At 47.9% G+C, this 71,579-nt stretch overlaps 3 protein-coding genes across 4 annotated transcripts; 2 read left to right on the top strand and 1 right to left on the bottom strand.

Moving 5' to 3' along the window:
* The first annotated feature begins 50,228 nt into the window (after window positions 1-50,228).
* Window positions 50,229-56,627, top strand: LOC112888504 (protein tesmin/TSO1-like CXC 5). Of its 2 annotated transcripts, none has more exons than XM_025954728.1 (8): window positions 50,229-50,781; window positions 51,512-51,595; window positions 52,530-52,707; window positions 53,360-53,713; window positions 53,847-53,938; window positions 54,529-54,632; window positions 55,185-55,550; window positions 56,235-56,627. In XM_025954728.1, the coding sequence occupies exons 1-8, from the start codon at window positions 50,603-50,605 to the stop codon at window positions 56,411-56,413; spliced, it is 1,536 nt and encodes a 511-aa protein (XP_025810513.1). In that variant the 5' UTR covers window positions 50,229-50,602; the 3' UTR covers window positions 56,414-56,627. The 2 variants fall into 2 exon arrangements, with proteins under 2 accessions (XP_025810513.1, XP_025810512.1); XM_025954727.1 differs by having other exon boundaries at window positions 56,232-56,627.
* Window positions 56,628-57,568: 941 nt separating this feature from the next.
* On the bottom strand, window positions 57,569-58,877 carry LOC112890239. The gene is made up of 3 exons (XM_025957140.1): window positions 58,536-58,877; window positions 58,069-58,150; window positions 57,569-57,930 (listed from the first exon to the last, which is right to left on the bottom strand). Exons 1-3 carry the CDS (start codon window positions 58,536-58,538, stop codon window positions 57,653-57,655), a joined length of 363 nt encoding a protein of 120 aa, XP_025812925.1. The 5' UTR covers window positions 58,539-58,877; the 3' UTR covers window positions 57,569-57,652.
* Window positions 58,878-59,793: 916 nt separating this feature from the next.
* On the top strand, window positions 59,794-61,268 carry LOC112890238. The gene is made up of 2 exons (XM_025957139.1): window positions 59,794-60,218; window positions 60,499-61,268. The coding sequence occupies exons 1-2, from the start codon at window positions 59,842-59,844 to the stop codon at window positions 60,596-60,598; spliced, it is 477 nt and encodes a 158-aa protein (XP_025812924.1). The 5' UTR covers window positions 59,794-59,841; the 3' UTR covers window positions 60,599-61,268.
* The last annotated feature ends 10,311 nt before the right edge of the window (window positions 61,269-71,579 follow it).

Raw genomic sequence — 71,579 nt, 5'->3', positions numbered from 1 at the left:
AGGGCTCAAGGTGTGCCACAAGTCGGTCTTCATCCTCGAGTAGATCAGAGAGCTTCATGCCCTTCCAATGCACGAAACGGCCCTCTGGAGTAAAGGTGATCATCAGACCGTTGTCACCAAGACAACCCGCAGCCCCCCAACGTGCGGTGGCTTCAGGCTTTCCGATTCGGAGTAAATAGTCCAAGTCCTTTTCCAATGCGGAGAGGGACTCGGAATTGTTGGCCTCCTGAGGTTCAGTGGCCGAATTGCATAGACCGAATCGTGATTGGCTATGCAAGTCCTCAGATTGGAATGAGTCCAACCCGAGCAAGGTTGTTGCAGCGCTAGACGGAGTCGCGTCAAAAATAGTCTCCTCCTCGGTCCTTGTAGTGGAGCCATGGATTGACAAGTCGTCGAGATTATCAACGAACTCGTCGAGGTCGCTATGAAAACTCGCCACGAGAGTTTTCGGCTTCGTGTTGATGATGAATCGACAAAAATTGCCCGCACCATCTGCTACGCAAACCCACGAGCTGAAAACGAATGTCGTGCCCTGAGGGGGCACAACACTGGTGAACTTGAACGATGCCATCGAGTTTGCCGGTGGACCTTCGATGCGCACCCCTACCTGGTGCGCCAGCTGTCGGTGTTTTACCGCCTACCCACCGAGGGGTATACCCGAGGTGGTAAGTTTTAGGTAGGGTGACGCCGAGATCAGGAACTCGAAGGTGCAAGCAACACAAGGTTTAGACAGGTTCGGGCCGCGATGTGCGTAATACCCTACGTCCTGTTTGGTGGTTTGTATTGCCTTGGGTGTTGATTGATGTGTTTTGAGGGGGTCTCTACCCACCCTTATATATCCGGGAGGACAGGGTTACATGAATCCTAGTCCGACACTAGCCTAGGAACCGTACTCGAGTACAACTCGAGTAGCTTCCTTCTGTATCGACTAGTCCTACTTCGCATGCGAGTAGAGTACAACATAGATAAGGTATAGGACATGTCCTATCCCCTAATCCTGTATGAACTACGTTATGTACGCAGTCCCGTAGTCCCAGGTCTGACAGATATGTGTGCCCGATGTGGATCACCTTTGAGAGAAAATTTTGCAGGAAGTTCATGACTCAGCTTATTCTATCCATCCTGGCAGTACCAAGATGTATCAGGATTTGAAGGAGAGATATTGGTGGTACGGTATAAAGCGTGATATTGCAGCTCATGTGTCACTGTGTGATGTGTGTTAGAGGGTCAAGGCAGAACATCAGAGACCAGCCAGTCTGTTGCAACCACTGAAGGTGCTAGAACGGAAATGGGAAGAGATCAGTATGGATTTCATCGTGGGATATCCACACACACGAGATGGTTATGATTCCATACGGGTTGTAGTAGATCGATTGACCAAGGTAGCTCACTTCATACCAGTGAAGACCACTTACACAGGGGCACGATTAGCGGAATTATACATCTCTCGGATTGTGTGTTTGCATGGGGTACCTAAGAAGATAGTGTCGGACAGAGGTACTCAGTTCACATCTCGGTTTTGGCAGAAGTTGCATGAGTCAATGGACATGAAGTTGAACTTCAGCTTCGCCTATCATCTGCAGACTGGTGGGCAGACAGAAAGGACCAACCAAGTGTTGGAAGATATGCTTAGGGCTTGTGCCGTAAAACATGGAGGCAGTTGGGATAAGAGTTTGCTGTTTGTTAAGTTCTCTTACAACAACAGTTATCAGGCCAGTTTCAAGATGGCACCGTTCGAGGCATTGTATGGCTGGAAGTGCAGAACACCGTTGTATTGGAGTGAGATAGGTGAGAGTCAGTTGTTCGGGCCTGAGATCATTAAAGAGGCTAAAAAATAGGTACAGGTTGTCCGTGAGAATTTGAAAGTAGCTCAGTCGAGGCAGAAAAGCTATGCAGATACTCGACGACGGGAGTTGACTTTTGAGGAAGGATTAGGGGATAGGACATGTCCTATACCTTATCTATGTTGTACTCTACTCACATGCGAAGTAGGACTAGCCGATACAGAAGGAAGCTACTCGAGTTGTACTCGAGTACGGTTCCTAGGCTAGTGTCGGACTAGGATTCATGTAACCCTATCCTCCCGGATATATAAGGGTGAGTAGGGATCCCCTCAAAACACATCAATCAACACCCAAGGCACTACAAACCACCAAACAGGACGTAGGGTATTACGCACATCGTGGCCCGAACCTGTCTAAACCTTGTGTTGCTTGCACCTTCGAGTTCCTGATCTCGGCGTCACCCTACCTAAAACTTACCACCTCGGGTATACCCCTCGGTGGGCAGGCGGTAAAACACCGATAGCTAGCACGCCAGGTAGGGGTGCACATCGAAGATCCACCGGCGAACTCGATGGCATCGTCCAAGTTCACCAGTGCTGTGCCCCCCCAGGGCACGACATTCGTTTTTGGCTCGTGGGTCTGCGTCGCAAAAGGTGCGGGCGATTTTCGTCGGTTCACCATCGACGTCTTGAAGCCGAAAACTCTTGCAGCGAGTTTCCATAGCGAGCTCGACGAGTTCGTCGACAATCTCGATGACTTGTCAACCCATGGCTCCACTAGGAAGACTGAGGAGGAGCCCGTTTTCAACACGACTCCACCCCGTGCTGCAACGACCACGCTCGGATCGGACCTGCTCCCATCCGAGAACTTGCGTAACTGATCATGACTCGGTCTCCGCAATTCGGCCACTGAACATCAGGAGGCCAACAACTCCGAGTCCCTCTCCGCATTGGAAAAGGACTTGGACTATTTACTCCAAATCGGAAAGCTCGAAGCCAGCGCACGTCAAGTGGCTGCAGGTCGCCTTGGTGACAATGGTCTGATGATCACCTCCACTCCAGAGGGCCGTTTCGTGCATTGGAAGGGCATAAAGCTCTCCGATCTAGTCAAAGATGAAGACCGACTCGTGGCACACCTTGAGCCCTTGCCTTTTCAGGAGGGCAGGCCATTAGCTACTGTGGCGGAGGAGTCGACCGAGCTAGTCGAAGCGAGCTTCGATCAGCTCATATCACGCCAGGTGCTGATGGCGGAGGAGGGCGAGGATGATGGCATCTCACCCATCGACGCACTTGATATGATATCCGAAGACGAGGCCACAGCTAATGTCGGCGATGAAAATGACACTGAGCATGAGGCACGAAAGGCTAGGAACAGAGCCCGTGAAGTCCGGCGAAGGAGGGTCAACAAGCGCATGCGATCTATGCATCGTGAGCTAGACGCCGAATTTGCCGCCGTGAGCGAGCGGGGCTTCAGAACTCCCGTGGCCAACATCGCCAGGGTAACTGCCATACTCGAGCGCAGCAATGATCCAAACCTACGCTAGGCACTTCGCTACGCGTAGAGGGCATAGATTCAGCTCGATCAACAAAACCCAGCGTCTACCATCGGAGAAGAACTCATGGGCGAAAGCTGCAGCCAGCCTAACAGTCGAACGGTAGGCAGCCATCCTCGACCTCAGCGGAGTAATAACAACGACAACACTCGCGAGAGTCAGGCCACTGGCGGGAGGCAGCAGCCACCTCCAGGAGGCAACCCACGACAGCCTAATCATCGGAATCCTCCAGAAGACCTGCGCCAGAAAATCAATGAAGGGCGCGATGTGCGATCCATAATTGATTCCAGACGCAGAGTGTGGCAGAACCAACCTGAATTATACCGGCTCAAGTACGTGAGTCCATTCCTAAGGGCTCCAACGTGCTTCAAACGGTATAATCCCTTGGCCTGTCGGGTAACGTCCCGATAAACTACCGATACACAGGATCAAATAAGGTTACCTCACACGAAGGTGAGTCCAGAGATACAGTCACCATCACATTTTACATCACAAGAAAATTACTTTACAAGAGTTTCCAACAATAGTGCAAAGTTCCAAATTTAGAAAAGTTATTACAAACTGTTAGAGTTATGGTTTTTAGCAGCGGAAAACATACGCGATGACTTACGACACGTCATCAAGATGGATGTCATGCTAAGCCCGGGCACGACATCACTCGGAATCATCAGGGTTGGCCGGGGACGGATCCCATTCCACGGACCAATCATCTGGAAGAGTACAGGGCCAAGGCAAGGAAAGAGTAGGGGCTTCAAAGACTTTACCTGAAAAACAAGTTACTAGCAAGACTGAGTATACTAATACTCAGCAAGGCTTACCCGGGATTGGGTATACTTTAGCCCATAACTAGACTCATGAAGGCATTTCAAGGGTTCTGGGTTTATTTTCAGCTGAAAAGCAACAAAGAGTATAACTTACTTTCAAGTTTTAACTTTCAGATTCTAGCTTGATTAGCCATTCTAGGTAAGCACCTATACTAAACAAGCAAGATAGAGATTATCATCCATCAAGATTATTCCATCAACAATTACATTCTTTACTCGATGTGGCAGAAGGGATAAGCAGTCTCATTCATCGTGAGAGGCGGACGATTCCTGAATCGAGATTCAACCTTGCAAGGTAAACCTAACACACACGCTTGGAATACCAACAGGGCGTTCCGAAGCAACCGTTTCCCTCATATTCCGGGTTATGGATCAGGGCCACCACAAGCGACTGCAGGACCGTACGCACACCAATTGTGCAGGACATACGTCTGTAGCGCGACTACAAAACCTGTATTCCTGTCTGCCATGCAGAATGTACTCCCACACGTCGGTGCGTGTAAACATAAAATAAAAGTCGAGTGGTGGAGACAAGTCCATTTGCCGGGCCATTTGGGTACTAGGCTTACCGCTTACCATATTTCGCGGCATGTGGCTAGTACTTTCAAACGCTTAGTCACCACTACCACATGGTTCGGCCTTAACCACTTTTAACAAAACAGACAGGGTAAACCTTCAGGTCATGATACAACACATGACCCTGTCCATTATCCTTATAGTGGTTGCAGAATTGTAAACAAGCAACTCCTATATCGCGCGAGTGATAGGAAATCACCTGACTTTTACCAATCCTATTTAGCAGAGCATCTAAGCGATAAGGACTCGGATACAATACATTGGATTCCTAAGATATTATGCAACTAGGATTTCATTTCAACTCCTAGACGTAATGCAAGATATATAATAGAATAATGGAATTGTAATAGATTGAAATATTGTGGTATGCACCGGGGCTTGCCTTTACTGGTGGGACTGGAGTCAGGGACGTTAGTATTGTTATCTTCCGAACTTTGGTTCGGGGCTTTAGATAATCCCTTGATGACGTTGACTTGGTCTTCAGAAACATCCTCTGCAGACTCCGGGGAGATCTTGTAGGTACCGTTTGCAGAAGTAGTCGTATCTACATGCAATGCAACATTACATTCAAAGTGTGCACATAAAACTATCTTACTTCACAATAAAGTTTCAATGCAACACTCATTTAGCATACTACTCAGCTAACAACCAAAAAGATCTAAAACTAAACTTAGACAGAGCTTTAGGGGAACAACTAATTAGAATCGGCTGCTCGTTGAAGATTACAACAGAGCCGATTGGAAACAACAGAGGTTTATTCGATTGAAAGGTGCATCGGGTTCCTAGATGATCGATGAAAGCATCGATTACTTTAGCAGAGGGATGATTCCTAGAGCAGTTGTGTCTTAACTGAGATGTGCTTAAGTGCTATCCTAGGTAACTAGGTGTGGTTGTATTGATTCGATTACGTCAGCACAACTATTGAGTGACGTACAGCCGATTGGAGTGTGGTTGAGGGTATGTGATCGATAGATATATAGCCGATCTCTCAGTCGATAATTCGGCTGATAGAAGTGTGTGGATAAGGATGGGAAAACTAAGGATTGATCGGCCATATTTAACCGATATGGAAAACAACCAAAATCGGCTTAGATCAGCCGATAGCAAGAATCCTAAGATCGTGTGTGCATTTCTGATGCATCGACTATGTGCAGCCGATGTAGGACAGAACAAAAGAATTGTATCGGCAGTAGCCGATATCAGAAAGATAACAACTGTATCAGCTAACTAGCCGAGGGTAGAAGCATATCAAAAGAAATGCATCGGCTGACAGCTGTTACATAGAAACATCATAGACTTAAAGGAAACGGATGCTTAGTGGCTGAGCTGATAACCTGACACTGAAGCATAGCTATCGAGATGTATTAGCTAAGCAGTAGATGCACACGGACTAACAAGGATCCTAATATGGAAAGGACCTTAAGGAAACGGCAATCAAGACAAGGATAAAGTCTTGATGGCAGGGATATAAGTACTCGTGTGATAGGATCAACTAAATATCACACTTTTCTGCCTAAGACATATATCCTATGATTAACCCTTTAGCTATAACACATGCATACAACTCAAGGTACAAATAAAGCATTCATTTCCTAGTATTTAACCTAGATCACAAATCAAAGACTTTTACTCAAGATCACAACATAAAACTTGTAGATTTTGACCTAGGGTCTCAAACAAAACTAATTTTGTATTTTTATGAACTTCTTACGAAAATCTATGAAATGTAGAAGTTCACTGATTTGAAATAAAGAAAGTTCTGGAAATCTTACAGGAAACACCCTAGAACTTTCTAAATCGAAGCAATTAAGTCCCTGGTCGGGGAGAACAAAGAACAAGATGATAACGACGATGTTCCGGCAAAGGAATCACCGGCATTAAAAAGATTTAGTGAATCAGGGCAAACCTTGGGGTAGCCTTGGTTATGGAGGAGAATGGGCGGAAAGTGAATTCCCGCGATGAACAGGATTGGCGATAAGATGAGCTTGACGATGATGAGATTCCGTGGGTCATGAAGAAGATTGCTGGGGATTGTAGTGGGTAGAGAATAGCCGAAGAGGTAATCCCCGCGGTGATTTGTGGTGATGGCGGTTGGTTGAGCGATCAACGAGGGTAGGAACTGCTGGACATCGTGGACCCCTAGGACGAGACGATGGAGCCGGATTGGTTCGCTAAGCCGACTCCTCCGCGAACCTTAGGGTTTTCCTGCTCACGGGTTGAACTTCTTCTGCCCACGCACATGCGATGCCAAAGCATGGCCGACCGAACACCTCTGCTCGCACAGGATGAAACCCTCCTTGACCTGACTGCTCCGGTGCGTGCACTGCCGGCATACTTGCGCAACCATTCGCAAGGCCGCCGCTTCCGTTTTGCTTCTACACCATCGGCCTCCAACTTGCTTGCGCGTGATCTGTTGCTTGGCATACGCACGTGCCTGCAGAAACGAGCCGAGTCGGCCACCGGTAGAATACTCTCGCTCGCATCCGTGGACGTGCTAGTCCAAATTCGTTCGGACCTTCGCCTTCGCTTCGCACCTTTCCTCCGGCTCGCCGCGCCATAACCGCCCTTCCACTGCCTTCTCCTCGACGGCCTCCGACGTTTTCCACACGCGACTCTACTGCCCCCTGGGCGGGTCCGCCCCGAATCGTCGCACTGCAGCACCTCCCGCACTGCGTGCGACCTTCCTGTACACCAATTCGGTCGCGGCATGAGCGCGTCCAGCGGAGACACCGCTATGCGCTACACGCTGTCGTCTTGTACGCCATTGCCCTGCACGTTGTCGCCCTGCACAGCCCTCCTCCTGTTGCCGGTCCCTCGTTTGCTTCGGCCTTGCCGAATCATTCCCGCGTTCGCGCGCCTTCGCGCCATCGCCTGCCGCGGCCTCGCTCTGGCGCCGCACGCACCGCAGCCGCTAGCCTCCGCGCGCCACCACCTGTCGCTGCTGCGCGCCACCGTCGCCCAGCGCCTGCGCTCTGCTCCGCCGCGCACGCGCTGCTCCACCCGCGTGCCTGGGCCACTCCGCGCGCCACTGCACGCTCCGGGCTGCTCGCCTCCGCACGGTTCCCGCACCTGCCGTGCTCGCGCGCGTCCCGCATGCCTGGCCTGTCTCCGCACCCGAGCCGAGCCACGCCTCCGCTCGCCCATGCCACCTTGCTCTAGCGCCGCCCGCCTGGATCCTGCGCCTGGCCGAGCCGCACGCTCGCTCGCCCCAGCGCGCAGCTCTAGCGCCGCCTGCTCCGCCCGAGCCAGCGCGCTCCCGCGCTGCGCTCCGCACGCCACCAGTGCCCGCCGTTCGCCCGCGCGCCTGCGCGCCAAGCCGAGCCGCCCCCGCGCGCCCAGCTCCCGCGGCCGAGTCGCCGCGCTCCCGCTCCTGGGCCCGCCTGCCCGCTCGGCCTCGCGCACGCCCGCACGCTAGGCTGCCGCCTGCGCACTCCCTGCTTGCGCGCCCACGCGCCAGCGCGCCGCCTGCCCGCTCCCACTCGCCTGAGCCTGGCGCCGCCCTGAGCTGCTGCCTCTGCTCCGTGCCGGCCCAAAGCAGCAAAGGGAGGGAGACAGGGAAAAGGAGCGCCGCTTGGTGGAGAAGGAAGAAAGGAGACGCCAGGGAAGAGATAAGGCAGAGAGAGAAGAACAGAAAAGAAAGGGAATTAGAACTTCCCAAGGACTTATGCGCAATTTCAGAAAACTGCAGGGACTTGTTTGTAAAGCAAAATTTCCCACTTATTTAAAACCCTAATGAAGAAATGCCCAAAATGAAAGTTGGAGAGTTTTTCAAACTCTACAACTTTGCTTTAGAGCCCAAGTTCAAAAACTCAAAACCTATATCTTTACACGTGAAATTTTGAACAAAGATTGGATTTGAATTATTTTTGTCCTAAAGAGTGAAATTTTATAATATTCAGGACCTAAATGCAAGAATTTATGACACGTCATGATGACGGGATAGACACGTCATAATGATTGGATAGACATGTCATAATGACTTGCATCTTTTACACTTTAGTCCTGAGTAACTTTGAAAATTACTTTTGTAACTCAACTACTTGCATAAAAGGACCTGTACTTTTATAAAATTACATAAATACCCTTATTTTCACCACTTTACCCAAAATTTTTACACACTTCAACACATACGTTTCAAATGAGACTTTTGGATAAATATATAAATTTTTATACAGGGAATAAAGTAAGAAAATATGTTTGCAAAACCACCCTTTACTTATTTCGAAGTTAACTCCTATCCAAATACATTTTGCAAACACAACCCTAGGTTTTTCTGTAATTATAAAAATACCCCTTTTTACTTGCACTTTAAATTTTCAAAAGCTTTACATAAACACACATGAGCTTTACACTCACAAGCACATACTTCACACTAACAAAATATATGTCTAGCATTTCAAGTACACGAACTGTCACACAGAGAGCGTGAAGTAGCCGATACAGAAGGTACCGACTGCAGTGATCGCTTTCCTGCATTCACAGCACCGTTCAGCAGCTACAAGTACCCTAAGGGCTTCAAGCCGATTGGGATCACCAAGTACGACGGCAAACAAGCTCCTCAGCAATGGCTACGATGCTACTCCACTACTATAGAAGTCGCAGGAGGCTCCAACATCACCAAGGTCGTCTACTTCCCGATGGCCTTGGACCCTGCGCCGCTCACATGGCTAGAGAGCCTTAGCAACAACTCGATCAACTCCTGAGAGCGGCACAAGATAGTCTGCATCGACAACTTTCAGGGGGCGATCACCCATGCAGGTACCCGTCATGACCTTACTCAATGTAAGCAGGAACGTAATGAGCTCCTACGGTCATATACACGCCGTTTTTTCAATGTGCGAGCCACCTTTGCGAACATCTTGGAGGAGGACATTATCGACTGCTTCTATAATAGCATCACCGACCCAGGCATCTATAGAGACTTTGGGCGGAATAGACCAAAAACTGTTTCAGGATTTCATGACATGATGCATGACTGGTCCGAGCAAGAGGAAAAGATGTGGGAGCGGTTCCCAAGACGCAATGACAACATCCTGAGGTGCACAAATAACAATCATACTGACAAGAGCCAGCGGGACTACTCGGGTCCATCCTGAAAGCGAAAGCCAGACGACCTTGTCGCGGCTGTGGATCGTCCTTCACGAGGCAGGAAGACAATGACACAGAAGGAGTTCGAAAAGCTCCTGCAGAAGAAATGCCCATGGCATCCAGCTGCCAATCATGCGGCAATTGATTGCTACCACTTCCGGAGGACATTCAGCAATCCCGGCAGCAGCAAGAAGAACAAGCCAGCGGATAAAGAACCCAAAGAGGATGACCAGGGGGACAAATCGCACAATGTGAAGTTCCAAGATGCTTCGAAAACCATCAACATCATCTTCGGAGGTGATGAAGAGTTCAATTCCAGGAGGGAATAGAAACTATTCCTCTGAGAAATCATGTCCGTCGAGCCTGCGGTACCACGACCACTCCGGTGGTCGGAGGTCCCCATCTCATTTTCACGTGACAATCAGTGGACAAGCTTCTCGGAGCCCGGCAAATTCCCCCTGGTCCTGGACCCGATGGTGGCAGAAGTCAAGCTCACCAGCACTTTGAGAAAGATGGGCTTGGACTTAACGAACATGCTTGTCCCAAGCAAGTCCCCTTTCTACAGCATTGTCCCAGGCAATGCAGCGCATCCACTTGGCACGGTGGTCCTTCCAGTCATCTTTGGCACAAGGGAGAACTACCGCATCGAGTTCATCAAATTCGAAGTTGCCAACTTTGAATCTTCATATCATGCCATACTGGGCAGGCCGGCACTGGCCAAATTCATGAAAGTGCCGCATTATGTTTATTTCCTTCTCAAGATGCCAGGGCGAAGTGGGGTACTCACTCTCCGAGACGACTTGAAGAAGTCGTATGACTGCAACCAGGAGGCTATCCAGTACGCTTCGTCTACGCGTGTGCCAGATGCTTCAGGAGAAGTACTCGCGGCCGTGCAACAACTCTCCCAGGCCGAGCTGGAAATCCCTACGAGAAAGGCTAGCAAGTCGAGCATCCAGTCAACCGGCGACGTGGCCCTCAAGACGATCCAGCTCCAGGAGGGCGACCCATCTAAGACCGCTGTCATCGGTGTAGGCTTAGATGAGAAATAGGAACTCGCGCTCATCAGTTTCCTTCGGACTAACCGAGACATATTCGTATGAAAACCAGCGGATATGCCAGGGGTGCCTAGGGAACTGATCAAGCATAGTCTAAATGTACACGCACAGGCTGTGCCCAAAAAGCAACGCCTTCGAAGGTTTGCTCAAGACAAACATGAGGCAATCAAAAGGGAAATAGCTAAACTCCTCGCGGCTGGCTTCATTAAAGAAGTAATCCATCCAGAGTGGGTAACTAATCCTGTCCTTGTAAAGAAAAAGAACAATGAATGGAGAATGTGCGTTGACTACACCGATCTCAACAAGCATTGCTCGAAGGATCACTTCGGGTTACCGCGCATTGATCAAGTTGTCGACTCGACGGCTGGTTGTGTACTCCTTTTCTTCCTTGACTGCTATTCGAGGTACCACCAGATCACGCTCAAGGAGGAAGATCAAATAAAAACCACGTTTATCACCCCGTTCGGGACATATGCCTACAAAACTATATCTTTCGGGTTGAAAAACGCAGGAGCAACCTATCAACGTGCAATTCAGATGTGCTTTGCGAGTAGCTGCATCGGAATGTTGAGGCCTACGTGGATGACGTAGTCATCAAGACCAGGAATCCCGACAACCTGATTGCAGACTTGGAAGAGACGTTCAACAGCTTACGCAAGTTTCGATGGAAGCTTAACCCAACAAAGTGCATTTTCGGAGTACCATCAGGGAAATTGCTTGGGTTCATCGTTAGCAATTGGGGAATTGAAGCTAATCCTGTGAAGATCATGGCCATCACTGACATGGAGGCTCCAGCCACAATCAAGGATGTGCAGAAGCTAACAGGACGTATGGCAGCCCTGAACAGGTTCATCTCCCGACTCGGGGAGAGAGGACTACCCTTCTTCAAACTCCTGAAATGCCAAGACAAGTTCCAGTGGACCGAGGAGGCCGAGCGGGCCCTGCAGGATCTGAAACAACACCTACAGTCACCTCCGGTCCTTACAGCACCACTGCCGGGAGATCTACTACTCTATATTGCGGCGACAACTCATGTCGTCAGCAGTGCCATTGTAGTCGAACGCCGCGAAGAAGGCCATGCGTTTGGAGTGCAGAGGCCCGTATACTTCATCAGCGAGGTACTCTCCGAACCTAAGGTACAATACCCGATAGTTCAGAAACTTTTATATGCAATACTGATCACATCAAGAAAGCTGTGCCATTATTTTGATGAGTACAAGATCACTGTGATTACAGATTTTCCATTGGCGGATATTCTACACAATCAGGATGCCACGGGGTGTATGTCAAAGTGGGCAGTGGAACTGGGGGCTCTGTCAATCGACTTCAAGCCGCGCACTACAATTAAGTCTCAAGCTCTAGTCGATTTTATGGTCGAGTGGAGAGAGAACCAAATTCCAACTCTAGTCGACAAGCCAGAGCACTGGACCATGTACTTCGATGGGTCTCTTAAGCTTGATGGCGGTGGTGCTGGAGTCCTACTTATCTCTCCAAGAGGCGAACAACTGAGGTATGTCCTCCAGATCCTTTGGGAGGTATCCAATAATGAAGCCGAGTATGAAGCCTTGCTTCACGAGCTATGTTTGGCGATATCGCTAGGCATCAAGCGACTACTTGTATACGGTGATTCACTTCTAGTCGTTCAGCAAGTCAACAAAGAGTGGGATTGCAATAAGGAGACAATGGACACCTACGTACAAGAAGTTCGCAAGCTGGGAAATGAATTTTCTGGCCTGGAGGTTCATCACGTGATACGGGAACATAATGTTGGCTCAAACATACTATCCAAGCTAGGATCCACCCGTGTATAGGTTCCAGTGGGAGTTTTCATCCAGGAGCTGAAGCAGCCATCCATCAAGTCCTCACCTCAGATAACCACTGATACCGGCTCTCAAAAGCCCGATCGGAAGGTTATGATGCTTGGAGAGGACTGGAGAGAAACTTATATTGACTTCATATGGGACCAAAGACTACCAGCAGGGATAGATGCAAGAAGCACAGCAGCAGCTCGTGTCATGCGCAGAAGCAAAGGTTTTGTCCTAGTCGACAATAAACTTGGTGCACGATCGGGTGTTGGATCGAGTACAAGCCGATAACCAAGCTCATGCCAAACAAAGTTGTTGATTTCATCTCTGACATCCTGCATCGCTTCGGCTTCCCGAACACCATCATCACGGACATGGAATCAAATTTCATGGCAAACCAGTTCTGGGAGTTCTATGAAAATGCGTGCATCGAAGTCAAATATGTGTCCGTTGCACACCTAAGGGCCAATGGTCAAGTCGAGAGGGCAAATGGCATGATAATCGAGGGCCTCAAGAAATGACTCTATGATGAAAACAACAAGAAAGGAGGAAAGTGGATACACGAGTTGCCACATGTCGTCTGGGGGCTTAGGACTCAGCCGTCCAAAGCCACAGTGCAAACTCCGTTCTTTCTTGTCTATGGTTCCGAAGCAATCTTGCCGGCTGACGTCATGTGGAAATCCCAAGGGTTGAAATGTACAATGAAGGCGAGGTGGATGAAGCAAGGAGCTAGAGCTTGACTCTATCGAAGAGGCTCGCTGCACTGCTCTTGTTCAGTTAGCATGATACCTACAGGGGATCCACTGATATCACGACCGCAATGTCAGAGAACGGTCGTTTAGTATAGGCGATTTGGTCCTACGCTGCATTCAAGACGAGTCTGGCTTACACAAGCCCAATTCAAGGTGGGAAGGACCGTTCATCATTAAGCAGATTACAAGATCAGGCTCTTGTGGACTACAATACCCCGAGGGCCAAGATGTCCCAAATTCTTGGAATGTTCAGAACCTGCGCAAGTTTTACCCATAAGAAGGCGTGCAGGGATACTGTTCTCCGAGCGCCTAGGCGGTTTTCTTCTGATTCAATTTGGAGGCTATGTGCCACATAATCCAGAATGTAAACTTTCTGTTAAAATACGGAGGCTGTAGCCACGTTCATGTTTTATAAGAATCGACTTCTTGCCATGAGCATGATAGTCGTTGCGATGATGATCATGTTTTTTCCTAACAGGTTAGATCCGCTCGATCGGATTCTATCTAATTTGTTGGACGGGCTCACATGAGGAGCTATATCGACTACTCCCAGAGTCGCTGCACTCGGGGTAGTTTTGACTTCTTGCCATGAGCATGATAGTCGTTGCGATGATGATTGCGTTTTTTCCTAACAGGTTAGATCCACTCGATCGGATTCTATCTAACTTGCTGGACGGGCTCACATGAGGAGCTATATCGACTACTCCCAGAGTCGCTGCACTCGGGGTAGTTTCAACTTCTTGCCATGAGCATGACAGTCGTTCCGATGATGATCGCGTTTTTTTCCTAACAGGTTAGATCCGCTTGATCGGATTCTATCTAACTTGTTGGACGGGCTCATATGATGAGCTATATCGACTACTCCCAGGGTCGCTGCACTCGGGGTAGTTTCGACTTCTTGCCAGGAGCATGACAGTCGTTGCGATGAGGATCGCATTTTTTTCCTAATAGGTTAGATCTGCTCGATCGGATTCTATCTAACTTGTTGGACGGGCTCACATGAGGAGCTATTTCGACTGCTCACAAGGTCGCTGCACCCGGGGTAGTGCCTACTACTTAGCCTATGAACATGGATGGCAATCCAGAAATCATAAGGCAATGACGAGTATAGATGTCACTGACAGATATATTACAAGGAGAAGAGTACTTATTTTTACAATATCTCAATCCTGTATTACACTTTCTACTATTTTTTAGCTACAGGCCTGGCCCCTAGAAGGTACTCGCTGAACTGCTCTTCCGAGCAATCCGCAGCAGCACCCTGTACGAGTACCTCGAGCCTTAGGCCAAAAGGATTTTACAAGAGATAAGGCGTGGCTGACACATGTGGTGGGGGCTTCGGTGATGAAGCTGAGGACTTTCTGCGGTCCTCCGAGGAGTCGCTCCAGTAGGGATCGCCCACCTGCTTCGTCGCCTTCCTGCGGATCCACCATGTCGACAAGCTGTTGGGTGGCTCCCCTTAGGTCCTCCAGCTCTTTCTGGTGCTGCTCCTTTTCTTCGCCAAGCGTCTTGATTTGCTGAAGGCAGTCGATGAACTGTTGTTCAGTATCGGCGATCACCTTCTGCAGCCTCTCGACGTTATCTGTATGGTGATACAGCATATTCTTCACGTCAGTAAGCAACTCTTCTTTATATGTTAAGAGTTTCCTAAGCTCTGCGGTGAAGATAGTTTTCAGAACTCAAGACAAACTGCTAAGAGAAAGTACTCGAGCGAGGAAAGGACTTGCCTTGGTGCGCTTTTTCTGCTCCTTAAGCTGTTCTTGGAGCTCGGAGTTGGAATTCTCAAGATTACGGAGATCGTTCTTGAGAAGCCATATTTCTCGTGTTCGCTCCTACTTTAGCTTGTCGAGCTCTCTCTGAAGATACATGTTCTTTTGGTGTTCTTCTGATATGCGTTGATCCTTTGCTAGGAGTTCCCGGAGGCCACTCTCGACTGCTTTTAGCTTCTCGGATTTTTCTTGGGAGCATTTGGCCACATCCTGCATAAGGGGGAGACTAAGACAAGAAACTCGATAAAGCATAATGGCAGAAGAGCAGTCATGCCTTACCAGGGTAAATTTGTACATCTCTTTGGAGATCTTCTAGAAATATCGCATGTTGTCGATCGTTAGGAGAGAATCATCCAAAAGATCTTTGGTGATGATGTTCTTGTATCCTCTCCCGGACACCAGCAGATCTCCAGGGCTGCTTGAGGTACCCGCATCTTCTTCAGTTGTTGGCTGTGGGGTGCCTGCAAGTCGAAAATGCATTCAGTACACGAAGTCTGTTTCCTAAGCAGTTAGCAGTGGGGGGTCAGACACTTACTTGTGCCATCTGCAGGAGTGGCATTAGTGGCCTCGACTTGTTCATCACCACCAGCGCTGGCTTTGAGTTGCTGGGGCTCGGGGGGTGGTGGGTCGGGCAGCGTCATGTCCTCCTCGAGGGCTAGCGACTCGAGGGTTGGAGTAGCCGAGACAAGCTCCGGCTCATTCAACCCCAAAGCAGACGCTGACCTAGTGAAGCAGAATCAGTTATATCATCAAACAAGTCGAAAAAGAACAGAGGGTACAATATGAAAAAGGAGCTGCACTTACAGAGATGATTTCTTCATTCTGAATTTCTTTAGTCTCAGTGCCCGTGGTTTTATAACCACGATACTCATTACCGGTGGCGGGGTCATACCAGCCGACAGTGAGGTACCTGCCACGGCAACAGTTACAACCCCTGCTGATGTAGTCGATGGGCCCGTCCTAGCAGTTTCTGCGGAACCACCTGCTGGAACCTCATCCCCGGCAAATTCGGCCTCGACCACCTTTTGGCACTTGGGGTCAGGAGGAGAAGTAGAAGGACTACAAAAATAGACAACGTAAGCATTCAACAACTACAAGACATGACATTTTTATAAGATGGTGGCTCCATACCTGATGAGTTCGACTACAGACGCTTTGCATTTGTGTACCACCCGACGACCCCAAGGGACCAATGGCAAGGTTTCTACAAACTCCATGGATGATCTGGGGGAGATGTTCTTCTTTGCCTTCCCTTCGCTTACCCTCTCCGCCAGGGGGCTCCCGCTCTCGGTCGTCTCGTCGCTGGGCAGAGCATCAGCTGCTTGAGCCTTTTTAGCTTCAGTTGCGGCACTGGGAAGAAGGTGGTCCGGACGGGGGATGTCGGGTTGTGGTGGATAACTCCGGTACAACGCTGTGTGTCCCTGCAGAGGATTTTTAGTAAGCGGTTACAGAACAACAGAAACTATTGCAAAGTAGTCGAACACTTACCGGCTTTGGAGGATTTTGCGCAGAAAACAACTCCGGGACGTAGGGAATTGCGTTCACGTCCAGCAGCACCCGCTTGACCTGGATGAGTGCGGCATCGTCAGTCAACTCCTCTGCGCACATCCGAGATGGGTCTTCAGCACCTACGTACTTGAAGCCTAGCGTATGGCGCTGTTGGATTGGCTGGATGCGGCGTTTGAAGAACGAAAACATTACGATGTGCCGGTAACTCCTATTTCTTTATGGGCTGCTATGATGGCTAGCAACTCGTCGACCTGATCCATGTCCCCTTTGGAGAGTTCAGTGTTCCACTCCAGCCTCACGACAGGGGGTTTACCAGATCTTTCAGGGAGTTGGGGGACATGGTTTCCGATGTAGAACCAATGGCTCTTCCATCCAGGAATGTTGGAGGGGAATTTGTAGGAAAGGTATCTGTCGCTGGCTTGTTGTCCAAGCTGGATGCCGGTGCCCCTACGACAGATGGATTTTTGGAGGTCGGTTGCTATTTTACCTGGAAGAGATAGCGGAAAAGATCCCAATGGGGTTCAATTCCAAGAAAAGCTTCGCAAAAATGGATGAAGATAGCAATCTGGCAGATCGAGTTTGGGTTGAGGTGATGGAGCTCAAACCCGTAGAAACAAAGAAGGCCACGGAAGAAACAACAAGTGACGAGAGCCAAACCCCATTCAGAGAACTAGTAGAATGAGATGATTTCGTCTACATTCTCCATGGGAAGCAGTTGGCAAAAAGAAAGGCGCCAGTTGACAAGATGTTTCTCCTGAAGCAAACCCTCAGAAACAAGATTTAGGAGCTCGTTATTGGAGCACTTACTGTAAGTCCACTCTCCAAAAGGCGGCTGCGACTCCTTCCCCTTCCCATCCTTCTTATTGGATCTCTTGGGCACCATTTCTAGATCTGTTTGCCACGAGTTGCTCGGGGGCTGCAGAGAAGGGGTGGAGAGATTCGGCTAGTTTGGGGCTTGTCAAAGGGGGTGAAGGTGGACTACGGATCTGATTGGGGATTCGGAGATTTCTTGGCGGATTGAAGATTGAAAGCATGGGTCTTTACTTTCAGTTACCGCGGGTTAAATAACCAGCGGTTGAAGTTGAAGAGTCATCACAGGGAATATTTGGAAGATGAGGGGTCATTTGGTGGATTTTTTTAGATAAATTATTCGATTAACCATTTCTTCAGGGTTAATTGTCCCGAAAAAAGGGGTTTTTTGAATTTCAAATCTAACTTCCATCATCTGTACCATTACACCAATTATTTCCCAAGGGAACATTTTTTTTACTATATGCCACGACCATTGGATCCTTTTTTACAAACCTGAGAGATTTGGATTCAAGGCTCGGGGGCTGCGGGATACGTGGCATCGACTACTTATTTTTTGAATATATTCAAAAAGTAAGTAAGGAAGATTCAAGACTATTGTGACCCTCAGCCTGATTATTTGATTCAACCTAAGGCTCGGGGGCTACTCCATATGGAGTGCGATTTTTCATCGCACACCATACCAAAGAAGTAATTCGGGGTATGAGCACCTCATAGCTTCGATGCAGCCAAGGAAGTACTCGAAGAAGAACTTCAAGATGGAGCTTCAAAAGAAGCTGAAGACTGCTTCGGAAGTACTCGAGGAGCCTGCAGTACTCAGCTACGAAGAGCTCAGGGGCTTGTCAGACCCAGGACTATGGGACTGCATACATAACATAGTTCATACAGGATTAGGGGATAGAACATGTCCTATACCTTATCTATGTTAAACTCTACTCGCATGCGAAGTAGGACTAGCTGATACAGAAGAAAGCTACTCGAGTTGTACTCGAATACGGTTCCTAGGCTAGTGTCGGACTAGGATTCATGTAACCCTGTCCTCCCGGATATATAAGGGTAGTCAGGGACCCCCTCAAAACATCAATCAACACCCAAGGCAATACAAACCACCATACAGGACGTAGGGTATTACGCACATCGCGGCCCGAACCTGTCTAAACCTTGTGTTGCTTGCACCTTCGAGTTCCTAATCTCGGCATCACCCTACCTAAAACTTACCACCTCGGGTATACCCCTTGGTGGGCAGGCGGTAAAACACCAACAGCCCGTTGGTTTAGGGGTGGGCGACCGATGCCTAGTCTACCCGGATGTGGTAGTCCACAGGAATGCAGGAATTTCTTCCCTGTAAACTGTGTCCCATTATCAATGATGATGCAGTTCGGGACCCCGAAGCGGCAGATGAAGTCGAGGAAGAACTCCACTGCGTCTAGAGATGGTAACGGGCACGCGCCCGCTGGGTATTGCTTGCCCATACCCGTGCCCGTCAGGATAAAATACACCCGCTAAGAAACCCATACCCGCTGCTTGGTACAGATTATGTCCCAAACCCGTACCCGCACGAGTGGCGGGTACCTGCGGGCTGCCCGTGCCTGACAATCTGTTAAGTACTCAACCACTCAGATGTATCAGCCAATAGATACATACATAAAACTGAGGCAATAATACATGATAAACATCAATCATAAGACTGATAGAGTGTTTCACAAATCATAACACCATTGATCACATCAGACATCACAAGTTCACAGCTAGATTAATATCCAGTTACTGTCCACCATCCGTAGCATGGCACCACTAGTTCACTACATTAGACATCAAAGTTCCAAAATAAAGTTATTGGGCCATAATAAAATGAGTATATGATCTGCATTCTTTATATTATGTCGGGTTTAAAAAACCTGTGGGTTTGCGGGTTTGGGTGCTACGATCCCATGCTCGTGCCTGCATACCCGCTGGGTACAGATTATCACCCATTAAGAAACCCACGGGTATAGATATTAGCCCGTACCCATACCCTAATAGAGTAAAAACCCGCCAGGTTTCGGGTGTCGGGTACCCATTGCCATCTCTAACCGTGTCGTCAAAGCGGGTCTGGGCGACCGGCTTTGCCTCGATCCACTTAGAGAACTTGTCCACTGCTACGAGGAGATGGTCGTAACCTCCATGCGCCTTTTGGAAGGAACCGACCATATCCAGCCCCCAGACCGTGAATGGCCACGTGATGAGGATGGTCTGGAGCTCCTGCACGGGCAGATGGGTCTGTCGCATGTAGTATTGGCACCCTTCACAGGTGTGCATGATGTGCTGCGTGTCTACGACCACGGTCGGCCAGTAGAAGCCTTGCTGAAAGGCTTTCCCGACCAGTGACCTTGGCATAGCATGGTGGTTGCATATGCCTCTGTGGATCTCATGGAGCATCTGTCGCCCCTGCTCGCGGGGGATGCACTTTTGCAGGATCCCTGACATGCTCTTCTTGTAGATGTGATCCCCGACCATGACGTATACCTTGGTGCGGCATGCGAGGTGCCGTACCTCCATCGTGTCAGCGGGAAGGATTCCTCGTGCGAGGTAGCCTAGGATGGGCGCTGTCGGTACATACAGACAGGGGTACCTCCTACTAGTGTGTCTAGCCTGAGGGGCATGAGGTTATCCGTAACCTCGCACTAAGCTTCTGGGAGATAGGGCATACGGCTCGGGCCTGATAACTGGGGGCACGGTCTCTGGACCTCCCCCCATGCACTAGCAGGTCCGCCGCCTCCATGTGCCCGCAAGGACGAAGTGCTCAGGAACAGCTACCACGAGCCCGAACCACCGCGGGATGGTTTTGGGCCCCCACGAGTGGAAGCTGGATCCCTAGGGGCGTGAGCGCCTGGGCCAGCCAGGGGGCTCGGACCTCCCATCCCACCAGGGAGGAGGTCCGGTGCCGCCACGTGCCCTTGAGGAAGCGGCCGCTAAACCAGCACCACCACGTGTCCGGAGGATTCCAGCATTCTGCAATAAACCAGCCCAACTACCGTATTGGATATGGGCTGCCCTCTGATACGTTGGGCAGGTATGGGTGACATCACGATAAGCCCTCCAGTTACCGAGGTGGCGCGTGGGCGAAGAGTTATTATGACCTGCTGCAGGAAGGCCACAACGTGCGCTGCTACAGTGCGCAAAGGCTATAGCACGGCATGTCAGTATAGCCCCTTCGCCTATCAACGGGAGTTGACTCTACAACGACAGCACGACTCCCTCTAAGCATGTCAGCGGCAGCAGACCCTATGCTAGCAAGATGGTACAAGACCATATCCAGACGGAGGATACGCACGGAGGCTGATGACGAAGATCTCCGGATCTGAGGCATTTAAGGCTCCAATGTGTACGTTATTTAATATGTCGCCGGGTCCACCTGTCGGGGCCCCGCTCAGTGTACGCGCTCCCCTTGAGCCTATAAAAGGGAGAGCGTGCATGTTAGAACACTATTTTGCACAAACTCACAAGCAATACAACACACAGTGGACGTAGGGTATTACGCTCCGACGGCCAGAACCACTCTAAACCCGTGAGTGCTACTCGTGTTCATACGCCTCTAGATCTAGCATTCCTCGACTGCCCCCAAACTCATCCTAAGCTAGGATTAGGCGGGTGCACTCCGCCACCCGGTTGGAGAAATCCTCCGACAGGTGCGATCCAGTCCGGCTCGATCGTCGCAATCTCCTGATCCTTGCCAGTTAGGGATGGCCCTTGTCCGACGCCCGAGCTCAGGCCTGCTCCCATGGTAGCCCCTAGGTCCAGGTCAGACGGTGTGGTCGGCTTGCTGCCGGCAGCCCCCAGGCCTGCGGTCGGGCCAGGTGATCGCTTGCGCTTGATGTGGCAGAACCGCTTGAATTATTCCGGCTCAAGTGCGCAGATCATTGCTATACAGGCGATATGACCTCAACGCACTTCAAACGGAATAACCCAACTGAAACATAGTCATAGTAGTTATTACAAACTGGTTTCTAGCAGAGTACTGCAAACCTAACTGAAACAAATTTATACAGACATTGTTTGAAAACTTCAAGTCTTAACGAGCATTATTCAGAGATGGCAGCGGAAAAGATACAACAACACGACTACTTGTCGCAAAGAAGGCACCATACTTAGCCCAAAGTATGGCATCATTTTGAAGGGTCATTGCCGGCCGGGGACGGATCCCATTCCACGGACCAACCAGGCGGTAAAGTGTAGGGCCAAGGAGAACTAACAACTGAGTCCTCGAATAACATACCTGAAAACCACATTACTAGCAAGGCTGAGTATACTAATACTCAACAAGGCTTACCCGTCAATTGGATATACTTAGCCCATAACTAGACCATGAGAGATTGAAAGGCTCTAGGTTTCTTTTGCTGAAAAACAACAAAGAGTATATCCTTATTTCCATATTTTAGCTTTCAGATTCTAGTTCAATTAGCGATTCTAAGCGAGCATCTATACTAGACAAGCAAGTTAGGTATTAAATCATACATCAATATTATTCCACCAGCTGTTGCTCTTGTTACTCTATATGGCAGAATTATCAAGCAGTCTCAATCACCGCGAGAAAAGGACAATTCCTGAATCGAATTTCATAACCTTGCAAGGGATCCAAACTCACATGCTCGGAAACTTTTCTTTTCGGGCAACCATTCCCCTCATATTCCGGGTCGTGGATCAGCGCCACCACAAGCGACTGCAGGACCACACGCACGTCCAATGTGCAGGACGTACATCTACAGCATGTCTGTATGACCGTACTCCCATCTGCTATGCAGAACGTACTCCCACACGTCGGTGCGTGTGTACATAAAGCAAAATTCGAGTGGTGGGGGATATGTCCACTTGTCGGGCCAATCAGGTACTAGACTTACCACGTACCATATTTATGGTATGTGGCTACTACTTTCAAACACTTGACCACCACTACCACACATTGCGGCCTTATCAAATTGATCAACACAGATGGGGTACCATTCCATGTCATGGTACTGCACATAACCCCGTCCGTGATCCTTATAGTGATTGCAAAATAGTAAACAATCAACTCCTATATTGCGTGAGTGACAGGAAATCACTCAACTTCTGTCGGTCCTATTAGCAAGGCTTCTACTCAATAAGGACTCGGAAACATTACATAGGTTCTGTCACACCCGATTTATAAGAACATAAACCGAGCAATCATATATGCGCCAGGATCAAGTCACGCATATATATAACAGAATCATCAAGATATCACAACACGTATCTCGTAATAAAAGCGTATAAATTATAAATGAATATCTTTATTACAACTGAATCAAGAATCAGTTCAAGAAATGCGGAAGCGTAAAATAAATACATGAAGAATAGGGCGCCACAGGGACGTCAACTGGGAGACAATGCCTAGAAATCATCGAGTCCGCTGATGTAGTCCTCCATGTCGCCTGGTACTGAGCAGCAGTCAAAGATATCCCAAAGAGAATAGAAGAGAGGAAGAGGCAAGTGTGAGTACACAACTTGTACTCAGCAAATATAACACAAACTATGAGGCTCTAAGTTTGGCTGACTCAACTGCATTAGCTTTTAGTCTTGGCAAATTTTAGTAAAGCTATTTACTACAAGTGGATGAATTATCATAACCCAAATTTCATAATAATTAATCAAAATTAATCATGAGACTACTGAAATCCAAACCAAACCACAAAGATAAACCCCACTAATCAGACGGAGGATCTGGGCCGCTCATGACCGTGAGCACGGCTAGCATACCAGTTTTACACTCTCGAGAGGTTGCACAACTTTACCCACAAGCCGTGAGCTACGCTAGTTGTTCATCACACTTCCTTAGGTGAGATGGCTAGCAAGCACACTACGAGACCGTTACAAAGGACACGTTGGTAAGGTGTAACCGCTAAGGATTCTGGATCAGCGACTATGGAGCAAGCCTCGAGGGGGTACAAGCACACAGCACAGACCAAGCCTCGTAGCGCGAGGGCCATAGAAACTTACCACCCCTCTTGCCCCGCAGGTAAGTTACTCCCAAACCAAAATGACCTAATTAGTAAGTTAAGACCGTCCCATTCCAGTCTTGTGGTTGCGCGGTTGTCCCAGGTTGTCGCTCTATGAACCGGTCCTTATGGAGAGTGGCCAACCAAGCACTAAGCACCGTGCTGGCCCCCTAAACCAAGTTTCTAACAAAAACATATTTTAAGGAGATGTGAGCCACTCAAGCACACAGCACAGAGGGCCACTCTCAGAATTAAGTTACATATAACCATTAATCAAATTTAATTAAAAGGACCGAGATATGTGAGAGCACGGCACCTAGCACAACTAACCAAAATGCAACCCAAGGTATATATATAAAGGATAACAGTGGCTAGGAAATCCTTATAGGCATACAGTATTAAAATGCAATATGAAATTGTATTTAAAAGTGATAGGATGTTCATGTTATACTTGCCTTCCTCAAAGTTCTCCTGCTGCTGCTCAAACTGCTCTGTAGAAAGGGGCTCCTGGTACTCGTCCAAAGGCTCAGCGTCTACTCACGATCGCAACGCCAAAACATGGTCCAGCACATACACATACATGCAAACAATGACAAAAGATAAGAAATAGTACAACATCCCATAAAAATAGCACAAAAAGCTATGATAGAACTATTCTACGCGTTACAATGATCACGTGAGCGCGAGAATCACCTAAAACGGAGCTAAGATGTGAAATCTAGGGCTAAAACAAGGTCCACGGGCTTTTCTGTAAGAAAACAGGAAGTTCTAAGGGGTTCTGGGCGAAAACCGGGGACCTAAACGTAATTAAACTATAGACGCAGGGTCTAACGTGTAGAACTGCGCTTCAGGGATGGCGGACCCCATTTCTGGAAAGCTCAGGGGCTTCGGTGTAAAAACTAGGGCTTATCTGGAATTTCTTTTGAACTGAAATGGACTGCAGGTTGATTTCAAACAAACCCAGGGACTCTTTAACAAAACGCCAGACTGAAGGGGTATCTTCTGAGCTGGGTGGTTGGATCTAGATCTAACGATCCGGGCACGTTCCAGTTCGGAAGGTCCGATCTGCACGGCGGGGGTCCGGACGGTCCGTTCTGGATCGGACCGGTCCGATCTGGTTAGGCTCGCGGGGACGGCGGGCGGTCGCCGGAATTTGACTCCCGTGGCGGCGCGTGGCTCGGGCTCGCCGGAGCTCCTCAAATCCGATGCTCCAAGGGTCAAAACTACTCGAGCTCGGGTCTGGAATGGCCTACGCGACATGGGTAATCCATCTAGGGTTACTGCGGGCTCGGGGAGGTCTCAGGCGGCGCGCACGATGACGGGGGCGGGTCGGCACGACGGCGCATCTCCGACGCACGGTGTTCTGGCTATAGGAACAGGTTAAGATCCAAGACGTCTAGCGCAAAAGGACCAGGGGGACGTGCTGATGCTCACCGAGGGCTTCAATCGGTCGGAGCGACAGCGCAGGGTGACCGGCGGCGAGGTTCTGCGACAGAGGCGGGTCGAGTTCTCGCGGGCCGGCGGCTACAGACAGGCCCCGATGTCCTGGTCACCTTGGATCACTTCAGGGGTCGCCTGCGAAGGTGTACAGGGGGTGAAGATGGACCAAAGAACGCCGGCGGCGATGAATCGGGATGGCGGAGCGGCTCACCGGCGGCAGCTTCGTCGCAAATTGCCCTCGATGCAGAGACGTAGGGCCCAATTGCTAGGCTTGAGGAGCTTCTAGATGGCGAGGGGAAGCGGGCGCGAGGGTTGTGGTGGTCTGGGGCGCGGCGGAGCGGCTTAACCACGGTGAGGCTGAGAATGCAGCGCGGCAGAGCGAGGGAACGGCGGCCCTAGGGTTTCGGGTGGCAACGGGGTAAGGCAGAGGGTGTAGGGGACGGTCTGCTAGGCCAATTAAGGGCGGGGGTCGAGGTCTCGGCGTGCGGGCCCAGGGGAGAGAAGCTCGCCGGGGATTTCGGGGGGGCGTTACGCGCCGGGGAAGAAAGGGGGAAAGGGGGAGGATGGGGAAACTGGCAGATGGGGCCAAAGAGCTAGAGAGAGAGAGAGACGCACGGCTCGGGCTGGCCGATGGAAAGCGGAGATCGGCCGATAGAAAGCGGAGATCGGCCGATGTGGAGTGAGCTGGGCCTCGGCATAGGTGGAGCTGGGCGGCCGATGTGGGCTGGCTGATTTCTTTTTCCTAATCTCCTTCTCTTTCCTTTTCAAGCTAACTCCCTTCTACTTGAATTCAAATGAGATTCGAATTCAAACTTAACCATTCAAACAAAACAAAAGAGATGCACCAGCATGAATGCACAAACATGTTGACCCTAAAATAAATTTTAATTACTTGTGTATAAAATTAATTTAAATGCGAGATAAATCAAGGAAAAACCTTAGAAACTTTATTTATGCCAAAATAAATTTATTAAAAATTAGGGAATTTACATTAGGGTGTTACAGGTTCCTAGATTTCATGCAACTAGGGTTTCATAACAACTTCTAGCACTTAATGCACAAGATAGATATATAACAATATAAGTGCATAATTTAAAATACTGGGTTATGCACCGGGGCTTGCCTTCACTGGTGAGGCTGAGGTCAGTGATGTCAGTATCTTCTGAACCTGGGTTCGGTGCTTCAGAAAGACCCTTGGCGACGTTTACTTGAGCTTCAGAAATACCCTCGTTGGGTTCCGGGATTAGCTCGTAGGTACTATCGGCGAGTGTACTCAAATCTACATGATATGCAATTATTTGAAGCAAATGGTTACTATTTGGTTTTCATGATAAAGTTGCAAATCCAACAAGAATATATTCAATAGATCTCTTCAAGACTTAACTAATTTGTACGAACAACAAAAAGATTTGAAAGAAATAAACTTAAGTAGAGTTTCTGGTGTAAAAACTTTGTTCAAAATGGCTATTTAGTGAAGGTTACTACAGAGCTGATCAGATTTACTTAATAGCATGTTTTTCTGATACCTTATCTAGCCGATTGGGGTGTGCATCAGCTGTGATTTTTCTTCAGCAAAAGTAGCCGATAGAGGTGTAGCTGATAGGCGTGTATTTTGCAAACAAGACCCTAGAAAGAAACAGAGACTTGCATTGGGGTCCCTAATCAACTTGAACAGAAGAAGTCGAGCGGTGGCGATTAAAATCTGGCGAGGAGACGCACTGGCGGCGAGGGAAAGGTGGGGAAAAAGGTTCAGGAGCTCACAGCAGACTTGAGGGTGGTTGGAATCGTAGAAGGGAAGCTCGGAGGCGGCGATTCAACTAGATATAGAGCTGGCATGGTGAGGTTCCGAGGGCGGCGATGGTGTTCCAGCAACTGGAGTGTAGGAAGGCGAAGGAAATTGGTCAGGGAGCTTCGGCGTGGAGATGTGGTGCTGATGGTGCTCTTGGCGAAGGAGGAGAAGAGGTGGAACTTCAGTTCGACTAGAATTAGAACGGCGGCGGAGAGTGAGATCGCCGGCGCGATGTTCTAGGCTGCGCGTGCGCGGGAGGAGGAAGAAGAGTGGATCAGGAAGGGGCAATGAGATGCGGCGGTGCTGGTGGAGCATGAAATTGGAGAGGAGGAGCGGCGGAGACGGCTGACGGCGGTGGACAGAGGAGCTCCGGCGAAGTAGTCGAGCGGGGAAAAGAACAGGAATGCGGTGCGAGCGAGGAGATAGAAGAAAGGAGAAGTTTATTGGGTGCGTTCCCAAGCTAAAAAGAGGTATGCGGGTGTTGTCGATCAAAACCCACCGGCGAGCAGCGACAGGCAACACGAGGAGCCGGGAGGCTTCCGGGACGGCTGGTGGGCCCCGGTCCCTCGGTCAACGGCCCAGCGATCTGGCGCACACCCTGGCTTGGAATTGCTAGGCGTGCCACCTGATCCTGTACCTGATCAGGAAGGTGTGATTTGTAAAATTCCTGCAAGCACAGACACTCATAAAGATTAGTCCGAGCCGTGATCAGCTCATCACTCCTCCCGGCATCGGCTGTAGAGAGCCGATTGCAGCAATACCGGATCGGATCTTCAGATCAGATAATACATGCATATAATGATGAAATAAAACTTGCTTTAAAGATATAAATCTAATCCAAACCACGACAGCTAAGCCCTCACCGCACGATCGGAACGTCCTACACGTGACTGAGCCTAACGAATACGCAAAGCATCAGAACGAACAACCCGAACAGAGACCCTAAAAACAGCTAAAGAGCCGATTCCTAAGGAACCCTCTACGCAGGCTAAGATCCGATACTAACATACTGCCGGAACTTTCAACTCGTTTGCAGGGCCTAATCATGCACATATTGAGCTAAATCCCTAATTACTAGAAACTAGCCATAACAGATTGGATCTACCTACATAGACAAAGCAAGGCGCGATCATCACATCCATGGTTAGGCATAATAATCGCGGAGCACGCGAGAACAATGGACAGGGCGAGATCATAATACGAAAATAACATTGCTCTACGCACGCTATGATAACTAGTGCTACTCGCCATCTACAAGGCTTCAGAACGAGTAACACATGAAGTAAACAAGCAAGAGCAATGCGCCCCCGACCACGCGAAGCGTGATCAGGGGGCTACATGGCACTTACCCGATGAAAAAGACCCTGGAACAGGGGAGGCGATGCGCCGTGAGTTGTTGAAGAATTGAATCTCCTCTCTTGTTTATTCATGGTACATATTTATAGTCTGTAGACTTGCTCTCCTTAACTAACCCTAATCAAACACGACACAAATCCTAACTTCCTAATCCTAAGTTTCCATGGCCTTGCTGCCCCCAAACGCCCGTACGGGACCCGATCTGCAAGCTTATCATAACCGTCTCTCAAGCCCATCTTGCTCCACGGCCCACTTCTGGCCCGTCTAGAATATGGCGATAACACATGCCCCCCTGGTTTCGGCAATGGTAATTCTGAAATCATTTAAAATCACCTTGACCCTTCGGCTTCCGATCCGTACCTTTCCGACTTCCAACTGATATGACCGCTCTGTACCATACCCCTCGGGAACCGTCACAATGCCGATTCACTCCACCTCTCGATTTATCTTTATAAACTCTCCCACGGCAACTTCCCCAATCATCTTCCTTTCGCAGCCATCACCAGTTACTCCCTTCCTCCTCTTTTACCATGGCTTCTTCCTCTTCTGCCTCCTCCGTTATTTCTTATGAATCCGAATCCTCCCGAGAACCAACTCCGGAGTATGATCCGATTGCCGCCTACGAAGCCCATGCTCCCCTGCATTGGGACGAAGAAGAGTGGGACTTCCGTTACCAGTCGGAGGATGATGAATCCCTGACTGATGGCGAGGATCTCGCACCCCTCCTCGGGGCCGAGCTGGAGGAGGATGAAGACGACGCGTCTTGGGGGGAGGACCTTTCTTCCTCGGAGGAAAGAGCCGATTCCTTCTCCTCCGAAGAAGACCCGATGGCAGGTACTTTCCTTCTTGGCAGGTCATCGGACGACACTTCCGACAGCGGTGCAGGAGCCAAAGGCGACGATAGCTTCACCAGCGACGACAGCGGGGACAGCGATAACAGCAGCAGCAGTGACACCGGCGACAGTGGCCCAAGCATTGTTCCGTCGCCCAAGCGCCGCAAGACCTCCGGCGTGTACTGGTGGTAGACTGCAGTATCCCCATTAGACCATCTTTAAGAGCGGTTAGCTCCTCTTTTGTAATCACCGTCTCGTTGTGAATGGAACTTTCTTTTTTTATTGGCAATTCTTCTTACGCACAATGATCTGTTTCGAGAGCCGATGACAACGCATCGGCTTCAGAATATACCGGTCCGGATCTGAAATGACCCTTCAATTTACTTTGCCCTTCCGCTGGCCTTTCACCTGACACAAATCTCCACGGATTCTGGATTTCAGATCAACTCCGATCCCCTTTGCTCACAAACCCTAACCGCAAGATCCTCCCCAGTCCTTGAAACACACATCCGATCTTGCGCCACCAAACCTAGATCCGCCCTCCAGGATCTCGATCCAAGACTCCCGATGGCGGAATCCTCGCGCACCGCCGCCGATGCCTTTGGTCTGAAGGTGAACTCCGACCCCTTATTAATTTTAACCCAGCGTCTGTAAGTTTTACTGCGCGGTTGATTAATTCCCCTTTCGGCAATCTCGTTTTTCTTGGGATTTTTCCAGGCTTCCGATATTTTCTTGCCGCACCCTTCTTCCCCCAATTCTTTCTGCCTTGGGCCTCGTTCCTACGAGAAACCCATAGATTTGATTTCTTGTGAAGCCAATCGAATCCCCTTTGTAAGTCAGGATATAGACCTAGAATCTTGGTCGGACAGCCTTCGTGCTTGGCCGAATCCCCCTGAAAACTGGATGGTTTGGTACAACAGAGTAGCGAGCGCTTACCAGCCCTTATGGGAGTCCATCGGGATAGCCGATGCCCTGTCTCTGTCCCTCTCTCCCCTTGAGAAAGATGAGAACCTTTTGAAGACCATCGGCTATTTCTGGTCTGATGCCCTGAATTGCTTTCTCTTCGGGCACAGCCCATTAGCACCAACGCTGCTGGACGTTATGATGATCACCGGTTTGGACATATCATCAGCCTGCCCTTCTGCTTACAGCCTTCCCGTTGTCCCTTATAAACTGTCTTCCAAAACCGAGTGCACTAACTGGAGCACATACCTGAGTCAGCACCAGAAGAACAAGGGCCCTGTATCGGAGAAGGAGCACACAGCTTTTCTAAACTTGTGGCTTGAACATTTCCTCTTCTGTGGCCCTTCTCTTGCCCCAACCAGGAACTACCTCTCCTTGGCTTATGAGCTGGCCAGGGGTCATTCTGTTGGCCTTGGTAAACTCTTTCTCGGGGAACTTTACAGATATCTCCATTTGATGACCTCCAGCCTTCTTTCTCAGAAGAAAATCAGAACCGGTGGACCATGGTGGTTCATCCAGTTGTGGGCCCGTCTTTACTTTCAGAGTTCTGACCCTCATTTCCCTTCCTTAGTCGGCAACTCCTTCCCTGATCTGAGTGGGAGACAGATTAGGTGCACTAGCTTTGGGCAAGCCTTGTACAGTCTTCCTGGTGGAAAACTGGATCCTTTAGATGCTTCCCGTTGGTTCAAGATCTTTTATAAAGGCCTTGACAACCCAAACTTCTTTCCCTATACTGATTCTGAGCTCTTTGAGAACCCGGCTACCTTCCGGTTAGCCGATATTGCCTATGATGCAGACACTAGGCGCCTTTACTCCATCATGGTCCGACCCTGTCTTCTCCCAGTCGGCATGAGTACCTCTAACCGGATTCTCAAGCCTGGTTATGAGTTTTATCAGCCGGTCGTAGCAGCCCGGCAGTTTGGCCTTGCGCAGGTGCCTCCCCACTTCCTTCTCCATTCATTGACATCAAGCAGGGTGGACCTTCCTGACGCCTTGACCACCCAAAGGTGCTACAGCCTGTTCACCGACCTCCCCTTGTCTGTTCCTGCCAATCTTTCCTTCACTTCTTCGGTCGTCGGCTTCGAGGGATGGTGGTCGATGTGGAAAACTCACGTCTTCCGGAGAGCTCTGGGCCCAATGCTGCGGCAGATCCATCCTGAGTACGATATCCCTGCCGGAGAGGTATTGTCTTTAATTGACATTTCTTAACTTAACTCTTACTGGACTCCTCTTGAATCCTTTTTCTGTTTCTGCAGCGAGAAGACGGCCCAGAGCCGATGAACGACGACGGATCGCCTTTTTGCTTTCTGGCGATTGCTCCTGTGGTCCTTTTCGGCAAGAATGCGGCTCCTCCATCCAAAAGCGTGATGCAGATTCAGCCGAGCGCTGTTAAACTGATTCCCAAGCGGAAACGACTCCCGGAGGCCGTTGCCCCCCGAGCCTGCGCTAAGACGAGGAAGACTCTTGTCAAAAAGGTCCGGAAGGAAGTTACTCCGTCTTCTCCTGTTCCGCCATCTCCAGTCGTCGCCCAGGTTTGGCTCCCCCCCTTGCTTTGCAATCGGGTCTTTGTTCATGTTTCTTTTAACGGCGCTCTCTTCTCTTGCAGCCTGCCGTTGTAGAAGTCTCCAGTGAGGAGGAGCCCCCATGCCAGAAAGGTTCATCTTCAGGGGCGCCAGAGGACGTGAATGCGCCTATTATGGCCCTAATTACTCTCCGTGATCCAGGCGCAACAACCTTGGAGGATCCTTCTGCGTCGGCCGTTGTCCCGGTTACCTCCCCGAGCCCGCAGGCGCCGATCGGGTCTTCATCCCCTGCTGGCCCCTGTTTGGAAGGGCCCTCTTCTGCTTCGGCCACCGCCGATTCCCCTGCACGAGGGGTACGTCCCGCGAAGCCGATTGCTATCTCATCGGCCGTCCCTTTCGCAGAGCCGACTGTTGCCCGGTCGGCTGTTGCCCTTCCTCCCGAGGGCGCGGTTCAGGCGGCCTCTGCTGCTACTGTTCGTCCTTCGGAACGGGTGCACCCCCGGGAGCCGATCGCCCCTTCGTTGGCCATCGCCACTTCCTTTTCAGGGCAGGTATGTCTCTCCCTTTTCCTTTGCAATTGCTTCGGTCTTCTCCTGCAATGCCTTGCTTACCATCTTTTCTTCCAGAACCTAGACCTTTCAGAACTCCTTGCGTTTGATCCTGCCACGATTGGATCGACCATACTGGAAGCCGCTGACTCTTCCTCGGGCCTGACCAGCACTGTTGATCGGCTCCTCCGCGTGAGGGAGCTTCTGTTGGGTCCAATCTCCGCGCTGATTCAAGACTCCAGTGCAGTTAAACAGATCCTTGACGAGATCAGTTCCCAGCTCCCGGTGAGTCTCCAGGCCAAGCTCCTGCCGGCCGGACACCTTTCTTCCTTCCAAGCGAAGGTGGCGGAAGCTCGCCGTAGAATCGAGACTCGGCGTTCCCAATCACTCTTAAGGACCATCATCGCTGAGATGTGTCAGTCGATCAACAAGAAGAAGGCTGCACTTGACGCGAAGGTTGACACGTCTGCCTCTGCCCATCGGCTCTGCCTCTTGGAGAAAGAACTGGAAGATCTTGAAGCCAAGGTCCGGGCCACAAAGCAGCGCATCCAGGAGGAGAAAGATCTCATTGCAGGTTCCAAGCAGGAAGCAGAAGTTTTGACTTCCGAGCTGAAGGCGGACTTGACCGAGCTGAGCAACTTGAGCAAACAAGTGGTGCCGGGGGCGGACGAAGATGATGAGGCAGTACTCGCTGAGGTCGACCGCATCCGTCTTGATGCTATCGCTGCTATAGATACCTTCCTTCAGTAGCCCTGTTTAGGATAACCTTTGTATCTGTGTGTAGTAGACCCACTGTGTTTCCATGTAATGAACCTAAAGTCGATGGTGGTGTATCAGCTGTTTGATAATTTGTGATGTTTCGATTGCCATCAGCAAAAATTTCTAAAGTCGATGGCAACGCATCGGCTGTTCTGATCCTTTCTATTATTGTACGGGCCGATCATCGTTCATCGGCCCCTTTCCCATTTCCTATCCTACTAATGCTAAGGTCGTCGACTCAACCTTCGCCTCCATTCTTATCCTGCTGGTTGCATCGGCTTCTTGCCTGATGGGTGCCATCACTTTACTGTTCGTCAGCCCACATACTTGGGAAATATTTCTTTAAATGTTGGCCATTGACTGCCACCGGAAACTTGACGCCGTCCAACTCTTCGAGCATGTACGCGTTCCCGGGTAGGACCTGATCGACTCTGTACGGTCCGTGCCAGTTTGGGGACCACTTGCCGTATGTTGCGTCCTTGGTTCCCAACGGTAATACTGCTTCCCAAACCAAATCTCCTACCTGGAATTCTTTTGGCTTGACCTTTTTATTATATGCACGGGCTACTTTAGCCTTATTCTCCTTAATCTTTTCTAGTGACCATAACCTGAGTTCCGTGAGGTCCTCCACATTATCACTCATCAGAGTAGCATACTCTTCAGCGGATAAATCATTCTGGAACTCTATGCGCCTGGACCCGGCTGTAACTTCCCACGGTAACACGGCTTCCTGTCCATAGACCAAATGATAAGGGGAAGTTTTTGTTGCCCCATGACAAGATATACGATATGCCCATAATGCTTCTGATAAGACTTCGTGCCAGCGCCTGGGGTATTCATCGATCTTCCTCTTAATCAATTTGATAAGGCTCTGATTGGATGCTTCAGCTTGCCCATTCGCCTGGGCGTAATAAGGAGATGACCTAATCAGCTTGATGCCCATATCGGTAGCAAACTTCTTGAATTCTTCTGAAATGAAAACCGAGCCACCGTCTGTTGTTATAGTCTGTGGGATCCCAAATCTGTGAATAACATGTTCCTTGACGAAATGGATCACATCTTTGGATGCTACTGACTTCATCGGGACAGCTTCCACCCACTTGGTAAAATAATCTGTGATTGCTAAAATGAACTGATGACCCTTACTAGATGGAGGATTAATTTTGCCGATCATATCCATGCCCCAGCCTCTAAACGGCCACGGTTTAACAAAGGGATTCATTACGGACGCTGGCACCATCTGGATTTTTCCGAATCTCTGGCATGCTTGACATCCTTTATAATACTTAAAACAATCTTCGAGCATGGTGGGCCAGTAGTATCCTGATCGCCTGATTAGCCACTTCATCTTATGGGCTGACTGATGAGTTCCGCACGTTCCTTCATGGACTTCATGCAGGAGCCGATTAGACTCGATCGGCCCTAGGCATTTAAGCAACAGCCCCTCCAAGGTCCTGTAAAACATATCATCTCCTATCAGGACGTATCTCATGGCTTTATACCGTATCTTCCTGGGTGCCCCCCGAGCCGAATCCTTCAAGTAGTTGAAGATATCGGCTCTCCAATCCCCCTGGTCCAGGAAGTACACCTGATGTCTGGGCCCATCGGCTTTGTATCCTGAAGCCAGCTGCGCGAGATCATTGGCCTCTACATTCTGAGCTCTGGGTATCCAATAAAAATTTATATACCTGAACTGGGCCATCAGTTCCTGGCATTGCACCCACAATGGAAATAATAACTCACTTTCACACCTGTAGTCCTCGGTGAGCTGGGAAATTACCAACTTGGAGTCTCCGAAGACCTCTACAGCTTCGGCTCCGGCTTCCAGAAGCAATTCCATGCCTTTACGCACTGCCTCATACTCTGCAAGGTTGTTAGTACAAGTGGCCGGTAACCTAATTGAGAAAGAATATGTTGCCCCCCGGGGTGATACGAGCAAGATGCCGATTCCACATCCATCTCCACAAACGGATCCATCGAAGTACATGGCCCAGGCTCGTACGGAAAGTGCTGCTATGTTGGTATTAACCCTCTCAGCAATGAGGTCTGCCAATGCTTGCCCTTTAACTGCCTTCGCAGGTTGATATCGGATATCGAATTCGGATAACGCAAACATCCATTTTCCTAATCGGCCTTTCAACACAGGAGCCGATAGCATATGCTTTATAACATCCGATTTGCAGATGATGATTACCTCAGCCGATAACAGGATGTGACGCAGTTTGGTGCATGTAAAAAATAAACAAAGGCAAAGTTTTTCCATGTCAGAGTACCTAGTTTCGGCGTCCAGCATCCTTCTACTGAGGTAAAACACCACCCTCTCTTTGCCCTCGTATAATTGCACTACCACCGAAGCAATTGAGGTGTCGCCGACTGATAAATATATGTAAAATGGCCTGTCTTGCTGTGGCGGCATCAACACGGGTGGTCTTGACAAATATTCTTTGATCTCTTCGAATGCCCGCTGTTGTTCTGCCCCCCAGCGGAATTCTTCATTGGTTTTGATTTTTACCAATTCCATAAAGGGTTCGATTCGCCCGGATAAATTAGAAATAAACCTCCTGACGAAGTTAATCTTGCCGATCAGCTGCTGGAGTTCCTTCTTGTTAGTGGGTGGTACCATAGTACGCACGGCCTCCTGACTTTTCAGGCCGATCTCTATCCCTCTTTCATGAACCAGGAAACCCAAAAACTGTCCAGCTGTGACGCCAAAAGTACATTTTTTTGGATTCATCCTGAGCCCGAATCTTCTGGTTCGTTCCAAAACTTGCCGCAGATCATCTAGGTGCCCTTCGACCGATGCTGACTTGACCACGACATCATCGATGTAGATTTCTACCAGATTGCCGATTAGGTCATGGAAGATGTGGTTCATGGCACGCTGATACGTTGCACCAGCATTTTTCAATCCGAAGGTCATAACCACGTACTCGAACAGTCCCACCGCTCCGGGTACCCTGAACGCCGTTTTGTGTATATCTTCGGGAGCCATGAAAATCTGATTGTACCCAGCATTACCATCCATAAAGCTCAAAATCTTGTGGCCGGCAGCCGCATTGATTAATATTTCCGCCACAGGCATCGGATATTCATCCTTCGGAGTGGCCCTATTAAGATCTCTGAAATCCACGCAAACCCGCCACCGGCCATCTTTCTTTTGCACGGGTACGACACTTGAAATCCACTCCGCATACCTGCAAGCCCTGATAAATCCGGCTTCTAACATTTTCTCTATTTCCTTTTTGACTTCAACCAAGACATCGGCTTTCATCTGGCGTATCCGCTATTGGAACGGCCGAAATCCACTTTTGAGAGGGAGTCGATGTTCCACTATGCTCCTATCGAGCCCAGGCATCTCTGTATAATCCCAGGCAAAGCAATCGGCATATTCCTTCAACAGAGTTATCATCGGCTCTCGCAATGACGGATGCAGTTTCTTACTAATGAACGTTGGCCGCGGCTTATCCCCGGGGCCAATATCGATTTCTTCAAGTTCATCAGCCGATGTGAAGCCATATCCTAACTTCCCGTCCTCCGTTAGATCGATGCTGCAGACAGGAGAAGAAGATAGCAAAGCGATCTCCAGCCGATCATTAATATCGGCCGATACACATAGTTTATTGCTTTCCAAGTCTTTAAGAAAAGAAACAGGCCGGTCGTCCAAGCTGGCCATCTCAAAATAGCTACGTAAAACAATTGTCACCAAAAGCTCATTTTTTGGGGGCCGATTGCGCGAATCGGCCTCAATGGGTACATCACTGCGACTTCCCTCATGCAACCTTTTTACTCTGTAAGGCCAGTGGATAAGACCAGCCTTACTCCGTTTTTTGTAGCCTCGATGCGGTCGCACCCTTCTAAGCTTATCCCTGAAATTGGCTCTTGGTCTTCCGCATCCCAGATGCTCATGGCAGCGTGCGAAATCTCGATTGAGTCATCTGCCTGGACTACTTCCACTTCGTCTCCATCCCACTGGATCAAGCATTGATGCATTGTTGAAGGGATACAACAGTTGGTGTGGATCCAATCCCTGCCGAGTAAGATATTGTAGGTGCTTTTGCTATTAACGACGAAGAAGGAAGTCGGGACGGTCTTACTCCCGATGGTGAGATCCACACTGAGGACGCCCTGCGCTTCTGAAGTTTGCCCGTTGAAATCACTTAACGTGACATTAGTCTTGATCAAATCTCCAGTGGATCGCCCCAATCGGCGCAGAACTGAATATGGCATAATGTTGACTGCCGCTCCCGTATCCACCAGCATTTTATTAATGGGCTGACCATTGATATACCCTTTGAGATATAACGCCTTCAAGTGCTTGTAATTCTTGGCTTGTGGCTTCTCGAATATTACCGGTCGCGGTCCCAAATCAAGCTGGGCTACGGCTGGCTCCTCGTAGGTCCGAGCATGGAATTCTGCAGGAAGCACAAAAACCATGTGTGTATCAGCCGATACCTGCTTATCGGCTCTTGTCGACTTAGGCCGCCACTCCTTCCTTGAGGTGCGCGGCTTCTTTTCTTGCTCGCGATGAACTTGCTCTGCCAGATCCGGTCGTGCTTTTCTCAATGTCTCAATGTACCTGGCCTCGGCCTCCTCCAGACTTCGTAGCCTCTGAACCCGACGTTTTTGTGAACGGTTCAATCCATCTGGGCACCAACGTGGGCGATGACACCTATCCTCCTCTTCTTCTTCCCTTCGTGGTGACCGGACCTGCTCTTGATGAGCTGGCCTATATCCCAATCGCCCGAAAACCGATTCCCTTGCCTCCATCTTCATAGGTGCACATTCTGGGCAATCCCTAATAGTAGGTAATCGGCTCATACCGGAATCCCAACAGTACCTGAAGAACGGACAGTGCCAATGATTACGAGCATCCTCATGCTTCTTCAAACGCTTCCCAGTGCGATGCTCATATTCCTCATCTTCAGATTCCCGTTGGAGGCGCTGCCGGTACTGGTACTCATATTTCCTGAGAAGGTCAGAAGAGGTTGGACGTTGATTCCTTACATACCTTACTCGCTCCTCAGTAACGTATTCTTTTTCCTCTTTTTGGGGCCGATTGCTAGAATCAGCCTCATTTTTGTCGGCCCGGCATCGCGATGCCATCCCTGCCATGTTGATGCCGAGTGCGAAGTCCAGCTGTCGTCTTGCAGACCGGTCATTTTGCTCTACCATGTTCACACCAGGAAAAGGCTGAGTATCTACCTTCATGGTGGTCTTCCCCAAGATCAATCGGCCCTGTTCGATAGCCGATTGTATTTGCCGACGAAGTTCCTTGCAGTCATTCGTGCCGTGGGTAAAGGAGTCATGCCATTTACAGTACGATCTCCCCTTTAACTCCTGTGCCGTGGGAAGTTTGTGTCCCTCTGGAAATTTCAACTGTTTTTCTTTCAGTAATAAGTCGAAAATCTGTTCGACCTTACTCACATCAAAATCAAACCCTTTTGCCGGACCAGTTTGCTTCAACCACTTACAAGGCACAGGATTTGCACCACGAGCCCACTCAGCAACCGATACCTCCATCTCTTCTTCAGAGTCATCGGCTTCCTCCGTATCAGCTACCGCCACCTGACGCTTAAATTTATCTTGGTATAACTCAGGATGACGCTGCTCATACGTCGATAGTTTCTGGACCAGATGCGCCAAAGAAGTAAATTCCAGTTGAAAAGCCAGGTCCCTGATCGGCTTTAATAATCCCACCGATGCTAATTCGACAGCTTCTTTTTCCGAGATCCGCGTTGAATAGCACCTGTTCTTCATCTCTCTGAAGCGTCGAATGAACTCCGCTACAGTCTCTCCACGCTTCTGTCGGAGCTGCGCCAGGTCGGCAATTCCTGCTTCCGCGGCTTCTGAATGATATTGAACATGAAATTGTTCTTCCAGTTGCTTCCAGGTGCGGATGGAGTCAGGACCCAATGACGTATACCATCCAAAGGCCGGTCCTGTGAGCGACTGCGAGAAAAACCTTACTCGCAACGGATCTGATACAGAAATCATACCCAGCTGAGCTAAATATCGGCTCACATGCTCGATGGAGCTGGATCCTTCTGCCCCACTGAATTTGGTGAACTCGGGGAGCCGATATTTGGGTGGCAATGGAATCAAATCATAATCTCTTGGATACGGCTTAGTATAGCCGATCGCTTTCCTCCTTGGTATTATGCCGAACTGATCTCGCAGGATAGCGCTGATTTGTTCTGCCGTCTGTGACCCAGGGGCCGAGTGCATACTGTCGTGACTCGGCCCGGTAGCATAAGTTGCTAGCCACGCTTGTTTGTCTGCATCAACTCCAGAAACCCCTCCAATCGTCTTCTGTACGGGATGTACCGGATTACTACTGTCCGGTATATACGCACATACATAACCATGTGGAATCTCCTTGGGTGGCTCGCTGAAAAACTGGTGGTCGATGGGATCACCACCTTCTTTGTAAACTACATAAGCTGGAGCGCCATGAGATTCTGCAGATGCAAGTGCGTAAGGTAATGGAGGTCTAGTTTGGAACGGAAGTTCTCCTTTATGACTCCCCAAGGTGGGCCCGGTTGGAGAATGTTGATGTTTCATAATTTCCTGGACCACTCGCAGAGCCACACGCTCAAAAGCATTGACCAAACTTTCAGAATGTCGGTGCAAAGAATGAGCCACTGCATAATTCACTTCCTGACGCAGCGCTCTAGTACGGTCTTCAGATGAAACAGATAAATCAACTCCATCAAGAGCTCCTTCAGGTGAAAATCCTTTCCATCTAACACCATGGCTGCGAGTCCTCTCAAAAGAGCCGATTAGATCGGCTTCGAATTGGGCCTTGATTTCATCGTACCTCTGCTTGTGCTCAGCAGAGAGCTCCTCGTAAGTGACTAGATCGTCCCTTGACATCTTGCCGACCACTACTGACAGAGTCGACGGTGATGACGAAGTCGATGCAGAAGATGCAAACGCCGATGACGAAGTCGATAAAGAAGGTCCCAACGCCGATGACGAAGTCGATGAAGAAGGTCCCACTGGGCGTGCCAGAATGTGTTGTCGATCAAAACCCACCGGCGAGCAGCGACAGGCAACACGAGGAGCCGGGAGGCTTCCGGGACGGCTGGTGGGCCCCGGTCCCTCGGTCAACGGCCCAGCGATCTGGCGCACACCCTGGCTTGGAATTGCTAGGCGTGCCACCTGATCCTGTACCTGATCAGGAAGGTGTGATTTGTAAAATTCCTGCAAGCACAGACACTCGTAAAGATTAGTCCGAGCCGTGATCAGCTCATCACTCCTCCCGGCATCGGCTGTAGAGAGCCGATTGCAGCAATACCGGATCGGATCTTCAGATCAGATAATACATGCATATAATGATGAAATAAAACTTGCTTTAAAGATATAAATCTAATCCAAACCACGACAGCTAAGCCCTCACCGCACGATCGGAACGTCCTACACGTGACTGAGCCTAACGAATACGCAAAGCATCAGAACGAACAACCCGAACAGAGACCCTAAAAACAGCTAAAGAGCCGATTCCTAAGGAACCCTCTACGCAGGCTAAGATCCGATACTAACATACTGCCGGAACTTTCAACTCGTTTGCAGGGCCTAATCATGCACATATTGAGCTAAATCCCTAATTACTAGAAACTAGCCATAACAGATTGGATCTACCTACATAGACAAAGCAAGGCGCGATCATCACATCCATGGTTAGGCATAATAATCGCGGAGCACGCGAGAACAATGGACAGGGCGAGATCATAATACGAAAATAACATTGCTCTACGCACGCTATGATAACTAGTGCTACTCGCCATCTACAAGGCTTCAGAACGAGTAACACATGAAGTAAACAAGCAAGAGCAATGCGCCCCCGACCACGCGAAGCGTGATCAGGGGGCTACATGGCACTTACCCGATGAAAAAGACCCTGGAACAGGGGAGGCGATGCGCCGTGAGTTGTTGAAGAATTGAATCTCCTCTCTTGTTTATTCATGGTACATATTTATAGTCTGTAGACTTGCTCTCCTTAACTAACCCTAATCAAACACGACACAAATCCTAACTTCCTAATCCTAAGTTTCCATGGCCTTGCTGCCCCCAAACGCCCGTACGGGACCCGATCTGCAAGCTTATCATAACCGTCTCTCAAGCCCATCTTGCTCCACGGCCCACTTCTGGCCCGTCTAGAATATGGCGATAACACATGCCCCCCTGGTTTCGGCAATGGTAATTCTGAAATCATTTAAAATCACCTTGACCCTTCGGCTTCCGATCCGTACCTTTCCGACTTCCAACTGATATGACCGCTCTGTACCATACCCCTCGGGAACCGTCACAATGCCGATTCACTCCACCTCTCGATTTATCTTTATAAACTCACGGCGACCAGGGAAAACACCGGCGATGGGCGGTGGGCGGCGCTGCAGAGAAACAGAGAGGGGGAAGCAGTAGGAAGAAGATGAGGACATGTTCATAAATTTTGCAAAAGTTCAAGGAGTTCACTGTAAAGTGAAATTTTCTTCCAAACTATAGCTCTAATGAAAATATGCCCAAAATCAAAAGTGTAGAGCCTAAAAAAAATCTACCACTTTGCTTTAGGGTCCAACTTCAAAAGAGTTAGGGTTTTGAAATTACTTTTAAAAATCAACAAATTATTCAATTTCAAATAAATCCAAAATAAGTTTTACCCTTTCAATGAAGCCTTGGAGTATTTACACTTCTTACAGTGGTTAAAGAGTGAAAATTCATGTTTGCAATTCAACCCTTCATACATTTTTGAAATTACCTCCCATTTATACACAGTTTACAAAAAGAACCCTAGTTTTTCTCAATATTACAAAAATACCCTTTAACATGTATTTAAGTTTTTAAAGGCATTCATCAAAACAAACACAAAATTCACACTAACAAGCACAACTTCGTACTAGAAATTAGCATGCCTAGCTCCTAAGTACCTGAAATGTCACACTTGACGGGCGGCTCGTGGGCGTCGTTGACGAAGACCTCCGGTGGGGCTGGCTCTCGGCTGGAAGCCAGCTTAGCTAGGCAGTTGACCGCCTCGTTGTCATGCCAGAGGATGTGGTGGAGCTTGATGCCATTGAACCTCTCCTCTAGCTTGCGGACCTTGTCGTATTAGGCGGTCATCTTGTAGTCCCAGCATGATACATCCTTCATGACTTGGTCTATGATCAACTTGGAGTCACCTCGCATGTAGAGGCACCGTGCCCCTAGGTCAGAGGTGATTTGTATGGATAAGGGCCTTCTATTCCGCCACGTTGTTGGAGGCGGTGAAGTGTAGTTGGATGACGTACCTCAGCTGATCCCCCACGGGGGAGACAAGGACGACACCATCCCCCGCGCCCATGGCCATTAGGGAGCCATCAAAGTACATTGTCTAGTACTCATGACGGATCAGTGGTGGCGGGGTTTGGGTATCTGTCCACTCCGCAACAAAGTTGGCGAAGATCTGCGACTTGATTGCCATCCTCGGGACGCAGGTGATGTGGTACCCCATGAGCTCCGTCGCCAACTTGGCCACCTGACCTGACATGTCTCGATTCTGGATGATGTCACCGAGCACTGCCGATGTCACCACCATGATGTGGTGGCTCTCGAAGTAGTGCAACAGCTTTCGCTTGGCGATGAGCACTGCGTAGATCAGCTTTTGAATTTGTGGGTACCGTACCTTACTGTCGGAAAGAACCTCGCTTACGAAGTAGACGGGCCACTGGGTCTTCAGGGTGTGCCCGAGCTTGTCCCGTTCCACGACGAGAGCCACGCTAACCACTTGCATGGTGGAGGCGATGTAGAGCATCAACGGCTCGTCCGAGATGGGGGAGACTAAGGTCGGTGGCTCGGCGAGGAAGGTTTTCAGCTAGTCGAATGCCTCTTGTGCCTCGTCTGTCCAGTGGAAATGGTCGGACTTCCTCAGCAGCTTGCACAGCAGCATCCCCCGCTCCCCAAGCCGTGAGATGAATTGGCTCAGGGAGGCCAGGCAGTCCATCAACTTTTGGCCGCCTTTGAGGTTGGTTATCGGGCCCAGTTTCTGGATGGCTGCGATCTTCTTCGGGTTGGCCTCGATGCCCCGCTCGGAGATGATGAAGCCAAGCACTTGAATTTTGGGACCCCGAAAATGCATTTCTCTAGGTTGAGCTTGATCCAGTAGGACCGGAGTCGCGCAAAAGTTCGCACCAAGCTCTCGACCAGGTGGTCAGCCTTCCTGAACTTAACCATGATGTCGTCGATGTAGACCTTGATGACCTCTCCGATGAGGTCATCAAGGCAATGCTGCATGCAGTGTTGGTATGTCAACCCGGCATTCTTCAGGCTGAAGGGCATCATCACATAGTAGTACGTGTCGAATGGACTAATGAATGAAGTTGCGAGCTGGTCAGACTCCTTCATTCCGATTTCGTGGTACCCCAAGTATGCATCCAGGAAGCACAGGGTTTCGCACCCTATGGTCTAGTCGACCACCTGATCGATACGTGGCAGCGGATAGGGCACCTTGGGGCAAGCCTTGTTCAGGCTCGTGTAGTCGGTGCATATGTGTCATGTCCCATTATTTTTTCAAACAAGAACGGGGTTCGCTATCCACTCAGGGTGGAACACCTCCCTGATGAATCCGGCTGCCAAGAGCCGAGCGATCTCCTTGCCGATCGCCTTCCGCTTCTTGTCCTCAAAGCACTGCAAGCTCTGCTTGATGGGTTAGTGTTCAGCAGGATGTCCAGCGAGTGCTCGACGACCTCCCTCAAGATCCCCGGCATGTCCAAGGGCTTCCACGCGAAGATATCCCGATTGCTGCCTAGGAAGTCGGCGAGCGTGCTTTCCTATTTGTCGGTCAGGCCGGCCCCAATCTGGACCGTTTTGCCCTCGTCCTCCGGGTCGACTTGAACTGGCTTGGTGTCTTCCGTGGGCTTGAAGGTTCCCGCGAGGGGCTGCCCTTTGCCAAGTCGGACACCATCTTGCGGGGTGGTGAGCTGGATGCTCTTGAGCTCGAGGGACCGGACCACCGCCATGGCCAAGTCACAGCTCTTCTGCTCGCAGAGGTGGGCCTACTGGAGGCTCCCCCCTACCATGATGACCCCTTAGGTCCTGGGATCTTGAGCTTGAGCTACATGTAGTTTGGGATGGCCATGAATTTTGCGTAGCACGGCCGACCTAAGATTGCATGGTACGTCCCCAGGAAATCGGCCAACTTGAAGGTGAGCATCTCGGTGGAAAGTTCACATTGCTCCCGAAGGTGATGGGTAGTTCAACCTGCCCGAGCGGCATCGCCTGCATGCCGGGGACCACCCCGTGGAACGGTGCACCAGTCGCTTGGATGCGCAACCACGCCAACCCCATGGCATCGTAGGTCTCGGCATAGAGGATATTCAGGCCGCTTCTGCCATCCATCCGGACCTTAGTTAGGCACGTCTTGCAGACTATGAGGTCCACGATGAGCGGGAACCAGCCTGGCTACGGGATGCTATCCGGGTGGTCGGCCTGGTCGAATGTGATCATCGCCTCCGACCACTTCAGGTAGGTCAGGACGGCTTCACGCGCGGAGGTCGGGGCATTTACCTCCCGAGCCGTCAGCTTATGCCGGTGCCTTGACTCATAGGCCACCGGCCCACCGAAGATCATCAGGCATCCCTCCGGTCGCGGGAACACGTCCTCCTCCTTACTTCCCTCGCCGGGCTCACCCCGCTTGCCCTTGGGGGCAGGCGCGAGCTCGCCCTTGAGGTATCACTTTAGGAGGTCATAGTCCTTGAAGAGATACTTCACTTGGCAGTTGTGGTTTGGGCATGCCTCTTCCATCTTCTTCTCAAAGTTGTTGGAGCTCTTGTCGGTGTCGGCTCGACCCATCTTCTGTTTGCCCTTGCGGTCGGCAGCAGCGTCGAACTCGATGTCGCAGCGCTTGAGGTTCTTCTTGCTCCGCCCGCACCGTGCCTGGCTGGTCCTGTCCCCCACTTGGGGGTCGGCTCTACCGTCGTCCTTGCTGAAGTTAGCTCGGATGGCCTCCTCACCTGAGGCATGGATCATCGTGATGTCGAACAGCTTCCACGTCGAGTGCAGCCGATTGCGCCCAAGCTCATGCATGAGCAACTCGTTCGTCATCCCCACTATGAAGGCGCCAATCACGTCAGCATCCTCCACGTCAGGGAGGTCATTGCACTGCTTGGAGAAGCAATGGATGTACTCACGAAGAGTTTCTCCTACCTTCTGCTTGCAGTTCCGGAGATCCTAGGAGTTACCTAGGCGCACATACGTGCCCTAGAAGTTGCCGACGAACACGCGGTGAAGGTCACTCCAGGAGTTGATGCAGTCTGCCAGCAGGTGCTTGATCCACGCACGCGCGCTGTCAGCGAGGTAGAGGGGGAGGTACTAGATGATGAACAACTCATCGTCCACACCTCCCCGTTAGACATGCCATGCGGTAGTCCTCCAACCAAATGCTGGGGTCCGTGTCCCCTGCATACTTGGTGAGGTTCGACGGTGGTAAGAACCACACTGAGAACAGGGCCTGGCGGATGGTCCTCCCGAACACCCGAGGTCCTCGTCGCCACCGCACCTCCGGCCGTGGTCCTCCCTAGCATGAGGGTTGGCGAGCACCGTCTCCTCGCGCTCATGGTTTTGGGCGTTGATGATGTTGCGGGCGTCGATGTTGCCCCCCAGTCGGCTCCACACCAGGGGCACCGCGCAACTCTGGGCCATGCCGGATCCTCAGCTACCAGCAGTCGTGGTGGGTCGGTGGGACGGCTAGCGCCCACCTCAGGCGCCTGCGTCCTCCTGAGGATCCCCACGAGGTATGCTGGTCGCGGCTCGCCCGCCGAGACTCCGATAGCTGCTGGTCCTCAGGTGTCTCCTGTCTTCAGAGCTATCAGCGTGTTGACATGCCATCGCCTCTAGCAGCATGCGGAGCTCATCCATGAAGTGTTGCCCCTCCAGGCTCCCTTGCGGCGGCATCCTCTACATCCTCACCGCTGTCGTGGCGATGTTCTGGCTCGCTCGTAGGAAGTAGGGCATACCATGCTCATCGCGCAGGATCTTGTTGTTGACCACCCTAGCCTTGCAGTGTGCTCCACCGACACGCGGCGTGGCCATTAAGTGTGTGTTAGTCACGCGCACCTACTCGTTGCGCTCGCACTCTTTGTCCGTTGTGCGGGCTTAGGCGCGTTCGGCCCTTTCCCGCTTGTAGGCGGCCTGCTCCTCCGGTGTGCGCAGCATCGGATGGTGGACGGCCTTGTTGCCTGCTTCTCCCATCAGATCCACCCCCGCGGCATGCACCATGTTGCAGCGCCTCAAGAGGTGGCTGTCTTCATCCGGCGAGGACTTGGAGCTTGAGTCACATGACTCCCCCTCGAGGAGGTCATGCACCGATGCCGGGGCATAGTCCACGGCCCCAACAAACTGCGCATGCGGAGGACGCGCCTACCGCACGCATTCTGCGATCTCCAGCTCGAAGAGTGTCACCGCGTTCCTCAGCCCGAACGGGAGAGGCACGCTGGGGTCCCAGAAATCGCTCTCCCGGTGCATGGGTTCGTCTCCCATCAGCTGGGAGAGAAAGTTTGCCAGCGCATAGAAGGTGCGCCGGCACTCCTCGGGCTCAGGGTCAGGCCCAATGTGTGCGTCAATGTTCTGCGCGAGGGCCTTGAGGTCCACCGCTAGGGTGCCTCCCTCGATGATGGCGCATCCCTTCGCGGGCGGGATAGGCACCTCTTGTGCCTCGTCCCCTGCACCGTGGAGGCGGAGGTGGCCGAGCTGGTCAACCATGAACTCCAGGCACCCAAAGCGGATGGCCTGGTCAAGGTGAAAAGTGGGGACATTCCTGAGCCCGCCGGTGCTTCCGGTGGCAAACTCCAGGCTCCTGAAGTGGATGGAGCCTTTGCAGACTCCAGCCGTTATGTTGACACCATAGGCCGCCATCGAGCGATCACATGGCGGTGAGAGTGCGCGACTTCCCCTACCTGACGCGCCAACTGTCGGTGTTTTGATCACCGGCTAGTAATTTGCACCGCGCTTCTCGGTGACTCGATGGCTAACAATCGAAGGCAAGGATTTAGATCGGTTCGGGCAAATGCCCTACGTCCAGTATGGGGTGGTTTGCTTCATGTTCCTCATATTCGAATGCTGGATGCTTATAATGAAGCACTTGCAAGCGGTGCGTGTGTGTGTGGGATTGCGTATTGTTTTTCCGAGAGAGTGAGAGAGAAGGCCCAGCTCCGCCTTATATCCTTGGTGGGCTGGGCTACATTGTGTGAGAGAGGGGGTGTCTTCCCTTGCGGTCGGCTGCCTTACACATGTTCTGCCTGGGGCCCGCGTCAGATCGTGCTCCGCCGCTTGCTGCAGTCAAGTCCCATCCACGTGGCCTGCGGCGCCGCCGAACACGTCTTTGGTCATGTCCGCCATCCCGATGGCCGGGATTATACTAAGGTTGGTACATCCTCTTTTAGTTGATCATATTTTATTAGCACCTGATTATATTAAGTTCAAGAAAAAATCAACCTACATTAAAAAGAAACATATAGCAGTTACGTACCCTTGAAGTCTTATATTTATGCCGGTTAATCGAGTTAATCTTGCTGAGTAGCTTCATACACAGTGTTTTGATTTTATGTGCAGTAGAGCCGGTTGCTGAAGCTCCTTAAGAGGCTAATTAATAAGAATTATTAGGACAATGCATAATTAAGGAACATTTACCTTTCTTCCAAAGAATAGCTACTCAAAGTCTTCAACTTTTCTTCTTGAAACTCTTAATCTTCAAACTATAAGAATGTGTTCCTTCTAGAGATCTCTTCCTTCCACTCACAACGATCATCGGGCCCAAACACACAAGAAAAACAAAGCAAGCACAACTAAGAATAGTACATCACTCAATGTGACAAGGTAAAATAAAGCATACAAAACTAGTACTATGTATTACAACGGGTCACAATTCAACAAGAAACGCTATAACGAATAAGATACACTTAAAATTATACTATAGGGGTTTAAACATGAGAAAAACCAATTAGAAGAACTAAATAGAAAGAAACTAAGAGCTAGAATATAATTATATATAAAACTAAGAGGGCTAGAGTGTAAAAACAACGAGAAGCGACTGCGGGTTCTAGGTTAAAGAAGAATAAGGGCCTAAACAAGAAAAATGTGATTAAGTAAATACTTTTCTAATGGATGGACAACATGTTGAGAACTGAAAACTCGAGGGGGTTTTCTATAAGAAAGGCGGCGCTAACTAGTAACGACTTGTTTGACCGGAGTTCGGATAAAATCCGGCTTGTTGATTTGCGATTGAGGAGTGAGATGGGGCAATGCAGTTAAGTCCTACGGTGAATTGGGGACACAGGCAACACGTCTAGGGGGTGCTCAAGGGCTAAAACACGGCGGGGGATGGCACGCGGACTCTGGCATTGCTCTAGCAAGAAAATGCACAAGGCAATGAAGGGGAAAAGGATGGCGGGGTGAGTTTGCGTACCTCCCCGCGAAGTTTTAGCGACAGCTTGTCATCAATGACCGCGCGGGGATGTGCGAGATCGAAAGCGGCGTTCGAGTTCAAGGCGTCTGCTAGGGTTAGCGTGAGCGCAATCCAAGCAGGCTTTTTGGGCGGCCGAGGATTTTGTGGTGCCAAGGTTGTCATGCAAGGCATGCGGAATGCCTTTGATGTGCGAGCCCCGGTCAAACCTAGATTTGACTCGGGTGTGGCTCAAGCAAGAAGTCCCCAACGGGTGGGGCCCATCTATTGGGCACGCGCGAGGTTGGGAGTGGGAGTGGGCTAGGCTAGGGCGGCTAGTGAGCGGATCATCTACAACCAAAGAAGAAGAGGTGCGCGCGGGAGGGAGAGGGGAGCAGGCTGGCCCCGGGCCCGAGAAGGTAAGGGTGTCAGCCAGAGAAGGAAGAGGGAAAGGGGAAATGGAAAAGAGAAAGAAAAGGAAGGGAAAAGAAAAAATTCTTTGCTTTTGCTAGAAAAAACAATGAAATGATCTAAAATAAATTCGGAACAATTTCAAGCGACGCTCAGGCACACAAATCAAATAAAGTGCAACAGCATGAATGCGACCATAAAAAATATAGCCTAAAGTTCAATAACTTAATTTTATAAAATAATTATTTTTCCTACACAAACATTGCGACCATAATTTAAATTTGGAAGATTTTAAAATTATGATAAAATTATTGTATTAATTAATTTTAAACTTATATACCAAAATTTAATATTTTAGGGTATGACAACAAATTTTGCGCAAGGAAGGAAAAAAATAAAATTGGCATGCAATTGGGTCGGGTTTACTGTTATCTAGATCCGCCACCCGCATCCATGCACTTTCTGTTTTTTTTTCTCAACCTTAGATTTTGTAAGAACATACACTTTGCATCATCTATCCAACCTTATCTTTTGTTGAACTTTTCATGTGCGTTTTGATTTACTTTTTTTTAAGGAGTGTGGGAACACAGGATACATTCTCCAGGTGCTAAGCATAATCTGGGAGTGCTTCCTGTCACATGCCTATAAAAAACACTCACATGGTGATTATAATCTATCTTCATTCCTCCATCCTATAACCGACGCGCTGACCATTTGGCCAATGTGCTAATATGATTCTATAACCAGGAGTCCGGAATGCATAGAGGTTTTACGTTGGCATCAACAATTTTCAGATAACTCCAACATTGCCGCAATGAATTTTCTTAACCATAATAAGGTCACCTACCTTCAATTTAAAATGTATAATATTGACGATATTGACATGGTCTACAAGATGCTTTGACTAGAAATGTTTACAGAATATAGCAATCAAAATAAGAAATATTTGAGTATTATAATTTTTTCGTGATGAATCCAAAATCATCCATCTTGCATCGCCAATCTATACCAATTTCATATGTTGAGGTCAAAAATAAGATTGTTTGTCTGTTAATAATTCTAATTGTGCAATGTAGATCGTAAATGTATAGTTAAAATTAGTTGTAGATTTTAGAATTACTTACATATAATTAAAACTCAAGAGTGACTAGACTCACTATGAGTGTTCGTATTTTTGCTGAATTTATTTTATGAATAACTCTGCTATTCGAAGGTGGTTACAGTGATATCGTGTGTTCATTTATAGAGGCAAATGTATTAAATTTTAGAAAACTCTCTGAATAAATCTCTACTGATTTGTAATCACAGTACAGTGAGGAAGAGTAATTTTAGCAAAATACGCACGGCTACAGGTTCAGACTAGAAAATATAGTCCATCTGATTTTAATCATACTTTTTAATAATTCCTTTTTTCGGAAAACCTCAATAATTTAGATTATTTGTCCAATACAAATTCAAAGGTGAAATTCATTGTGGAGAAAGAAAACTTGAAAATCTTGGTGAAAGTTTGTGGTTGCCATCAGCATTAATCTGTACTGCCGATCTGTGCGTTTTACTCTTCCGAGGTGGCAGTGCAAGTAGATTTAACATCAGAGAGAGAGATTCGAAAAATTGTTCCGAAAAAGGAAAGTAAACAGAATATAATACTTGAGATTCAAAAATTTGGGAGAGACCAACCAAACCTCCTGTGTTGCCCATCAGCTTCTTCTCCCCCTCCCACACCACCTCCCTCCCAAATCTGCCCGCGGCATAAATTTCTTCGACCTTCACCTCTCCGAATCCTTCTCCATCTCCTCCCCGAATTCCGCTTCTTGGATTTGATCCCCTCCTATCGGCGCTCTTCCTTTCCCTCGCTTTTTTGATTATTCTCCGTAGTTGGGAGCCGCCCAGGAACTCGAGTTCTTGGTTCCCTGATCCAAACTGCCCCAATTCCGCGAGGTAGGGCGGAAAGATTGGATTTTGAGGCCTCTCCGAGTGGTTTAGACGGATTAATCGGAGAAGCCATCGGAGAACTTTGGTTTCTGACCTAAGGCGGTGGAAAGTTTGGTTTGGTGATGGAGCAGGAGAAGCAGCAGAGGGTGGAGCCGCAGGCGCCGGCGCCGGCGTCCGTGCCCCAAGCGACATCAGAGCCAAGGGCGTCACCACAGCCGCAAGAGCAACCGAAGCCGGCGGTACCGGTGCAGCCTTCTATCCCGGTGACGAGGCCGTGGCCAATGGCCATCATCCCTTCTGTGTGAGCAAATTGTTTCCATTGAGAATTTGAATTCTACTGTGCGGTCTGTTGACTTATGGATGTCAAGAATTCAGGCTATGCACATTTTGTCCTTTTCAAAAGTTTTAGGTGCTTCTAGATAGCAGTAACTCATTTGTGGTTAGGGGATTTTTTTTTTCTTTATTCGGGTCTGGACATGTATGGAGATGCACTGTAATTTGTGCTCAGATGTGGCTCTTGGCACTTAGAGTGTTTTGCATTGCTGTGGTTACTGGATTGGTTATGGTTATTAGGGTTTTACTGTTTTACTCCTAGTGACATTATTAAGCATTTTGAATTTGAGTTGCTATAAATGTTATAGGAGTGCTTTGGGCGTTGTAGACAAGTAGGCTTATATGTTTCACTATGATTCATTCCGAGTTTGTTACTCTGAGGTGTCATTTTGGGAAAATGGTTGTTTTGGTGAATAGAATTGTCTTAATTGTTTTTCATTTTCTTCTATGCCTTGGAGCTCTGATGGAAACAATGTGCAGTGAAACAATCTCACAATATAGCCATCCTAATTCTGTATTCTTTTTACGGGCATGGGACTTATCCATGATGTTAGTATTTAGTAGCAAAAGTTATTCTGTTGCTTGTGTGTGAGTACACTTTCATTTGTTGATTGGAGAACAAATGAAGCAATGAACTTATATGCAAAGTGCAAATAACTTCTTTTGCTTATATTTTGTTTTCCGATTTTTTGTTTCAGGAAGCCTGTGGTTGAAATGAAGAGTGGCACCCCAGCCAAGAAAAAGAAACACTGTAATTGCAAAAACTCACAATGTTTAAAGCTGTGAGTACTCTAGCATATGTTTTTTGTTTCAGGCATGCACATCATTTATTAAAACAATCAATGTAGTTGAATAATATCTGCAAATGCATACTTCTACATTATATGTGCATGCAAATAGGGACTGCCTATGTTGTTATGTCAGTGATTAACTAAACTGAGTTACTTGTTTAATGAGAATTTCCATATTTTAAAATGTTAACTAGAGTTGAATGGGTTGTTCTCGTCACAGAAGAGAAAAAGAATTCGACTGCATAAAAGTCTTGTCATTATTCTTATCCTCACCAGTGCAAAATATATTAACAACATGTTGGACTCTTTGGAAGCATAGAAACCATTGTGTTTTTGACAGTGCCATAGCAAATATGGCAAGCGTCTTATTGCTTGACGAAGTGGAGGCCCAACTTTGGGCTAGGGCTGGGGAGAAAGGCATCTGCCTCTTGACAGCCCCATGCCCTAGTGTCTAGGTCGTTTACAGGTTGTTCTTTTAGAGAAAAAAGCACGAATGTAACTTAGGATCCTTTGGGGTTGGATGTGTACTAGGGGCTCTTTATCCCCTTCTTCTTTAATACAATGATACACAACTCTCATGTGTTCGGAAAAAAAACACATGATTATATGAGCGGAGCCACTTCCTTTGGATTTGAACGATTTTGTATACACTGGACAAATAGACAGAAAGGAGGCATAATTATGTCACGTTTTACTTTGAGAAGGTTAGATATTGTTGTTGAATCATTTTCAAGCAAAATCTGCAGTTTTAGTGCTGTTTGTTTATCTATTTTTTCTTCTCTCAATGGAATGTTGTGTTTCCAACTTTTTTTGCTAATACTTCCAATTACGTAGCTCTGTATTTTATATCAAGTTGAGTATTTATTACGAACAGAGCATCAAGTGGATAGAAGGTACATTCACTAACTAGATATTTATTTCTTAGGTATTGCGAGTGTTTTGCAGCAGGTGATTATTGTGATGGTTGCAATTGTAAACAATGTGGAAACACTGTTGAGAATGAAAAGGGTAGACAGGAGGCTATTAACAACACAAAGCTACGGAATCCGAATGCCTTTCAACCTAAGATTGAAAATGGTCCAATTACTCCCAGTGTTCGGAAGGTACATGTACATTCAATGCACTAATGAAATAGTTAGACGTATTTTTTGTGACTGCAATAGCCAAATACCCAATTGCTTAGAAACAGTAGTACTTAAGTTATATATATAAGTGGATAAATAGATGTTGACTCTGCCTGTTCTGTAATTCTGCTTGCATTTTTCCCATATGTCGCACTTGTGCTTGTAGAAAGTATGCATTTTCCTGCTTGTTATTTACAGATACACATAAAGTTTGACAGAATCTGATGTACTGGTGTTACCTTGCTGCTCATTTTATCATGTCGCTTTGCATTGTGCTTTCATACTTGAAGCCTAACAGTCTTTGGGACCATTCCCTGTGCTAGAAGTTGCCTACGTGGAACAATCAGATTTCATGGCAGCATCCAATATATGCTGAGTGGCTAGTAACTTACAAGTTTCTTTTGCATCAATAACTATGCTATGCTCAAAACTCTTTTGTGCTGCATTGAATCATATTAACTGTATATATTATGCTTCATTTGTCATCTGAACAAAAATTCCCGATTTTGGTTTTTTTTTGCATTATTAAAGTCATTATTTGTATAACTTCTTTTGTGGATTCGGGTGAAATAATTCTTTATATGTTTAATATATCATTTAACTAATCTTAGTAATTTTAACTGGTTATCAGGATGCTGGAGCACCACCTTCACTTCCAAAGCATAATAAAGGTTGTCACTGCAAGAAGTCAGGTTGTTTAAAGAAGTACTGTGAATGTTTCCAAGCAAATATCCTTTGTTCCAAGAATTGTAAATGTATGGATTGCAAGAATTTCGAAGGAAGTGAGGAGCTCCGTGCTATAATTCAAGGGGATAACTCATGTGATCGAAATAACATTCAACAAGCAGCTAATGTTGCTCTGAACGGTGCCATTGGATCTTCAGGATATAGATTTTCTCCAGTTCGTAGAAAAAGGCCGCCAGAAGATCCCCATTATCAGAGGTTAAATGTTGAAGGAAGTATGATGCAGATGCAGTTTCCAGAGGTAGTAATTACGTTTTTGGGATGGTTGTTTAGGCTTGTGACTTGTCCAGTGTTCTTTTACTTTGTCAGTGATATTGATTTTTTCGTACTTCAGCTTTCAAATCTCTGGACTAAAAACTATTTCTCTGTTGTAGGCTAACCATGTTGATGCTTCCCAAATTGCTTCATCTACTGGACTTGAAGGTTCCACTGGCAATTTCCAGGGTAAATCTAAATTGGTATATAGGTAAGTCAAGAAAAATGCATTGTCTTGTTTGGACCTATGGATGAAAGGATTTTAATGAACTTGAATTGTCTTGTGGCTTTTACCATTTTAATAGCATAAGCTCTAGACTGCTAAAGTAAATCTCCTTTGGTGTTAGTTTCTTGTGGTTTCTACCATCTTGTGGTAGTCTCCGCTACCACTGTACTAGCCCCTTGGCTCATTAAAAGTCTATGATGTTGGGTTTCTTTCTGAATATGTTGCTCTGTTCAACACACCACCACCAACAACAACGAAGCCTTTTAATCCCAAACAAACTAGGGTAGGCTAGAGTTGAAACCCAACAAGAGTACATGATCTTCCAAGACAAATAATTAAAAAGAAAGAAATTCTTCACTCTGTTAAAAAAATGTTGTTTTACACAATCCAGGATGCATCTGTGATTCCATTATGTTATAGTGATAATTGTACCGAAATTATGCAAATATTTTTGATATGGCGAATTGACATATTTACATCTATATTAATAGATCTTGCAGTAGTATTACTTTGATTACTCCTTAATCCTTATGTGCTTTATCCTTCTAATGTCTAATGAAATTCTATCTTGTTAGGTCTCCACTGGCAAACACTATCCATCTTACTGATGTGAACGACCTAGCCAATCGTTTGGTGATTGTATGCAGAAAGGCAGCAGAAGGAGTCACAGCAATAGCTGGTACACAAGCACACCCTGTTCTGTTTGTCTGGACTATTTTAACCTCTGTTCATTAACATGCAATTATGCTAATTTTGTAAACTCAGTTTTTCACGTTAGAAAGATGAACTACCATGGCGATAGAAACAAATGAAAAAAATATATATTGTTTCATAATTGTGTCTCGAAATTTTTTCTGATACATTTAACATTGCTCCATGCACCTGATACTGTGTCATTTGGACATGGATGGGGGACTTTAGATGCTTATAGTAGTTATTTATAAAAAACTGGGATATTTATAAAAAACTGGGAGAAACATATAGTTTTCCTATCCGTTTCTATGTTTAACAAAAAAAATGTTTGCAACTATAAGAATTTTTTTTTCTTTAAATGGGACCAATCTAGTGTAACTGTCATGGCGATGCACACTTGAAATATCCTTTTGTTTGACGTTTGAGTACCAAATCATCTCAAAAACATTCTATTTTTAGAACCAAATTAACTAATGAAATTGCAACTGCTATCGTTCAAGATTCAGTTTTACTAAAGTATTTTTTGTCATATTTGCAGATAACAAAGAGGAGAGGGAAATTGATAGGGAAATTTGCACAAGTACTTACCAAAACTTTGACGAGAACAAGAAAGAAGTCCAAAAAGCTGCTGCTAGTCAACTGCCAGAAATAGATCAGCAAATTCCTGTGGAATGTGGATCATATTGCTCTAACACCCAAGAGGATTCCAGGCCTGCTTCTCCAGGAACACGAGCTCTGTTGTGTGATGAGCAGGATCTCACATTTGGAACAGCTTATAGAAGTTCAATTCCAGTGGTATTGCATGATCAGGACATTTCAGAGCTACAAACTGCGCAAGAAAATGCAGTGTTGAGGGAGTTCAGAAATTACCTCCGGTTAATTATTGCACGTGGACAAGTAAATGGTGAGATGACTTTCTAAGATACTCTACATTCAGTAATATTCTTCTTTTTCTTTCTCGAACACCATTGGGTACAATTCATGCTGATTTTATATATCTGTCTTGTTACATTTGGATGTATTGAAAGAGCGCTCACCCCTGCTATATCCATTACTTGTCAAATTAGCCATTCTGTTCCATGTAGAAAACCAGCTGGATGAAATGAATAGGAACTGAGCCTAGTTTAGTTGGCCTAGGAACTGAACCTCCAGCATCCAAGGTTTGAGTCCTCTTGCACTCGAATTTGGGTGCTTATTTCTTCTCATTACAGTTGGTTGAGTTTTTTTAACTGAATTAAGAAATTTGAATTCTCTACAGATGAAGTTAGAGCCACATAAATTTATTTACAGTTGGCACATGAGAATTCTAGATGGTGAATTCTTGTTGACCTATATGTTTATCAGATTTTAAAGAGGAATAAATTTATTAGCTCCTACAGACCATCACCAAATTATTTCCAATGCTGAAACAAAATAAGAATCATATTCGACAAATGTTTGCATCCTGTTCTGGTTTTATATAATGTTTTAGCCCAGATATTTGAAACTGTCTCTCTTGTTTTTTTGTTTGTGAAATGTGCCGTTGCTTCTTTTTTTGTGTGTGGTTTCTTATTGAACTTACTGATCTGATGATTTGCTGGTATAGCAGAAGGAAAATCATCATCAGGGACAGGGATGGAATTGGATGCTATGAGGAATCATGAATCAAGCACCAGTTTACCCCCAGTAAGAGCTGAAGAAAAATCCAATGATCCGGATGACCCCAAAAATCCTAACACAAGCCAATCGTTTGCATCAGACAGTGTATCAACACACGTATTAGAATAGATGTAGCTCAGATTTTGTATTTTTCATGTCAAGATAGGATATGTATTGTACCACAGCCAATCTCCGTGTACATATGGATAGTATAGCCCTTGTTGCCTGTAACGGCAACCGGCGATGTAGCTTTAGTCATTCATGAGATGTTAGCAGGAAAGAAAAGTCCTGCTGATCATGTAATTATTTCTTATTAATAATAATTTTCTATATGATTTTCCTATTACACTCTATGAAATATTTTTCTTTGCGAAAAGTGTAAGGAATAGTTGATGTTGGACCTTGCCAGGTGATTGAAATTGTTGTAAAGGTCTTCAATATTAAACCAATTAGGTGTGCTTGAAATATTTTACAACTCTTTGAACAATCTGTAAAAAAACTCATCTGGATTTGCATGGGGATCATAAATCAGAAACATAAGGAAGAAAAAGTAGCCAAAATGGCAAATTTGTTTGAAATACTTGAGGAATAACCAACCAAAGAAGTGAGCCAGAGTTTGAAATACTTGAAGGATAGCCACCCAAAGAAGTGAGTCAGAATTTTCACCACTTTTGTTTCATTGACATGTTCTATAAAAACAAACCGTGTAAATGCTAATCATTGACATGTTCTATAAAGAAGTGTGTCAGAAAGTGTAAATTGACATGTTCTGTAAAATTTGATTTGATTTACATGGTCTATGGAACTGACGAACTGAACTCTAGATAATTGTCTATAAAAAATCTTTCTGCATTTCTAAAAGCGAGGAAAGATATTTTGAAACCGTTGAGCGTTTTTCTTCTTAGACCTGTCAACAAATTTGGAAACCTAGTAAAACAATACTTGAAAATCTCACGGCAATACCTTAATGAATATCTATTAGATAAAAATCCTGGGAACATTCATTGCCCGCAATTTCTTAAGGTGTATTATTTGTACGGTTTCCACCACCAAATCAATACCATATGTCATTTGAAAAAACAGCCTGCAGGTAGTCCAACAGACCATTAAGGTGCATGTTCTTGTGGCTACAATAGACTGGTGGCTGGCCACAGTTCGAGCTGGCTAAGTAAAGTTAAGCATGATTATTTGTAGGTTTTCTTTTTTTCGAAACTATTATTTTGTAGGTTTTCTGTTGATCTGATATGGAGCGACCTGACCTCTACCTATTGAGCCTTAAGCATATGATAACCAAACCCACTCTTTCATGAAAGTAATACATTAATGTGCTCGGGGTCAACTGTCACATCAGCATTGAACAAGCTTAAGTTAACAGCAAACACAATCAACTATTGGTAGCTGAAATGAAACTGGTTGTTGTGCCAGACCAATGCTTGCTTGATCTCCTGAACCATGGCCTTGTTGAAGCAGGTTTTTCTCGGCTTCCTTCAGGTAATCCAGAATGAAGGAATACACAGGCAAATAGGAAAAACGCCCAAAATAGTTTCTGCTACCTCCCCCGCCACCACCACCTCCCCCGCCTTTACCAAAGCGGAATGGAGGAAAGGCCCCACTGCCATCATCAAGTTTAGGCCCGTTCACTTTCCCTATAAATCAATATGACAAATGAAATCAAATGCACAACCCATGTGTAACATCATGGATGGAAATAGAATCAATTTCAGTACATGCTGTGAATCCTTTTAGATCCATGCACCAAAAGGTACAGATATGCACAATTTTACCTTTGGGATCAGCTCGCTTGATAGTTGCAATAGAAGATTTCGTATGCACGTTTTGGGTTTGAGTTGCATAACGTCTTACACCCTGAAATGAGTAGTATTGTATTGTTTAAAGCATACAATGTTAAAAAGACAATAGGATCTCTTATTCAACGCTCAGATAGTAACTAAGCAAAACTGATTCCATCTCAACAATATGTTTGGCAAGTCAGAAATATAGTGCTTCGTCTCTAGGTAACATATTTTGTTTATCGCAAACTTGTCATGTTGAGCACTCTAGGTTACACCACTATAGCAGGAAGGCTAAAAAACTTGCTTGTCTGCCTTTCTACCTGTTTCTGCTGCACTACAAGCCTGGCTTAAAAATAATGGCAAGTCTCATTAAACCCACGTTACCTATGTTAGATGTATATGCATCCCTATGTAATTTCTCTCTTGTGTTGGGTGCTTTATGCACTTTTGTACAGTACCATATCTGCCCTATTGTGGCATTGCAATAGAGTTGAGTTGCTATCACAGCCTAGGCTTTTTGGTCCCCATCCCGCCGTCGCCGGCCAGCCGCCGGCGAGCTGCCGGTGAACCTCCACCGCCGGCCGGCGAAGCAGCTCCACTCCCTTCTCTTCTTCTTCCCGCTCCCTCCTCTTCTTCCTCACAGCCCGCAGCCCCTGCGACGCGACGCGACGCCACGCCTTCGCCGGGCCTCCCGCGGCCTCCCCGCGGCCCCGCGCTGCCTCCCCCGCGGGCGTGCGCCGCGCCCCCCTGCGGGCGCGCGGTCCGCGCTGCTCCCCGCGGTCCCCGACGCCCCGCGCGGCCTCCCGCGTCGCGCCGCCTCCGCGCGGCCACGCGCCGCGCCGTGCAGCCTCCGCGCGGCCCCGTGGCCCCGCCTGCGCTGCGCCTTCTCCCTCGCGGGCGCGTGGTCCACGCCGCGTCTCCTTGCGGGCCCGCGGCTCCCCGCGCGTGAGCGCGCCCGCCCGCCCGCAGGCAGCAGGCGCTGCCTGTTTCTTCCCTCCCCCCCCTCTCTCTCTCTGTAATAAAAAAAAACAGAGAAGAGAGGAGATTGTGAGAGTCAGACCTTCTGCTAGACCATGGCTTCTCTTGGTCGGCCGGGTGCCATACCCGTTCCTCGGTGCCCTGTTGACTTCAATGGCGCCAACTGGAGCGAGTTTGCGTTTTACATGGAGATTCATATGGGTGGACAAAAGTTATGGCACTACCTCACCGGTGAGCGGCCGTGTCCGCACACACCTTCTCTTCCTGCTCCACCAACCTATGCGCCGGATGCACCCGACACGGTCAAGCAACCTCTCCTTGAGGCGTTCGAGGCTCAGATGGAAACCTACCAGTCAGAGCTTGACATGCAGGCGACATGGCTACGTGAGGAGGCCTGTGCCAAGGCAATCCTCCTTGCGAGCATGGAGGTTGACATCTCATTGTCCCTCCGTGGTCTCTCCACTTCTCACTTGATGTGGGCTCACCTCAGCTGGAGTTACGAGATTCATAACGAGACCTTGTACCTCGCGGTGGTTGAGGCGGCTCCGTCACTTCGCCAGCACAACTCCACCGTGGAGCACCGTCAGATGTCCGCCGTATGGCACCGTCTGGACACCTTGGGTGCAGAGTTCTGTGCTAGTGGTGCTTGCAAGTGCTGCGATCAGTCACCGGGCACAGCGCGAGACTCTTCGTCTTCACGAGTTTCTCTCCCGTCTCCGTCCTGAGTTTAAGGTTGTAAGATCCCAGCTCCTGACCTGTCGGCCTCGCCTGTCTCTTGATGAGGCGATGCCGGGGCTGCGAGCTGAGGAGACTTGTCTACGGACGGGGGTTATGAGTGGATCTCCGCAGTCCTCTATTTTGGCTGCCCGAGCACCACTTCTGCCCACCGCTCCTTCTCAGCCCTGTTGTGACCACACTCGACGGAGGGTACCGACTCTGTCATTCGGTGTCACTACTGTGGCAAAGCTCGCCATACTGAGGAGGTTTGTCGCAAGAAGCAGCGCGACAAGAAGGCTCGTCGTGGTGACTCCAGTAGCTCCAATGCTACTCAATTTCTGCTTTGGAGCAGGAGGTCCTCACACTGTTCCGGCGTCTCAATGCTGTTACTCCCTCTGGCACTACTGCTCAGGCCTCCAGTCCATCACCACCACCCCCTCCCTCAGGTAAATCATCCAAGTGGTTTCTTGATTCCGGTGCATCTTTTCACATGACTCCGGATTCTAGTCAGCTGTCTTCTTTGTCTCGTGTGGTCCACCTCCTATTGTTCAGACAGCTGATGGTATTTCTCTTCCACTTGCTGGCCGGGGTGTTCTTTCTACATCCTCTTTCCATATTCCTACTGTTTCTCATGTTCCTCAGCTCACCATGCAGTTGATGTCTGCTGGTCAGATCACTGATCATGGTTGTCGTATCATTCTTGAGTCTGATTCTTGTTGTGTTCAGGATCTCCGTACGGGGCTTCTGGTGGGGACTGGGCCTAGGTGTCATGACTCTCAACGCCTATGGGAGCTTGACTGGCTACGACTTCCTTCGACCACTCTAGCCAGTCACTCATCCAGCTCTCCTGCTTCTGCATCCGCTGCCTCCACTGCCACTACTTTTGCTTAGTGGCATCGTCGTCTTGGACATCTCTCCGGTTCAAGGCTATCCACCCTTGTTGGTAACGGTGTTTTAGGTCCTGTTTCTGGTAATGTTTCTGGTGATGCTACTCTTCATTGTACGGGTGTTGTAAGCTTGGCAAACAGCTACAACTCCCCTATCCTTCTAGTGACTTTATCTCGCAGCGTCCCTTTGATCTCATTCACTCTGATGTGTGGGGTCGTGCACCTTTTGCCTCGAAATGGGGGGGGTCATTCCTACTATGTCATATTTATTGATGATTATTCGAGATTTACCTGGATCTATCTTATGTCATCTTGTGGTCAATTTCTGTCCATCTATCGACAGTTTGCCACTATGATTTGCACGCAGTTTGATTCTCCCATTTGTGCTTTTCGAGCAGATTCCGCTGGCGATTACATTTCTTACGTGCATCGGCGTTTTCTTGCTGATCAGGGTACCTCAGTTCTCCTATCCTGGTGCTCATGCTCAAAATGGTATTGCCGAGCGTAAGCATCATCACATTCTGGAGACTTCTCGCCCTCTACTCCTCTCTTCGGAGCTTCCACCTCACTTTTGGGCCGAGGCTATCTCTACAGCTGTCTTCCTCATTAACAGACAGCCCTCCTCTGTTCTTCACAGGTGTACTCCCTATGAGCGCCTTTTTGGTCATTCTTCCCATTACAGTCACCTCCGGTGCTTTCGATGTGTCTGTTTTGTTCTTCTTCCTCCTCGTGAGCGCACTAAACTAACTGCTCAGTCAGTTGAGTGTGTTTTCCTTGGATACAGCACGGAGCACAAGGGTTATCGCTGCTACGACCCTGTTGCTTGTCGGATGAGGATATCTCAGGATGTCACCTTTGATGAATCCCATTCTTACTGCCCTCATTCTTCCTCTAGATCTTCCACTACTACCGAGTCTCTCTCCCTCTTGACTCTTCTGCTACCTCCTTCACACTCCTCCTTGCCACCACCCACCTTCCCACCACCTGCCGCTCCTACTACTGTCCTTCCACCTCCACTGGATACGCCTTCTTGTGAGCCCACTCCCGACCCTTCTCCTTCGCTCCTTGGGCCTCATCCCGCGGAGGTGCCTTCTCGTGAGATCACTCACGTCTACACTCGTCGCCCCAGACCTCCACCTCCACTTCCGTCTGAGTCTTCTCCATCACTCCTTGGACCTACTCCAGAGATGCCGTCTTGGTATGATCTTCGTGATCGTAGTGCCCTCCGTCCTCCAGAGCATTTTGGTTTCACCGTGGCTACTCTTGTTGAGCCCACCACCTACCGAGAGGCTGCTGCTCACCTAGACTGGCAGCATGCCATGGCTGAGGAGCTTGCCACTTTGGAGTGCACTGGTACTTGGGATCTTGTCCCGTTGCCACCTCAGGCGACTCCTATTACGTGCAAGTGGGTCTACAACATCAAGACCCATTATGATAGCTCTCTTGAGTGCTACAAGGCTCGTCTTGTGGCGCGTGGTTTTTAGCAGGAGCACGGCCGTGACTATGATGAGACCTTTGCTCCTATTGCCCACATGACCACTGTTCGGACTCTTCTTGCTGTTGCTTCTTCTTGGTCCATCTTCCAGCTCGATGTTAAGAATGCTTTTCTTAATGGCGAGTTGCGTGAGGAGGTCTACATGCAGCCACCTCCAGGGTACTTTGTCCCGGATGGTATGATTTGCTGGTTGCATCGCTCTCTTTACGCCTCAAGCAGGCCCCTCGTGCCTGGTTCGAGCACTTCTCCTCTATTGTCACTGATGCTGGCTTTACGCCCAGTGATCATGACCCTGCCCTCTTTGTTCACACTTCTCCTCATGGGCGGACACTCCTTCTTCTCTATGTTGATGATATGCTCATCACTAGTGATGACCCTCAGTTTATTGAGTTTGTGAAGAAGCGCCTCAGTGACAAGTTCTTGATGTCTGATCTCGGTCCCCTTCATTACTTCCTTGGTCTAGAGGTCTCTTCCACATCTGATGGCATCTACCTCTCTCAGGAGAAGTATGTTTAGGATCTCCTCTCTCGTGCTGCTCTCACCGGTCACCGTACTGTTGATACACCCATGGAGCTCGGTGTTCACTTGCGGCCCACTGATGGTGAACCCCTTGCTGATCTAACTCGCTATCGTCACCTTGTTGGCAGTATTGTCTACCTTGGGATCACTCGTCCTGACATTTCTCATGTTGTTCACATTCTGAGTCAGTTTGCACTCGTCCTGACATTTCTCATGTTGTTCACATTCTGAGTCAGTTTGTCACTGCTCCTACCTAGCTCCACAACACTCACCTCCTTTGTGTTCTTCAATATCTTCGTGGAACCATCTCTCGTCAATTGTTCTTCTCTCGCTCTAGCCCTCTCGACCTTCAGGCGTATTCTGATGCGACCTGGGCTAGTGATCACTCTGATAGTCGTTCTCTCTCTGCTTATTGTGTCTTCCTTGGATGTTCCTTGATTGCTTGGAAAACCAATAAGTAGACAGCGGTTTCTCGTTCTAGTGCTGAGGCCGAGTTGAGGGCTATGGTGACTGTGACTGCTGATGTCACCTGGCTGCAGTGGCTACTTGAGGATTTTGGTGCGACGACTTCCACCCCAACTCCTTTTTCCTCCAATAGCACCGGTGTGATCAGCATTGCTCATGATCCTGTCAAGCATGAACTTACCAAGCACATTGGTGTGGATGGTTCCTACATGCGATCGCAAGTGCACGATGAAGTTGTGGCCCTTCGCTATGTGCCTTCGGAGTTTCAGTTGGCGGACTTCTTCACGAATGCTCAAACAAAGGCGCAACACAGTTATTTTCTTTCCAAACTCAGTGTTGGAGACCCACCATGAGTTTGAGGGGGGGTGTTAGATGTATATGCATCCCTATGTAATTTCTCTCTTGTGTAGGGTGTTTTATGCATTTTTGTACAGCACCATATCTGCCCCTTTGTGGCATTGCAATAGAGTTGAGTTGCTATTCCTAACAACCTACTTCCTAAATTTCAAAACAATGATTGAGTTCTTGCTCCTAGTAAAAAAATATGGCAAGTGGTTCATCTTGTAGCACATTTAGAATGCGCAAGGACCAAGGATGCATGTTTCTTCAGGCAAATCATGTAAAATCATCATATGATTATCAACTATGAAAATCAATTAAGAATAACAGGATGTGGTGATGCAAGGACCACGATAGTGAAGTCAATTCAAATATTATGAAATATCTCTACATATTAGCTATCTGTTAAACCTTTCTGCCACTTCAAATTATTTATATTTGCCATCTATCAACAGTGAAGTATTTGTAGTGCAGAAAAATTTTAACTGTGCAGATGTGAAAGGATCTCCAGATGCCTAGAGGGGGGTCAATAAGCTAACCTGAAACTTAAAACACTTTAAACACTGTCAGTAACACAGATGTCCGGATACTTCGGATATATGTCCGGATACTCCGGGTTTTGTGTCCGGAGTTTTCGGAAATATTGTCCGGATAGTCCGGGTATGAAACAATGTACACACTAACAAAGATATTGAAGCTGCAATTTAGATCGAGTAAATTTAGACAAGTTAGTGGTACCTTTGGAGCTTTTCTTACGAGTTGTCTTGCTCTGGAGACAAGTGTAATTGTAGATCGGCCTCAAACCGTAGAAAGTTAGTCTCAGAAGCAAATAACTAATATAACAAGTAAGGAGCACAAGAGAGAGACAGAATTTATTTCCCGAAGTTCACTCCCAAAGGAAATACGTCTCCGTTGAGGAAGGATTCAAGAGATGGTGCTCAAGAACCCCTATGCTCCTCTTCCAAGAGTGAGACCAATGCTCAAACCTAAGGTTACTTACTATGTGTTTCTTCGAGAGGAATGACGATTACAAACTTCTTGTGCTGCTCACAAATTGCTTGAGCACTCACAAGCGACGCCTAGCCGTCTAGGAGCTTGAAGCTCCAAGAGTAATAAACTTGAATCCACCGGCTAGACAAGGATGTTGTGCTCAAGAGATGGAATGGAAGCTTACTAGCACAAATCTTTGCTCTTGCAACAATCTCACTTGAATCCCTAGAGAAAATCACTCAAGAATGAAAAAGGGGAAGTGAGAGAGCTCTTCTTTTGCTTGCAAGTGTTTTCTGGTCAAAATGAGCAAGAGAGGTATGAATGAAGGGTCTCATAGAAAACTAGCTGTTGGGTAAACGGTACCCGGATACTCCGGACACTGGGGTCCGGAGACTCCGGTCTTAGAGAAACTACGAATGGGGAACAGTTACCCGGAAACTCCGGGTGTTTGTCCGGATACTTCGGGACACTATGTCCAGACATTCCAGACGGACAATCCGAGTATAATAGGGAATTTCACAAGAAAGCTGTTTATAGTGGTAGGTTTGATTCTCATGATTTTTGTAGGTTCTCCTGAGCACAACTACCACGTCAATACCTGTGGATCAAAGTCCCTCTTGATAGTACGGCGTTCCTATACTCAATTTTAAAATAAAATCTAATTCTTCAAGTAAATTTGAAATACCGGTTTTCATTTCCCTTTTGAGGGGTCATGTTTTGTAATACGCTTTGCTTCATCACCCTTAGCCCCTGCACACATGCTTGATAACATGATTAGATATACATATGCTTTGTCATCTACCACCAAAACCCACTAAGGGGCCTAGATATCTTTCAATCTCCCCCTTTTTGGTTATTGATGACAACCCGCATGTATCTCATTTAATAATCATAAAGATGTAAGCTTAAGCATATAAAGAGCTCCCCCTTAATGTATGCTATGAATTTGAATTTCAATTGACTTCTCAAAAGTCAAAGTTGGCACATTATGAAGAAAACATGAAAAACTCTTTATACATTTTACAGTGGGGTGAGCAAATGTGTGCTAATACAATGTGTGATGCAAATGACAGGTTATGCACTCAAGGAAAATTTGTATTGGCTGCAAAAACCTGGAGACTCCGGGTATATATCCGGAGACTCCGGCGGATACTCCAGGTATGTAGCCGGATACTCCGGACATGATGTCCGGAGTATCCGGCTACATACCTGGAGTATCCGGACCTCCTGCACAGAACACAGAAAATAGCAAGTCATCACAATTCAAATAAGCATCACACTATCATTTAAGCCTTAGAACAGTTTCAAATGTGACAACCAAACAGTTTTAAACATAGAGTAGCACACATTACAAGTTTTCAATACAATACGAGCCCAAAAGAGTACATAAATGGTCATTTTCACTCCCCCTTTGTCATCAAGTGCCAAAAAGGGAATGAAAAGAGCAAAGAGGTCTACTCATCATCATCTTGGGCGCCATCATCAGAGGTGTCTTCATCCTCATCCGAGTCAGGGATTTCGTGGTAGTCGTGGGGCTCTGCTTCCACATCAGAGGTGCGACGAGAGTGAGTTGGTGCACGAGTGCGTCGATGTGGGCGAGGAAGAGGATCATGAGCAGCAGCAACAGCGGCCTCATCCGCGGCATCCCACTCGGCGAACGGGTCATCAAACTTGGGCAACTCATGGTAGGGATCCACAGGCGGTTTTCATTGATTTCTTGAGTAGTGGTCTTGCACATGCTAAAGATGCTCTTGAGTGCCCTCTTGATGACATTGTCATGGTGACCATGGCGAGAGGAGGAAGAGGCACTGGAGTAGGATGGAGCAGGATCAAATCTTGGATTCCTTGTAGCACCGGCATGAAGAGGAGGTGCATGCAGTGCATCACTGGAGCGAGGACGAAGGTGAAGTGCTGCATGCTTGCAATCCTTAGGAAAGGTGACCTTCGTAACCCTCTCAATCATATACATGAGATATGGAGTAGATGGTAGAAATTTCTGTGGATCATTCATCGTCCTTCTCAACTCATTCCAAATGAAATCCATGATTGAGAAGGGTCTTCTACCGGGCATGACACGAGCAAGAAGGTTGCAAGCAAAGTATCGAAGTGCCGTAGCATCTCCATCCTTAGCATCAATGGTAGCACGAAAGAATTTATTCATCATGTAGTAGAAGGGTTGGAGGGTGCTTGCATTACCAACTTCGGCTAGGATCGGATTGTAGAAGAGGGCCGGTAATTGATTTGGCTTCAATTGATGCTCCACATGAATGGGATCTCTCTTCTCATCCTCTGAGCCAAGTCCAAGAAGTCTAGAGAAGGTCATGTAATCCACTCCATACTTCACTCCCTCGGTTGTCCAAAAGAAGGCAATCTTCCTTGCATCATAATAGAGAGATGAGTGAAATTGAGCAAGGACCTCCTCATTCCAATCATATCTAAAGCCCATGATGTCATAAAGCCCAAACTCCTTGCACTTTGCAATTGCTTGATTGAAGAATGGATCGTTGAGCTTCTCAAAGTATGTCCAATCCACATACTTGCAAGGGATAATTGGGGCCTTGTCCTTGCGCAAGACTACAGAGGAGTAGAAATCCTGATGCAACTGACACCAAAATCTTCTTTCCAAATTTTCTGCCTTCTCATATTTATACATGTCCTCCTTGCGTGCATTTGTCAGTGCCACAGTTTGTTTGAAGTAATTTCTCCCCATTTCAACTGCAAACCCGGGCAGAATTTGAGGACGGGTGAGCTTCGGGCATTTGGGATATTGGTGTTGATCTTCTTGAAACTCTATTTGAAGACGTGGAGGTGTGCGAGGGCAGATTTCCCAAGCAATTCCCTTGCTAGTTGGATTTGCCCGGGAAGGAGGAGGCACAGCCATGCTTGGCATCATGTAAGGAGCTTGTTGAGATGCATGAGATGGAGCTTAGCTGCTGCTAGCAGGTTCCTTGCCGGCGCGACGGTTATGTTGTAGCTCCCTCGGAGGAGGAGGGCTCAAAGGGGAGTCCTCTTCTACTTGAAGTTGTGGATCATGGCGACGCTTTTGCCGTCGCTGCCCTGTAGGAGCATTCGCATGGTGTCTTCCCATAGCCTAGACATAGGATTGAGCGATTAGGATCAATCTAGGAACAGCAGGAGAGAAACATGCTGGCTGGAATTCTTGAAATCCAGAGAGTCCGGGTATATGTCCGGATACTCCGGGAACATTGTCCGGAGTATCCGGACAAAGTATCCGGAGTCTCCGGGCATCGTGGTCCAAACCCTAGGTTCAAGAAATTGAACGAGTCTACCATGGGATTTGAGTGAGACTTAGGGTATTAGTTACTAGACATTGAGAGATCGGGCGATTCGAAATTTGAATACCTTAAGGAAAGTTGAACATGCGAGAAACTTCAAATCCAATGCTTCCCCAGAGTTTCCGAAGGAGAGATTGACCTTCCTTCAAAGATTTGTAGGATTTATGTGCTTGGATGGTGAAAATCACCCCTTGGGCAAGAGGGAGGGAGAAGAGAAGGAGAGGGAGGCAGCGTCGGTGAAGAAGAGTGAATGAAATGTTCTGACCGACCCCCTCCACGGTAAATAAGGGATGGATTTACCATCCGGAGTATCCGGACAAGTTTTCGGAGTATCCGGTAATCCAGAGTATCTGGCTCTCCCTGAGCAGAATTTCAATGAAGGATAGGATTGAATTTTGATAGAGAGATCTCATGATGTGAGACGCTCACTTAGCTTGAGACTAGCCGACAATCAACAATGGAAACAATAGTCTCAAGTAGGCAAGAAAAGATTCAATTTTTTCTTGAAAATCGCTCTCCTAACAGTTCTATAGCAATCAAACATGTGCATGATCTCAAACTAAGTTACGAGAATCCAATATATTTAGCTCACTCCTCAAGGCACAAAACCTTTGCTCATCAAGTGGTTTAGTGAAGATATCGGCTAGTTGTTTATCGGTGCTTACATGACTCAAAACAATATCTCCTTTGGTCTCATGGTCTCTCCAGAAATCATGTCTTATATTAATGTGTTTGGTTCTTGAGTGGTTTATAGGGTTGCTGTGGCAGAACCGCCTGAATTATTCCAGCTCAAGTGCGCTAGTCATCGCTGTCCAGCCGATACTAACTCAACGCACTTCAAACGGAACAATCCATTGGTCTGTCGGGTCTCCGCCTGATACAACCACGATTCAACAGGATCGAAGCAGGTTTACCTCGCACGAAGGCGAGTTTACAATCACAGTATAGCTCATTAACTTTTAATTTATAGAAATGCAAATATTATTACAAACCCTGTTCAAGTTTAATGTAAATTTATACAAACAGTGTTTAACACGACAAGCTACATAGCTTGTCCAAGTTCACAGTGGAAGGAAAATAAACATGCGACTACGCACGTCGCGAAGGTTGACACTGTACTCAGCCTAAAGCTTGGTGTCACTCAGGAGGGTCACTGCCAGCCAGGGACGGATCCCACTCCATGGACCAGCCAAAAGGAACAGAAATTGGCCATGCAGGGTTGTCCGTAGGGTTCTCGAAAGTCATACCTGAAAATTTTACAAGCAAGACTGAGTATACTAATACTCAGCAAGACTTACCCGCTTCATGGTATACTTAGCCAGGTAACTCATGAAGGCATTGCAAAGGTTCTGGGTTTATTTTCAGCTGAAAAGCAACAAAGAGTATGATCTATTTTCAAATTTTAGCTTTCAAATTCTAGTTGATTATCCATTCTAGGTAAGCACCTACACTAAGCAAGCAAGATTGAGATTAACTTTCATCAAGATAATTCCATTAATAATTACACTTGTTACTCTATGTGGCAGAAGGAATAAGCAGTCTCAATTTCCGCGAGAGACGGACGATTCTAAATCGAATTTGAAACCTTGCAAGGCAAACCTAACTCACACGCTTGGAACACCAAAAGGTCGTTCCAAAGCAACCGTTTGCTTTTCATTCCGGGTTGTGAAACAGGCCACCACAAGCGACTGTAGGACCGTACGCACACCAATTGTGCAGGACATACGTCTGTAGTGCGACTACATGACCGTACTCCTGTCCGATGTGCGGAACGTACTCCCGCACGTCAGTGCGTGAGAAAAACCAAATTACAAGTGGTGGGAGGTATGTCCACTTGCCGGGCCGATTGGTTACTAGGCTTGCCGCTTTACCATATTTCGCGGCATGTGGCTAGTACTTTCAAACACTTAGCCATCACTACCACATACTGCGACCTTAACACTTTTATCAAAATAGATAGGGTAAACCTCCAGGTCATGATACTGCACATGACCCTGTCCATTATCCTTATAGTGATTGCAGAATAGTAAACATGCAACTCCTATATCGCGCGAGTGACAGGAAATCACTCGACTTTTACCGGTCCTATTTAGCAGAGCGTCTAAGCGAAAAGGACTCGCGTACAATACACTGGATTCCTAAGATTTATGCATCTAGGGTTTCATTTCAACTTCTAGATGTAATGCAAGATATATATAATATATAAGTAAAATGGTAATAAATTGAAATACTGGGGTATGCATCGGGGCTTGCCTTCTTGAGTGGGGTTGGGGGCAGGAGTGTCAGAGAATTCCGAACTTTGGTTCGGGGCTTCAGTTAGATTCTCGGCGACGTTTGTCGAGTCTTCCGAAAACCCTTGGTCTTATTCCAAGACTAGCTCGTAGTCCCCGTTGTCGAGCGTCGTCGATTCTATATGGTATGCAATGATTTAAGTGAGATGGTGCTTGAGTTAAAGATTTTATTTCACGATAAAGTTGCAATCCAATAATTAACACAAATGAACTCATGAAACGGGAGGGGGGTTAGTCTTAAGTTACCGTTTACACTTAAGTTATGGTCATAGTACTGAAATTACTGAAAATAGAAACTAAAATATTTGAATTTGAATTCAAACTTCAAGTTTAAATTCAAATCTTAGGTAAATAGAGTTATAAAGTCTTGAAAATCTAATTATGAACTAATTATCAATATATTAGATTATGGTAAAAGATCTAAATAAATAAGCTTTAGGAATATGCTTAACTAAATTCAAACCCTTTTTAAATTTGATTTGCACAAGTTCAAAAGAACTTAAACTACAAAACAGTATTGAGTATGAAATTTTTACACTAGCTCATAATGACCTGAAGAAGCTACATACCAAAAATCACAAGAAACTAAGCTAGTATGTAGAAGTTATGCATACTATACCCTTTTACCTTAAGTTTAAAATAGATTCAAAAGTATTTAGTTTCAAACCAAACTTCATTAATAAAAGTTGTAGAGTTTGAAATCTAGTTTCCAATAAAACTGGTTTGGCAATTTTTGGATTTTTCTACAATTTTCTATAAATTTTACAAACTGGCTGCTTTGCACACATGAAATAACAAAGGGTTTTACACTGGGGTCCTTGGTTACTTGCACAGAGAACCCTAGAACAGAAAAAGAAATCACAAATACGCCCTCGCCGGCTCTCGACGGCGTCCGGCCTCTCTGTCCACGGCGTTCTCACCGGCGGTGAAGGTTTGGCCGGGGAAGAACCGGTGCTACGTGGCCTACAGAGGCTACTGGTCATAGTGGTGGGTGATGTGCTCGAGAAGTCGCGGTGGAGCATGGTCGGTGATGAAGAATGGCGGCGGCCGTGTTGGGGTGCTCGTGATCCCGGCGAAGGGCCGGCGAACATGGAGGGACAAGGCGCGCATGAGCACCGTGAAAGTACGGGGATGCTTTCCCCGTGCTCGATTTGGTCGGAAACGGGTCAGAGAGTGGTGATCGATGGCGGGGTGAACCTCGGGCTCTCACCGGCGGCGATGGCGGCCGGCGTTCTGCAGGCTAGGGCGACGGAGGGCGGTGAAGGAGGAGCGGGGTCGCTTTAGGGGGATGATGTGGTGCTGTTGGTGCCTTTGGTCGAGGTGGAGAGGTCCTGTACCGGCGGGTCGACGGGAGGCCAAGCAGCGGCGGAGAAAAGGGCTCGTCGGCGATGTGGTCCGGCAGTTCTGGTGGAGGGAACTAAGATTGGTTCGCTCGGTAAGCTGCGGTGGGTCACGGTAGTGCTGTTGGTGCTTTGGATCGGGGATGGGAAGCAGCGGTGGGGGCTGCCGACGTTGAGCCGGAGTC

The sequence above is a fragment of the Panicum hallii genome, chromosome 4 (assembly GCF_002211085.1).
Source record: "Panicum hallii strain FIL2 chromosome 4, PHallii_v3.1, whole genome shotgun sequence".
NCBI classification, from domain to species: Eukaryota; Viridiplantae; Streptophyta; class Magnoliopsida; order Poales; family Poaceae; genus Panicum; species Panicum hallii.
This window is presented reverse-complemented; position numbering and strand designations above follow the sequence as displayed.

Coding starts and splice junctions, on each gene's coding strand:
- LOC112890239 (XM_025957140.1), bottom strand. Junction 57,931..58,068: donor CAAGCGAGCTGATCCCAAAG/GTAAAATTGTGC, acceptor ATTGATTTATAG/GGAAAGTGAACGGGCCTAAA.
- LOC112888504 (XM_025954727.1), top strand. CDS start 50,603: ATGGAGCAGGAGAAGCAGCAGAGGGTGGAGCCGCAGGCGCCGGCGCCG. Junction 50,782..51,511: donor ATGGCCATCATCCCTTCTGT/GTGAGCAAATTG, acceptor TTTTTGTTTCAG/GAAGCCTGTGGTTGAAATGA. Junction 51,596..52,529: donor AACTCACAATGTTTAAAGCT/GTGAGTACTCTA, acceptor TTTATTTCTTAG/GTATTGCGAGTGTTTTGCAG.
- LOC112890238 (XM_025957139.1), top strand. CDS start 59,842: ATGCCGGGGCTGCGAGCTGAGGAGACTTGTCTACGGACGGGGGTTATG. Junction 60,219..60,498: donor ACCACCACCCCCTCCCTCAG/GTAAATCATCCA, acceptor TGTTGTGTTCAG/GATCTCCGTACGGGGCTTCT.